This window comes from Netta rufina (genome assembly GCF_964035555.1).
Source record: "Netta rufina genome assembly, chromosome: 4".
Classification (NCBI taxonomy): Eukaryota; Metazoa; Chordata; class Aves; order Anseriformes; family Anatidae; genus Netta; species Netta rufina.
Window position 1 is genome coordinate 15620657 of NC_140127.1, and position 60002 is coordinate 15680658.

General features: G+C 41.7%; 2 protein-coding genes across 2 annotated transcripts; both read right to left on the bottom strand.

The window, feature by feature from the left end:
• Positions 1-6243: 6243 nt before the first annotated feature.
• DCK (deoxycytidine kinase) lies at positions 6244-17186 on the bottom strand. Its single transcript, XM_084286257.1, has 7 exons — positions 17096-17186; positions 16021-16139; positions 14131-14324; positions 12836-12983; positions 11223-11338; positions 10648-10747; positions 6244-7503 (listed from the first exon to the last, which is right to left on the bottom strand). The coding sequence occupies exons 1-7, from the start codon at positions 17163-17165 to the stop codon at positions 7477-7479; spliced, it is 774 nt and encodes a 257-aa protein (XP_084142383.1). The 5' UTR covers positions 17166-17186; the 3' UTR covers positions 6244-7476.
• Positions 17187-17448: 262 nt separating this feature from the next.
• MOB1B (MOB kinase activator 1B) lies at positions 17449-56389 on the bottom strand. Its single transcript, XM_084286573.1, has 6 exons — positions 56296-56389; positions 36556-36722; positions 32539-32632; positions 26444-26577; positions 24163-24326; positions 17449-23570 (listed from the first exon to the last, which is right to left on the bottom strand). The coding sequence occupies exons 1-6, from the start codon at positions 56307-56309 to the stop codon at positions 23493-23495; spliced, it is 651 nt and encodes a 216-aa protein (XP_084142699.1). The 5' UTR covers positions 56310-56389; the 3' UTR covers positions 17449-23492.
• Positions 56390-60002: the final 3613 nt, after the last annotated feature.

Here is a 60002-nt window from a genome sequence, read left to right on the forward strand (position 1 = left end):
TTCATTTCAGGCATATCTACACATTCATTATGTCAAGGCTCATAACAAGATTTCTTTCTTGTCTCATCTCTGTTCATCAACATCTGTCTCAATTCTCTCTCTGTTTTAAAGAGCAACTAAGAACTTCCCTGCAACTCCTTCCATCTTCCCCGACCATTCATATCACAATTAAAAGGTCAAAAATACATATCAAAGCTTAAGGCTATCAGCAGTACTGGTGCTACTAATGACTCATTTTCAGAAAAGTGACCTAGCCAAGGCCACATAATGTCAGCAACAGAGCCACAACTAGAAGCATGGATTTTTGAATACTAACATTTTTTGTTATTTCAGATTAAAGTTAACTCTATAAACAGCACACAGTCCCCTTAAAAAAAATCAGGAAAGCCAACTGCATTTTATACAGCGTTCTTTCACATTATTCAGTGTACAACAGATGAAATATACCAGCAGCTCACTGCATTCATGGGATTCAGATCTGGAAATGTATCAGAAAGATAGGACATGAGGAAAAAGCCCTGCTTGAAACATTACATTGCCAGCCTTTCTTATCTGAGTATCTGCACACCAGGTGAGGCACAGGAGATCGAACTGAAGAAATAAAGCCTTCTATCACAAATAAAAGGGGGTTAAAAAAAATGATGCTTTTGAATGGGGTAATACGTGATATACTCAAATTACTTGTCTTGCCTTTTTGATGAACACCATACTCCCCTTAAAAACAGACTGTAAAGACTCTTATAAAAACATATATATCCCACTCCCCAAAAACACACAGCACCCTGATATGAAGAAGCACAAGTGGAAATCAGTACTTACATTAAGACACTGAGAATTCAGGTACCTAAATGCAATTTCCAGACCTTAAGTATTTCCAAAAGAAAGACAAGCTCATTCAATGGACATACTATGCCAACCTGCAAGAAATGTAGGAAAAGGTCTAATCCCCTACAGAAATAACTTCCAAGATCTAAAGCAGCTGCCAATATCCAAGACAAGGATCAATATGGTGATGGTCAGTAGTTCACCCTGGGTACACAGGCTGTCACTGCAGGAGCTCGGGAGGTAAAGGGACAGAGAAGCACAGTATCACATCCAGTGTATATGCTGCTGTAGGTATGTGGGATGCAAAGGATTCAGTCCACAGAAAAACAAGAAAACAACAACAACAAAAAAATCAAAGGCAGAGAGAGAACATTCCTGAGGAAAAAAAAAAAAAGCAACAGAGTCTGCAGAGGGTCTGCAGCAGATATGGAGACCTTCAGTCCACGCTCCCAGAAAGCTGACAGAATTGCTACATATTCAGCAACGCTTTCTGACCTACTGCCAACATGATTCCAGTTGGATTGTAAAGGCAATCCCAGAAGCAATGGTAAAGCAGCATTTAAAGCCAAAAGCGCAACCAGATGCTGGAGATGTCCTCATCTGAGAGCAACGGGCAAGTGCAGACCGTCAATAAAACATAAAACTAAGATGCATTATCACTTAGAGTCTATCATGGGTGAACAACCCTAGAAGAAAAGGAAACTTTCAGACAAAGACTGAGTGATTCATCTCTGGCATGGACCAATTCTGTCTGCCTCACTGGATGCAAAGACTAATTGTGTCATCAAAAGATAACACAAGAAGCCATTACTGAAATAAGCTAAATAACTACAAATACCATCAAGATTCTAGCAGTATCATACAAGTCTGAGTGATACACCCGTAAGACTTTGCAGATGCATTTAGAAATAAATTTTAGAGTGCACCATGCAATAGCATCTTCGCAGCATCAGTGGTCACTCCTGTCCCACAGTAAAATGCTGAAGAGGATGGAATGCCACAAACAAAACAATCATCCTCTAGACCACAAGGATCATGCTGTCTTCTCTGGGGAAAAAACAGGTCTTGTGCATGAGCTGTGATTAAGTCCAAAGAGGACAGAGAGTACATCACAGCAGGTAAGAGGCGAAACCTGGAGATCAATATGTACTTCACACCTGAGTGTGTAAGCATAGTAGGGGCACTCATTAGCTATGAAAAGCCAATTGTAAGTGTATGCACAATAGCATGAGGCACACTGAAAACAGAGACTGTTCAAGAAAAGGAAAATTACCAAACGTAAGGAATCTCAGTTAACTCTCCAGTACATAAAATTGCTTAATTGCACAGAACAGAGCTATATTTCTTTGTTAAAAAAGACAGCAAGCCTTCCTTTCAAAATTCAAAGTATTTAAAGCATGCTGCAGCAAGACCACAAAAGCTATGGCATCCTAAAATGCTATAATCAGGCCACGGCAACAGCACACCGCAACAGAAACCCCACTTGAAACAAGCTGGAAGTCAGTGGGCTTATCTTCTCCCTAGACGATAAGGCAGAGACAGGAAAGAAACTGTTGACAAGGAAAAACACACCTGAAATACCTACCCGACTATATTGGACCACTGCAATAAGCCCTCATGAAGCAAGCACTGGAGCAAATCTGCAACAGATACCTAAAAAGTGAAGTCCTGCTCTCTGTTACCACAGGTCTTCTTCCAAGGCGCAGCACAGACAGGACACAGGCAGCCAACCCCGACCAGCAGCCTGCTGCAACAACACAGTCAACGACCTGAGGCTGCTGTACACAGCCGAGAGGGTCAGGGTAAAGGCCATGAGCTAGCTCCATGGACAGGACAAAGCCAAAGGTGCAGTGGAAACTTATCAGAGGGCAATAGCTATCATTTTAAGAAATTGGTGGAGGCAAATCTGAAGATAATTATGGATAAAAAAGAGAACACTGTCAAGTACACATCTATGGACAGGGCTGAAGCCATGAAGAAGTACTAAGAGCCCCAGCAATCAACCAGGCTAACAAGAGAATCACTCAGAGAAAACAACTAGGATTCCTAAGAGAGAAAACTAGGAAAGCAGCAGAACCCACATTTACAAGTAGCCTGCATGCTACTGAAATTTTGGCTTTAACAAGTCTATTAAAGATTGTGCAAGATAATGTCTTCGGTATTTTTTAGAAGTCACAACAACTTAGAAGGAAATTGGAGAGAGAATGAAGTGCAGAAAGGAAAAATGTGGACAAAGCAACGTATTCTGAACAAACTGCAGTGGCCACCTCCTTTTCCAAAGCCTGTCAGTATTATTAGCCAGCAAACATACATGGTAAGAGCTGGACTAACAACATCCTGCAGATACATGTATCTAATGTACACCCTGTGTAGGACACTGAGAAAAGCAATCAGCAGAAATCCAAGAAACGAGCACCATCCTATGTATTATTTTAGCACGCACTAAATTCTTATTTATACTGCTGTCATGTTGCTTACAGCCATGGCTTGAAACCTTGACCTAAGAACAAGTCACCTACACACAACAGTTAGGTTTTAGCCTCTGTGCATTATATTCACTGCACGCCCCCACTGAATTCTGACCTAAGGTAAAATAAATCACTTGACCACTTATGTCCAGAATCTACACTCCCTGTCACTACTCACTTTCAGTCACAATTTCAGAGCCGTTCCCATTGCAGGCTTATATTTGATACATTAAGTACCAAGCATGGATTCAGTACAATTCTCAACTGATTTATTTTCCCCAGCACGTTGCCAACATTGGTATTGCTCACTGCCTGCGTTTGGGCCTGATGTTTTGGGTCTAGATGATTGTTATTGCTCAGGCGCACCAGGATTAGTGTTATCCATGTGCTAATATTCACTCACAGAGCAGAAACAGGTGGTGGTTGCATGGAAGACCTTCTGGTGTTAAAACCCCTCCTATCAGCTCAGCCTTTTAGTCCTTCACTTAATGCATCAAGGGCTTGCTTTATTCCCCTCCTTCCAGAGATCAGGATTTATCTCATTCAGTAGAGTATTTATTCATCAGTTCAATGTTTTTGCTCTGGCAAGGCCAGGAAGCAGTCTCTTCCTGCTTGAACTTTTCCAGAGCCATTCAAAGTTAAAATGCTAATGCTTTACTTGCAGCCAGCTCAGCAGGAGAACTGAGGATACAATGACCTCATGTGGCAAATTCTGCACATAACTGCACAATGGCTTCACCGCTACCACTAGCTACAGGGACTACAGCACAGATTTTGCCAGCTATTTTTATTTCAAGATTTTATTTATAGTAACAGCTTTTCCTTGCAAAGGGTGCCAGTTTTCAGTGGCTGTATTTTTTTAGTGAACAACTTCAACACAAGTGACGTTGCACTAATGGCTTTTAATATGATTCAAAAAAAGTAATTTCTACTGACCCCTTTTAACCAAAAGCAAAACATTCCACTGAAAAATTCTAAAACTACATCCACCTTCTTTCTTAATTATTTAATAGAGCACTTTAGACCTACAAAGCAGCACATCAATATTAACTAATCCTCCCAGTCTTCTGAAGAGATAGGGAGATACCGATATTTTAAAGATAAAAAAACTGAGGTAGAGTGCTTTTCTCTAGATCATGCAGTGAGTCTAAAAGCAGCCTTAGGGTTTCTATACCTATGTTTGCTGAAACAACCTGGAAATAGCAAATGCACTTTTCCCTACCAAGGTATGACTTACTTGTTACTACATTCTTCTTTGCTTATTAGCTTATAGGGAAGTTCTCCTTTGTCATTTCTAGTTCACAAGTAGATTTCTGGTGTCTTTTAATTGCTGGAAAAAGAATGTAATCATCTTTATACTAACCACATTTTATATACAATTCCATTATGATGACATCTGCATAAATAATGAAAAACAGTAGAAACAGTTAACTGGCACGTAAATACAAAAAATAAAGTTCTACCTATAAAACTGATTGCTGTTCTAAGCAGTGTTCATATCAAGTTCATATCAATGTTCATATCACTACACAAAAAAAACAATTACAAGTACTAAAAATAAAATGAGGTAATACTATGTCTATTACTCATACGTGTACTTACATAGCAATTATAATGCTAGCAATCAATATTTTAATCTGTATTCTAACCAGACAAAACATAATAGAACCTGCATACCAACTCGTTTTCCCCAATCACAATGACACTTGGTTAAAACAAGCAAGTGTTTCTAGCCAGTTCCATCAAGGTGTCTCTTACCCAAGGGAAAAGAAAGGACGCAGCGCTCAGAGACTGAAAAAACATCACCAAATGTAAGCATCAGTTCGGAAACCCTCCATATCTCTAACAGACAAAAAAAAAAAAAAAAAAAAAAAGAAACAAACAATCCTGTTGTGTGATAGGCTGGTAATAGATTTAAAGAAAGAAAAGAATATGGATAAATTTGAAAGCCTGAGATACTGGTAGAGCTGTGGGGTCTAAGTGGAGACAGAGACAGAACAGCATAAGGACATTGCCACTTCTGTTCATTCTCCATCTGTCCTACATACAAAGAGCTTCTTGCACTTCAACACAGCTAGTGTCAAAGCCCTGAAAATTTTCCTTGTTTTGTTGTTGTTGCGTTTTTTGTTGTTGATTACAGCAATTAAAAACGTTCTAGTAATTGGTCAGGACTTTGCTTTCTCAAACCCAAACTTGGCAGAGATTATGTAAAGCTTTCTGGAACAGGATGGAGATAATCTGCCACAGAATGTGTGCGTGTTCTGTGATGGGTTTGAAAAGAAGTCTTTATAAGAACACAGACTTGTTTACTGCTTGAAATGAGCACTGTCATTCCAATTCCTGTAATTAAATCCATGATTTTGACAGCTGAAACAGTAGGAATAATTGCACAGTCAGTCAAAATAAGTTGTTACTGTTCTGACTGTTGCCAAGAATTCTTTAAAGGTTTTGCTGTGCTTTACATAAATCTAAACTAAATCTTCATCCACCTCATTCACTTCATTTCTGGAGCTATGATCTTAATCCTTCCTTTTACTAGGCAATCTGGAAGTCCAAAACAAGTAGTTCTACCATAATACTGCTATATTCCACTGTAACACAAGTATTACATAAAACACTCCTACTGATCAGGAAGTTACAGATATATTTTATATAATCCTTTGTCTCTATCCTGTAAAGGCAATACCCATATATGAAAGAAACTGAAGCTAGTGACATCTGACGCATCTCAGTGCATCAGAAATATTAGTTAACACATACTTCAAACACTCCAAGGATATATCATCTTAAATTCATCCGTTGCACCAATATCACAAACCAATGATCTACATTATTTGTCTTACAAGACAAGGGAGCTAACAATACTAAGCATCAAAGAAGTCTTTCCAACCATTTTTATTTCAGTCAATGCTAGAGAACACCAGCACAATTCCAGTAACAAATGAGGAAATTTCATCTCAAATTAGCAAGTTACACAGACACCATAGTAGACAATAAAATACTTTACAATGGAATTTTTGCATTCAAAAGCCAACTGTGCAATCATTCAGAAGTGCTTAAAGCTGAACAAAACAGCACATAAAACAGTACGTAAAGACATGCACCCTGTAGAGTTTATATTTTCTGCACCTGAAACAAAAGTGGCTCCGATAATGGAACGAAATGCACTAAAACAGCAGCTACTCCACAGAGTTCTCCCCTTCTTACTACAAGGTGATGGTTAAGGACAGCCTACTCCAACTATTGCAGTATTACATATGAACACCCAGAAGGCTCAGTTAACAAATGAAGAAGCTCTAACAACAGCAGGAAGCTGCCTCTGACATCCAAAACATAGCTAAGTAAACGTTTAGAAACATGTCATTTAGAGCTGAACATCATTTGCAAGATTTTCTTCTTCCCTTTACAGTACCTATCAAACAAACACACTTCTCTACAGGAAAAAAGGAACTTAAAAACAGCCAAAACCAGCTGTGTTACAGAGAGTTCAGGGTTAAAAAAAAAAAACAAACAAAACAACACAACACATGCTAGAGAAATGAAAGCCTCTTAATGTTCTATCTTGCAGTGCACAATATAAACAGGTTAAAAACTAAGATGGTATCTCCAGAGTTTGCGACATCTGGATTTGTTTCAATTCAGTATATTCTGAAAACAACTTCACCTATCAAAATTGTCAGATGACTTTTCGTATATCTTGTAAATATAAAACTCCTAGATATATTAAAATTTCCTCACCAGCGTAAGCATTTATGTTTTCTTCCTCTGAACAGTAAGACACCAGTAACAAGTCAACTCCACTAGAAAACTTCATGAGAGAGCTAAGAAAAAACACTACTTCCCTGAAAATTAAATAGCTACTGGTCATAAAATAAATTAAAAAATGCTATAAAATACTCCAGAAGAAGTTATTCATCTGATCAGAAACAGGCAGAATATTCAGGAACTTGCAGAATGCTAGTATCTTCAGAATTTGTCCGTATTACTTTGTATAATCCTCAACAGACCTAGCGATTTATTTAATAATTTCTCTATTCACAGAGTTTGTTTGTTCCTCACAATTAAATCAACAGGGTTGAGTCCTGCCTCTCCAGAGGCCTTCTATAAAAGCAGAAAATGTACTTCAGACTTTGATCACACAGATGTTTGGAACAGTTTGGCTCCGTCTGTGCTTCAAAGAGGATTATAATGTGCTCAAAAATTCCTTCACCTGCAAAAAGAAACACATACTGTCAACGAAGAAAGAATTTATCAACACAAATACACAGAAACTACATTTACCTCTCCATTGCTTTATGCCGTACTACAGGACACAGGAACTGGGAAAAATAAATAGGGTTGTCCATGCCATTTCTTGTCCACTAAGAACTTTTTTGCACCCACAGTGCCTGTAATTTAGCAGGTACGAAGAGCAATGCGTTGGAATGACGCTTGTTCCTCCCACGCTCCTAAACTACAACCCTACATCACAAATGAATTCCTTTAAAAGCAGGTCTAACCTAACCACAAGGAAGATAATGACCACCTCAAAAAAATCTGTCATTTGGAAGACATCAGGTCACACCCAGTACCACAACACTGTTCATATTTTATGTCAATGAAGAGCCCAATGCCCCTTTAATCCATTTAATGGGTTCCTCATAATTTGAGGTTGGCAAATAAATAATAAAACACCACCTAGCAAAACCACAGTCCTTCAAAGAGATCTGATACTGTAGGACGATGCCATAAATATTCCAGGTACTGTTAAGCTCCATGTCCTGTGGTTGAAGAACGGATCAAATGCTACCTGAAAATTAATACTGAAGTTCTGGCCCACAGAACGGTACCTAGAACCCAGAGGTCTACATGTTCTACTTAGAGCATCAAGACCCAGTACAGCACTTCAAATAATCCTTACAATTGCACGAGAAATGACTTCAAAAGAGGCAGTGTGCCAAGCAGCAGAGCAGCACCATGCTTTAAGGTGCAATCCCTTTAGACAACATCCTCAATTCAGGTCACTACCAAAGACTGAGAATGCTCTTATCATAGGTATGCAGCCTTTTTGTTGTGCACCCGCCACTCCCCCTCCCCAAGAGGAAATTCCTTTAAAGCACAGAGGTAGGAAGAGGTGGCAGTGAGGCCCAGGCAACCTTCTTTAAAATATTTAAAACATTACAGGACCCCTTCTTTAAAATATTTAAAATCATTACAGGACCCAAGGAATCCAGCATCTAGGGACAAAACTCCTCTCTTTCAAAAGGATTCCAGATCATCCTAGCAACTACACTGTGATACAATCAGAACTAGGAGAGTTTTCCTCTCCCTCCACTCAGGCTAGACTACTGCATAGAAAAATATGCACAATTCACCAGAGAGCACGGTGTTATTCCATTGGCAGAAGCTCTCATACACAAGGCACATCTGTAAATGTTTTGTCTAAATTCCTGATGTGAAATGGAAACAGATCTTGGATCACATTCTCATATCATGACCATTCCTTTCCTATTTCAGGGTTCAAGGAAGCAGAAATAAAGAGGTCAAATCCTTTCATGTAGTGAAGGGAACCGAGCATTCTAGCCAGAGTAATGGTAATCATAAGACAGCCATCATCCATTTTAGAAATTAGCAACAACAATGCTGCATGAGGAAATTTATAAAAATGATTTAGGCACTGGTTTTAGGACTGATCTTTGAAAGCGAGCATTACAATAGAGGCAAGCAGGAAACGTGTGAGTTTTGAATCAACACCAGCCATAAGCACATATTAAAGGCCAAAGAACCCAGCCTCAAGAAGAGTGTAGCAGTTTCACCACCTGGGAAATCCCAAAAAATAAGGCCAACACAGGGCTTAGGTTGTTCGCAGGTAGCATCACAGCTACGCAGGAGAAAACTCCACTGAAATCCCTACTTATCTTAATCCCTACCAGGCCCGAGCCTGGTCTTCACTCTTGGTGCAGACAGAAAGAAAATCAATTCTACAGCCAGGATGATCGGTCTTTCCACCAACTGACAAGATTTAAAGAGGCAAATATGATGAATGCTGGTTTTAATCAGGTGAACAGTTCCACTTCTCAGTGGCTAAACTGATTCTAAAGGACAGAACCGCTTTCCTTGAGGGTAAACAAGCAATTGCCAAAGAAAGGAAAAGCGTGCACTTAACATCGCTAAGGCCTGGAACTCGTTGCAACTACTCAAAGACATAAGGTTGTCCTAAGCTGAATCCCATCATGATTCAACTACCAAACACTTGAGTAATTAACATTTGTGTGTGTTACACCAGTTGGTGCTAAGATTTAGATTTTCTCAATGCAAACAAAAATCTCAGCTTGAATTCCTTTCATACCAGTATTTTTTTTTCCATGCCTTCAAATAAAAGACTAATTCTGATTTAGATTCTGCATTACTTCTCAATTAAAATAAGAAGCTATATTTGAAGAGTACTCCCTGCATGTTAAGATCACTGCGTTTGAGAAGGATTTTGAATAACACTATCAAATACAACTGAAAGGAAAAGCTTTAATGATACTGCCAATTTAGCAAACGTGATCCCAACTAAGCAGTATTGCAGCAGGCTATAAGGCAGGTTCAGATACTGAACAAACCCCATGCTGTAAATATTTTAGAAGGATGATTACATAATATATTATTTTTAGAGAGTCTTTACATTAGCCATATTACATAGTCCCTTATTGTAGCAGACTTACCAGAAGACAGAAGGAGAGCCTTACTCTTTCATTTAGTTAAAAAATCTACAAAACCTAAAGTATTTTTCCATTGACTCACTGCTTTGCATCAAAACTCAGCTGCAGATTCAGTAAACTCATCCTTCCGCTGTCTGTTTTAATGGTTTTGTACTCTGTTTTCACAGCACCTGGAACCACCTTCTTCCACTGACTGGCACTCTAGGTTAGACTTCTTCACACATATTACAGGGAAGACTTTAATCCAAACATCTGACCTGTGTAGCCTCTCTCTTTCTTCCTCTCATCAGCTAGCCTTTCTCATCCTCTCACACTTCCATCACATTTCTTAGGACAGCTGCATGATGTTATAAGCATGACACAGCAAATAACAGTTCCTTTAAACATTTGAGGGTTTAAAGTCGGCATTATATTTGCAAACAAAACTAATTGTCAAAGTTTTCTCAAATAAGCCTAGTATGTTTCCTTTTTAATTTTTTACTTTTTTTTTTTTTTTTAAAAAAAATCGAAAACTTAGGTCAGAAGTTACATCAAGAGGCACAATTTTGAAGATCAGTCTGACTTCGAAGAACAGCACACTTTTTGATGCAAGTATCATCTTAAAATCATTTTGACAGGTTGTCAATTAATCTAAATGATCAGTTTGTTCTGTTCACAAGATTTTTTACCTTTTCAGTCATGTGATCATATCTGTCCTTTTTGCCTTTGAAGTCTTCATTAACATCTAATGTTAAGATAGGTATTTCCTGTAGATATTCAAAATCTGTTCTGCATGGGAATAGAAACAAAGAAAATATTAGTAGCTGCAAAAAAGCATGTATCCATTGGTTTTTGTTATTAAGAAACCCATGAAAAGAGCTGCACATTTAAATCACAGCCATGAATTCTGAATATAAACAAAAAAGCTTACACTGACAGTGTAGCTCCTAGGATACATTATTGATCCTTGAACACACCGCTCCCCCAGCACCCAACGATCAATTCAGCCATTTATTAGAATGAGTTCAGCTGAACCATCTGCTCTGCAGAGCTCTATGTGAAAAGAGCTGAAAGCACATTGCATGTCCTAGCAATCATTAACACGTCATAAAGTCAATACCACTAAGGATGTATAGATAAATAGATTCCTGGGGTTCGACTTGATATATCAAAGGAAAAGCTGAAGTTTCAATGGTAGAAAAAGCATTATAGAACGTTCTTAGAGCATTTATCCATCCTAAAGTAATTGTTAAACAGATCTTACCGCAGTGTCCTATGCTGAAGCCAGCTTTCATGCTTGTAGTGAAGCTTCTCCAGATACTCGATGGGAATTTCTTGTTCTTCATCTCTTCCACGCAAGTAAATCCTATTTAAGCATTTCTAAATGCAAAATTGAAAAGAGAAAAGATTGGTTGTTTTTGCAGACATACAGAGTAAGTCTAGTTTGCCGAGTATTTTTGGATTTGTTTGTTTGTTTGTTTTCCCCCCCGACAACCCTTTTTACTGTGCAAAATATGTCAAAAATGAACGTTCAACTTGCTTCCTATCTTAGGAAACATGGAAACATTGCTCCATTTCCAGCTGATGGAGCCTACTGACTATCTTCAAAATCAAAGAAGGACTCAAGGAAATTTATTGCATTGTTTCTCCGCTACAAGGCATGTCTCAAATAGGCTTTTTTATTAAAAGAACATGGGGACCGGTGTATTGCGTGGAAAGAGAATAGAAGCACCCTTACAACATTACAGACTGGCATTTCAAAATCTCCTTATGTACTTCTGGGTCTAAAGAGCTCTGTTTTTGAATGTCATACTCGGTTTCAGTCCTGAACACATCCAACGCCTCCAGTATGAGATTCTTTAAAACTGCTTAATTTTGTGAGTATACATTCTCAAACTAAAGAAGGAAAAAAATCCCTTGACAATAAGCCTAGGAAAAAAGCCCTCACAGAAACTCTATCTAGCATGTTACATTACTGAGTTGTTAAGCACAAAAACAAAAGATCAAAGTAGAGAAGCATGGAAGTGACCTACAAGTCAGTTAGTTACTTCAATTGGAACCTTTTAAAACTCTTCTTATTTTTTATCCTCTTATGCAACTTTCATACTCAAGAGTGGTATTTATGTTGTTACCTTATTTTAAAATACATTGCACACCCAGACATCAAAGCGTTGTGCTGAAGCACTGCATCAACCAAATGCATTCATCTGGCTTAGCTCCATTGCTCCAGGTGAAAGGGCTTCACAAACACACACCCTGTATCCTCTGAGGCATTAACTATAAATTATTCTGTCACACCAAAGATCCTATAGCTAATTTTGCACTTTTCACTTATTTTATTACCAGTAGTAGTAGTTTCTGGTTTGCTCACCATATAAACAACCTGCTTTTATAATTAGAAAAACATTATCTTCACATTTTATTTACAAATACACAGGCTACATCTGAAAGAACATTCTTATGTTAAGTACTTCCAGACGGTATTAGTAATAACTCAAGTATTACAGTCTCTGGGGGAATACTACAATCTAAATTGAACTCTAATCATTAGGATTCTTACGGTGAAGGTTAAGAATAGCTCAGTATTTTGAAAAGATTACATTCAAGGCAAGTTTTTCAACTGTTTTCTTGTCTTAGACATTCAAAACCATCCGTAAAACAAAGAAATAGTGAGATGTAATGACACAGAACCATGACCTTAGTAGAGTTCCTTACAAGTACATTATTCTTCAGTCATGAAGTCCTAAAATCATAGTTAAAACCTGCATTTTTAGCAGAAAAAAAAATCCATGGGAGTACATACAAAGACCACATTTTAACAGCAAGGCACAGAACAGGTACTCGTTTTCTCTGTTGTCATAATTGTTTACTCCTTACCTCAGGAGTGGCTCTGAGATAAATGATCCCATCCAGCGCTAGGCTTTGACCGAACTGCTTATTCATCCAGTCATGCCAGTCTTGGTAAATAGTCCATTCTGTTTCATTCATGCAATCAGACTCATATAAATTAGCTGCAAAGATGTATCTGTGAACACAAAACAGTTCTGTAAACAAAACTAAGCTTGTACACAGTTATCAAGTACTTTGCCCAAACTACTGGGCAGCAACTAGGAAAAGAAGCAACATAGTAACTGTGTAACTTTCATGAATATTTGGACAGGAAATAAACAGCTGGTTTTCTCATTCTGTACTTCTGCCTATTCCAGGAGCATCCACAAGGAACAGTAAAAATTGAAGCTCAGGTATCTGTTCAGGAGTAATTTACAAGCCACTGAAACACTGTGGAAATTTATTTACAATCTATTAGAACACAGCAAACAAGGAGTAAGGATTCTGTGATGGAATTCAGTGATCAAATCTAACCTTCTGCAACTACACACCGAGAGGTACAGCAATACAGAACAGCTAGACCCTTTGCATGAAGCACAGAAGAAAACAAGAGCAAGCAACAAAGAAACTGCTTTGTTCTTCTTGTTGCCTACTCCCCTTTTAATTAAAAGGAAATGTGCATGCACAAATCATAAAAAAAATACCCAGAAAGAGTAAGAAACTACGAACAGTTTATCGATGCTTGGGGGTGACCTTATGTTTCTCTACAACTACCACTAGTACCTCAAAGAAGACTGTAGTGAGGTGGGGGTCGGACTCTTCTCCCAAGCAAGAAGTGAAAGGACAGGAAGAAACGTCCTAAAGTTGCACCAGGGAAGGTTTCCATTGGGTATTTAGGAAAAATGTCTTCAATGAACAGGTTGTGAGGCCTTGGAACAGGCTGCCCAGGGAAGCGGTTGAGTCACCATCCCTGGAGGTCTTCAAGAAACGTGTAGGTATGGTGCTTAGGGACATGATCTAGTGGTAGTGCTACCACTTGGCAGTGCTAGGCTAATGGCTGGACTTAATGATCTTACTGGTCTTTTCCCATCTAAATGATTCATTTCTACGAGTTCAAGGTTATTCAACAGAAGTATAAACCCTCAACTCAGTAAAATTATTTCACTGTCAACACCACTGAGAGAACGCTAACAAGCCTCTTAACGCTATCCTTGTGATTCTCCTGCATCAAAGTTAAGATGAAGGAATTGACAAAGCTCAGGCCTGCTCCACCTGTTATTAATTTCTGGGCTGCATTTAGGAGGATTTTGCTCTTCACTCGACGGACTTCACATCCAACATACCTGTCACTGTAGACAGATCGTTCAAAGAAGACCACAGGATTCTCTGCCTCTCTGAGTTTGCCTTCAAGGGATTTGATCTGAGCCCGAATCCTGCTCAGGCAGGCGTACGTTTGGAAAGTGAAAGACCACCTCTCTGGTTTGTCATACATCATCCGAAGCACATTTCCACCACTCTTCTGTGATGTAGTCAGCTCCTGTTTTTAAATAAATATGGTGAGCCTTTAAAAGTTGGGAAGGTAGAGTATTAAGCTAAAACAGAATTGCTCTACTACATTAAACTACAACTCCATCCAGCTTTTCTTTCAGGTTTGCAATTGCATCATTTACCTCTCAACCCTATTTGTACACAAAGCATAAAGAGCAGTAACATTTCTTCTAGCACAGAATACTCTACAGTGTCAAAACGCTCAAGTACAAAAAAAAAAAAAAACACTTTGATCAGTATTTACAAACTTTCATGAAAGAACAGCATTCTCTCAGTGCAAGAAGTCAACAACATTGTGAAAAAAATCCATGCTCCTTTCACTCTGACAAGCCTATGTTTAATTATGAAGTTGAGCTATTTTTGTTTTTCCGTGCATTCCAGTTCCGTAATTACAGTACAATTATAACAGCTACCGATACAGCACCTTAAGATGTTCTCATCATACCTGAGAGGTTCAGAACAGCCTCCAGGCCAAAAATATCCCTCAGCCCACAGAACGTTGCTCAAACATCTTGAGGCAGCAACTAAAGCCACCAAAACTGAAAGCTGTGTACCTCAGCTTTACTAGAAAACGTAATATATCAAATATGATTGCTTCTGTCTGAATCTTTTTGCCACATTATCTCTAGATGTTTGAAAATATCTCAGTATTTGGACTTAGTGTTTGAGCTCAACTCAAATTCTAGAACAAAACTGGAACACATAGTAGTCTTGTCTTTATATATATATATATGTGTGTGTGTTTCCTGACTAATTCTAGGAGTTATATATAACATCATGTTTCTTCAAACCAGACAAAGCAACTGCAGAAAAGTGCCATTTCTAAGTCTAGCCTCAAGGGGTGATTATGATGGATTTGAAATTTCATGCAAGTGTGCTGGACCCAGCCGCGATAGAGTTGTCAAAGAACAGCCCATAGTGTGATGCATTATGTTTTTGAGGCTAGAACAGTTAATCCCAGACTGATGTTCTGCAACGTGCTTGCACAACATAAAGTCTTTCCTCGTTTCCCACTCTGACTGCAACAAGCAGGCTGGGGGTGCACAAGAAGTTGGGATTCTGACAGGCCAGTGATATTCCACGCCTTAAGATGTCATGTTCAGCAATTAGCTCAGGTAGCTGAAGGAAGAGGAGGGGAAGGCTTTGATTTGCATGGTAGTGGTGCTCAGAGGCTGCCAGGACTGTTTCTGGGAGGAGGTCAGTGATTGCTTTTGCATCATTTGTTATCTTCCCCCTCTACCTTTTACTTATTAACAAATCTTCATCTTGACTCAGGAGTTTTCTTGCTTTGGAAAGGCTTTAAACTACAAGAGGGTTGGTCTAGATCAGACATTAGGAAGAAATTCTGTACTCTACTCTGAGGGTGGTGAGGCACTGCACAGGCTGCCCGGAAAAGCTGTGGATGCTCCATCCCTGGAACTGCCCAAGGCCAGCCTGGATGGGGCTTTGGGCAACTTGGTCAGGTGGGAGGTGTCCCTGCCCACGGCAGGGAATCTAACAGAATTGGGTGGCTTTTAAGGTCCCTTCCAACCCAAACTGTTCTATGATGATAATCAGTAAGAGAGATACCTATCACATGTATTTTCTAAACATACCTGTTTTTTTCAGAAGACCACAACCTCTCATATTAGAAGAGCACTTCACTGGTTTTGAGAAAAATAAAGTTTCATCTTAGTTTATCATACCTCACAATCATCTTCCGAATTTTGTTGAACATTGCACCATCTAGCTACAGGCTCATGAACAACTTCCCATTCTTCATCAGCTTGTTTGAGGATATTCACAAATGTTGACTTCCCTGCAGCTGTAGAAAAGCATTGAGGAAGAACAGTAGTCAAAAAGGCTACTGTTCTTTAACAAGGGAACAACTATTTTCAAGTATCATAAATGGGTGTCCCCCACCATTTTGACGTCATTCAGGTATGATTCAGAGACCATAGTGCACCACAAATTATCAAGGAACTGAAGCACAATTTTTTGTGTTTTAAAAACCCTTACAACACTCATATCAAAGCAATAATGACAGCAAGCCTGTCAATTATCTGGAAAGTTACATTTGCTTGGTGGTCCACTCTTGGGCTCAAAGTTGCTGCAATTTACACTTTAGGCAAAAAAAAAAAAAAAATAGCGAAGAGGAAACATAAAGCAGAAGGGATGTTTTCTCAAAGATACAGCATGCAGGTCCACCACCAATGGAGAAAATGCTCAGATTTTAAAAGAGGTAATTAAAACTGAGAGATGACAAGCAGCTGGTTCTCCAGTACAGGAGTAAGCACCAGTCAGCAAACTGGTACCTACTCCTTACAACTCCTACCCTCAATTTTGAGCTCAGCTCTTGGAGAGAAAAAAAAAAAAAAAAAGCATCTTATTATGAAGGAACTTCCTGCTCTTCACAACAGTTAAACAGGTTTCTCTCGTTTGCTGAGGGAGGTATTGAACACTACAAGTTTAACCTGACAGCCTGCTTTTACACAGGTGTCTTATGCTTCAGTCAGGAACGAATAAATCTTTATAGGAAAGGCAGGAGAGAATAACCCTTTAAAAATAAACCCTTAGAAAGGCGAACAAATTAAAAACCACCCCGGGAAGCTCGCTTTTTCCCTCAAACCCCCCCCCGCAGCGTTCCCAGCAGCCGACGTTCTCCTCGCGTTATCCCCCGGCTGGCTATCGCGCCGCGACTCCGCTTCTGGGGACGGAACCGGAGAAAGGCTACGCCGCCCCCGGGCACCCACCGAGGCGGCGGGGCGCCCCCCGACTCACCGATGTTGCCCTCCACGGCGATCTTCTTCACCCTGCCCTCCAGCCGCCCGCGCTTGGGGGGAGTCGCCATGAGGGGACGGCACCGGGAGGGAGGGGGGGGTGTAGAGGGGGAGGCGCTGTGTGAGGGAGCCGCGCGCGCACAGCAGCCGCGCGAGCCGCCAACGGCCGCAACGGAAATAACCGTCGCCCCTTCCGCCGCCGCGCTCGCGCCCGCCTTTCGAATTTGGCGCGCGCCGGCCCTCGCCTCAGGGGCGGCGGCGCCCTGAGGGGACGGGCAAAAAAAAAAATAAACGAGACAACCGTGGTCAAACATAAGCTATTTATTTTCCTCTTATAAACAGCCTTCAGCTCCTTGTTGAAAAAACAAAACAAAACAAAACAAACTAGAATTTAAATATTTTGTCCCATCACAGACAACGATCTGTATACATTATTTACAACTCTCAAATAAACATGTTGCGAATTTTCAGACATTCAACTTTTTTTTTTCTTTTTGTAAATCAAAAGCTGTCATTTAAAATTAAAGGAACAATCAGTGACTACAAACTGAAGCGATATTGGCACAGTTAGCTTACAGTAAGGGTTCTCGTCTTGCATTTTACACCATATTTTCTCCCATATTTTATTAAGATTTTAAGAGGAGGAAAGGTTAGTGTTGCTTCTGTAATATATATATATATATTTTGCCCTCAGAAATGACCTTTTATTGAAACCTCATTCACTCCTACTGCATTCTTCTCTCCCATTGCACAGCAAGGTATGTGCTTCTGTGGTACGAAGCAACACGACTACAGCACACAGAAGTAATAAAACAGCAATGTAAATAAGCGTTCCCTCTGCGACATATCTCTGAAAAATGTCAGAAGTTGCAAATGTACAAAAATAATGAGTATAGTTTAGTGGCTATAAAAATTAATTTCCCCTAAAAATACAATATTCTATGAACAATTCAGGGAATTTGTTTCTAAAACAAAAATGTAATCTGGTATTTACCTAGACTGCAATCTTAACCTGGTAAAAGGAAATTGTAAGAAAAGCATGAAAGTAGAAAGGTTTAACACTTACAATGACTGATGTTAGCCTCATCTTATAAGATCCAGGAAAAGACAACAGACATTCGTAAAACTACTAGTGGTTTTAGTGCAGTTTGGGAAAAAACAACTGAAATTAGCAGTGAAGGAAATAAGATTCAGAGTAACGGTGAATCTTTTAGTGAAAGTAAAGCAAGGAATCTGTATTCATGCTGCACCTCTTTAAATAGTCCAACTAAAAGGGGGTGTTTTATATACAGTAATATAGCACTCTGGCAGGTAGGAAGGGGGGAAAGGCTGGTAAGAAAAACTACCCAAAAAGGATATGTTTATAATAAAACTGTGTCTTGTGGTTCAAGAGAAAGGGGGGCAAGAAGCAGAAAGGAACAATCTGAAAGGTACATAAAGTCCATAGCAGCAAATAGGTATCCTTTACCTGTTAAGTGAGTGTCAGGGAGATTGGGAGAGTGTTCAGCTCCTAAATACTGAAGAAGGACAGTGATCCTCTGCAGCTTGAAGTAAAAGCTAAAGTTCAAAGCTCTACATTGCATAGTAAGCAGTAAAAGAAACTTGATGCTTGCAGACGGGCCGTTGGCCCCTTGAAACCTGTTTTCTCCCCTCACCTACCATTCAGCTACCTGCAACAGCAGAATGTGGCATTTTTCTTTTCAATTTGCACTATTAACTTGTATCCCTGACTTGAATATGAACGACTGCAAGCATAACATATCCAACACCATCTCAACAGTGTCAACACTGGCAACGGTGGCCAAACGTGCTTAACTAACAGTTTGTCCCATCCCGGCTTGAGGTAGATGACCTCCTGAAGTTACCACCCACATCACTGACATGGTCGAATATGCTGGTAGCTGAAGAACACCCCGAACAGCAGAATTTAAGGACATCAGTAGACTGGAAGGCCTCAGCAATAACTGGCGGCCCCCAGCCTTATTTAGCCCCATCGGCACCTTCTGCTCCCTGATGGCCACAAAGCAGAAAGGTTTTGTTTCAAAGATCTTGACACGTAACAGAGACTGTTTGTAACACCGGCCTAAAGCAGCACATTTGTTCAGGGTTCACTTCTCTGGGTTTTATTTGGGGGGTTGCCACCCCCCAACTGATGCACTATTTTATGAACATATTCCCTCTACCCAGATTCGCCTTGTAAAACATGACAACTTTTGTGTAGCATTTTGATGTGCCCTTACTTCACAAGTGTAAACACACATGAATTTCTGGTCCCACATCTTTTTGAAGCAAAAAAGGAAAAAATAATTAAAAGCTGCAAATATAAACAGCATAGGGATATTGAATCCCAAACACTGCATGCTTATCTTTAATGTTATTTTCAAGTGTTGTATAATTAAACAATGTGTTCATACAGTTGTCAGGCAAATCAAGATCTCCAAGCTTTTATTACATGCCTAGAAACTATTCTGTAGAAGTGTTTTCTACTGCCAAATCCTAAATACAAAAAAATGCACTATCCCTGTAAGAGTAATATTTTAAGTAATACATTCAAATTCTGATTTGCTGAACTGCAGTGAATGCCTCTGAATTTCTAGAACTGGGTGTTCAAAAAAAAAAAGGAAAAAAAAAATATTTCAGAGTGCAAGTCTGCAAAAAATGAGGAGAGCAACTGCAATGGTTACCAGTCACAGCAAATCCTCGCTTTTAAGTATTCTTCTTTTTAGTTTCTTTCTTGTATATGCCACCAAACCAACAAAAAAGCTTTAAATCTAATAGAGGGTATCTCCCCTTGGTGCAGACTTGTGCCACTGTCACGTCTTGTTGCAATGTGATAACACAAACTCTAGCACTGGTTGAAAGGCTCCAGTAAGCTTTATCAGCACAGTGAATATATGCATGCAGCCTATTGAGCTGTAGTGACTCAACTCAGTAAAGCGGTTTTCATTGGCAAGTTTATAGGATTTTTTAATTTCCAACTGCATCCGCAGCACTCTTCACGCCTCTGTAGCTGAACGCCTATCTCCCTCAAGCTTAGAAGTTTCAGTCATTAAACACTTCTTGGACAGAAGTATGCATAGAAGGCTGTGTGTGCAAGATCCTGTTCTAAATTCAGCTTCCTGCATGACTGAAGTCCATTTAAAATACTGCACTTCGAATTCAGGAGCTAAGCTGCTTTTGCATAGTCACGTGGGTGCTCTCCACCCCCAGAGCTCTGCAAAGATGTTAGTCTTTTGCATTGTTTAGTCCTGAACTAAAAGAGCCCTCCAACCCAGAGCTTGCAGCAGCCTAACCAGGCTCAGAGTTGCATCCAGATCAGATGTCAGGCACGCTACTCAAGTTCAAAACAATTCTGCAGCTGCAAAGACATCATGAATCATGCACTGTCCTTACTGCATTCCCAGCTATCTAGCTACCTCGCTGAATGTACCATACAGCACAAAAAATAAAATAAAATAAAATAAAATAAAATAAAATAAAATAAAATAAAATAAAATAAAATAAAATAAAATAAAATAAAATAAAATAAAATAAAATAAAATAAAATAAAATAAAATAAAAAATGTGGTGCATTGGAGGAGAACTCTTTTTGCAACTATTAAAAAGGATGGTACTTGCCCAATCCAATACATGGGATATTCTGCCTATGGGATCTCCTTTCTTATTAGCACATTAATCGACCCCTGACAGCAGGATTTAGATGTTACACCACTGACTGACTCTTCCATCGGCCAACAAAATTTCATGGGGATGCCTGTCAAGACTAGGGATGTCCTCTGAACAGGAAGACTGACAAAAGCATTGGGGTGAATACTGCAGTCATAGGTGTCTTGACAAAGGGAAGGAAATTGTGCTTTGTCTCTCTTATGTACTTTTGCCTTCAGTTTTCTTTTACCTTACACATTTTTTTCTGACCCCCAACTCACTGAAGAGAGAACAGACACGGGGCACCTCTCTTTTCCTCCCATGTGCACCTACACACAGGGGAGAGTCAATATTGTGACTGGCTGCAAAATGGTATGTCCCTACTCTATCTTTTTTAAGCTAGGAGTCTGTCAAAACATTTGAGGGAAAGCTCTCTTTGCATCATCAGCTTGACCTACTTCATCTTTACAGCGCGGACTGTGATCAATGTAATCCAATACCAATTCCCAAGTTAACAAAAGTCACAGTAAAGAAACCCTCTTGATAGTTACCTATTAGGAAAACGTCTTCATCCTGTGTAGACACAAGAAGCTGAAACAAAGTGAAATTTTCCCTTGTCCTTAACTTATAAGCAGCTTCTACTGGACATTGACCTTGACCTGCAAAGGAGACAAAATGTATTCTATGTTTTTTTGAACTTTAGCAAAGCTTCTAATGAAGCCAAGGGCTGTCTGAATTACCTATGCTAAACTCCAGGTGTTTTGCAAGCAGTCTCCGTATCTAACTTTACTGTAACCAAACCTAAATTCACTATGAACACTACTGCACGACCACTCTTTACTACTCTACAAGAAGAAGAAAAGTTTCCACTTCTAAATGAAAAGCTGTGAAAAAAAGCACACAAGGCCATTTTTCTTGTTCAGTACTATGTCTTCTCAATTGTTCTCCAGTCTGGTAAGAAAGAGAGACAGAAGTAACAGAAGTTTAAACTGCTTCTCACACTGACAGGGTAATTTAACTCAATTGCGGAACAATACTGCTCTTAAAATAAGCTTCTGATGATTTTGAAGTACGTTATTTTAACTCAAAATCAACGATTCTTGTCTCCAAAATGAACATATATTTGTTATTGTGCTTAAATACTTCTTAGCTGTCTATGCTAATGGCCACTTAGATATTTTGCAGGCTGCTGCACAGCATTTTCTCCTTTACTCAATGCTTTCAGTCAAGCAGAGGTGCCCAAAATAAAAGCTCAACTTTTCTGCCATGAGTTTACCTGTAAATTTCTGAGGTTTGAGAGTCAAAGTAGTATACGTGGGTCAGTTGATACATACACATTACTCAGATCTGAGTGTTTTAGTAAAGTCACAACCTAGCAAAGTCTGCCAACCTTAACCACCTATTGTATCAGATCTGGCAACTAGTGATATCACAGGATAGCAAGCTGCAGACCCTAATGCATATTTATTTGAAGCCCAAATGCAGCAGCATTGACAAGACCCCTAAATGAACCAGAGAAGAGAGTCATATGGGCTTCTGCAATGGGAAACCCAACTGATATAGTTGCAGCAGAGATTTCCAAGCCATTGTGTACAACAGCCCCAAAAGTTAACTTGTCACAGGCGATTCTTGTATCTGGTTTGAGACAAGAGAAGGCTAGAGAGGCAGAGAGACTAACACAGGTGGGGGAAGGACACATTTCAGTTAGATGGGGGAGAATGTTGTCATGCTAATGTAAATCCTAAATGGCTCACAAAATTACCTTCCCTTCAAGCTGTGTTCCCTATTACAGAAAACACTATCCATCAGAGCTCCTCCATGGAGCTGGGCTTTTTATTCCTAACTTACAAACACCATCCCATTAGTTATTTTTAAAGGCAGGATTTTCTTCGTATTACCCCAGTGTAGTTTTGCTACTATCTTCCCTAACTGTATTTGTGCAAAATGACAGTTCATTTGGCAAACACTAGGAGACTTAACAGAAGTGCCCTACCCAAAGTGGTATTGTACTCACCTGTTACAAAAAAGTAACCACAAAAAGCAAAAAACAGTGCAACAGACGTGTAAGTATTTGCTAACCACAATTTCTCTGTAATTTTGACACCTCCTTCATCATTTTGATTTGGCGACTAGAGCTTCGTATCGCTTCTCTTTATAAGAAATATCTACTTTTGAAAAATTCTATATTAATCTCTAAAAAAATAAGACAAATATTTGTATTAAAAGCTGGAGATCACTGATTTAAGTAAGTTATGGCTTTTTTAGTGTAAGTATATATATATCTTTTTTTCTAAAACAAGTATCAGTAAGTGTCTTGGGTGTTAGTTCGTATTTTCTGTTTCCAGCAATGTTCAGTATTGTATGTGCTTTGCACCTCAGAAGCGAGTTTGCCAAGGCACTTAGAGAATGTAAGGAAGTCTTTAAGGGACTTCATGAGAATGGGCTACCATTGACACAATACAGAACCCATCCACCAGCAGAGTCAATCCCCCAACCAAGCATGTTTCCTTTACAAACAGTCAGCACCTGCTAAAATTCCACAATGAGTAACAACTATCAAAAAAAAAGAAAAAAAAGGCTATTTACTGCATGTCACTAACAGACAAAAGATTTCCCCTAATAAAAGCAGAGAGTAGAACTTGGCTGTCAGGAATAACAGCACAGGGTTTTGTTTTTAAAAAACAAATGAACAAAAAACAAATACCACACGCTCGCTTAAAGAAACAAGTGACTTCGAAAAAATCCTCTTCCTTTTATCTGTCCTTAGAGGTGAGTTTTTCAATCAGTTCTTGAAGTGGTGCAAGCTCTCTTCTGTCAATAAGGTTGAATTCCTGTAACAGGGGTGAGGGGAAAGACAAGCAGAGTTATATATGTGCAGCTCAAGTAGGAAGTCTTATTCCAACAGAAGTCATTTGGTAGGAGGCTCTTCCAGTCCAGGCGTAGCCAACTGCAATGTTTTCTGCCTGTTTGCCATTATCTAAATAATAAAGTTAACTGCCTAAAGCTTTTTTCCCCATTTAAGGGGAGGAAACATGCCAAGAAGATGCCCTTTGTTGGGCTGGGAAGGGAGAAGAATGTAGTCTTGTAGCAAACACTCTCTTTGTAATCTTTAATCAACAGTTTCAGAGACTGTCCTCCCTCTTTCTTTCGTAAGAAATTACTGTCCTATTTAATTTTTTTGCTAGGAAACAGTTTTTTCTATTCAATTTGGGAGCAAACGAATACCTCATTGAAAATGTTTCAATTCCTTGAATACTTCTAGCAGTAACTATACATACAAATACCATGAGACATACTCTTGGAGCCTTGGAGGTGTTGACTCATCCACAAACATACCCACTGTTATGAAACTGAACGGGTGTTGCTTTGATACAGTACTTTTCAAGATAATAATCATAACTGTAACGTTCCTGCCACACTTACCTGAACAAAAAATATAAAGTGCTTGAAAGAAGTGTTAAGATGTGCCTCTTCCTGCAGCTGGATAACTGGATCAAAGTGCTGGTGATAAATGTGAGCGTAAACTCTGAAGAGACGCTTTAAAATCGTCTTTGCCACTGACATGAAATTCTTTGGGAACGGTACACCTACAAACAAGAAAAATGGATGGCTTATTTTTAAACACCCATGCCATGTTCATTTATGTCAAAACCCATTATAACCCAACCTTATCTCTTGCACCCCACTGTGCTTCCTTCACAGGAAGGGCCGCTTCATTTGTTTCAGCAATTTTGTCTGTTAAGTCACACAATGCACTTAGACCAACGCACAACGACAAGCTCATTAGAAGGCTGCAGGGGAGGTTTCTCTCCCTCCAGTAGTCCAGTGGCTTACGAATTCACCCCAAGACAAATTCAACTACATTTCTATGCTGAACACACCAGATACATTTGCATTGGTAGCTAAAATCCCCTTCAATATCAATCATATTTTACTGTTTGCATGGCTACAAGTGAAGTAAGAAAAAATGCTGTCTCCCAGCTGTCTCGTGCTCCATGAAGAGATTCCGTCTCCATCCAGCTCATCGTCATCCCTTTGCCTGAGGCTATTGCTTTCTCACCTGCCTGCTGAAGAACTGACACATGCTCCTTTCACTCTTTGCACTGAAAATGACCCAGGACATGTAAAATTAGTTTCAACAGCCAATCTTTGTCAGTATACAAGTTCTATTAATATTGGTTAGGAAACTGCAACCAGCCACTGGAAGCAATAATCTATTCAGCCAACTCAAGTTTTTAAAAAAAAAACAAACAAAAAAAAAACAATTATCGATCATCTAAGTAGATGAAATTTTTCTAACTTCTCATCACGTAGCAGATCTCCCAGACAGCTTAGTTCTTTTGCAATCCTTTCAGCTGGTGAAGTCCTGTCAGAAGGCCAGTGGCCAAAGCTGGATGCTGGTGGCCAACCATGATCTTATTAACACTTTAAAATTCTAGAAATAAAATTTCCACACTTTACTTCAGCTTGTCCTGCTTATAGATATATCACATTTCCTTCATCAGCTACTGCATCACATGCAAAGTTCATATCTAATTGCTTGGCTGTGGCTTTAAGTCCCTTCTGGCATCACTGCATTTCAAAAATATATCCTATTAAAAAAGTCTTCACTTATTTTCATTCATACTTAAAATCATAAAAAGTATATGCTGAAGTGAAAAAAAGATCCAGTCCTGACGTAGTCTTTTAAGCACTGCTTTAATACAAGCCCTAAGTACTTAATATCACTCCTTTTAGTAACAAGACTTCTACCCCAGCTCTGAACTCTACCCTGAAACACTAAAACAAGTGTCACAGTACATGAAGATACTGTGTTCACATCTATAGAGCAGAAAAGATTTAGATTTTTGTCACTCTTCTCAAACTAACCAATCTTCTTTGCATATCTGCTTAACATAAGTAAAAACAAATGCCACTTGATTCTGACAGGTGGCCCTGTTACTCTGAATAGGCTTATTGGAAATGTGTCAAATGCCTCAGAAGCTATGGACAAAATACAAGCAATTAAGAGATCTCCCTTCCTTTTTCTACAATGGTTCATAGCCCTGTGAGTAGCAGTGTATTGGAAAACTGCCAGTTTGGAGCTTTAGAACAAATTGTCCTCCGTGCCTCCAGCAGGATTTTGTTCTCTTTTTCATTTCAGGAGCAGTGGTTGTTCATTATTTTCCTCCTCCATTTCTGCAAGAAACCCTCTTAAAAATATGTCTTCCATCTTCATATGAAAAGAAAAAAAAATCACGCAATTAGGATCAAAAATGCAGTTCAGCTTCCTTGGAAGTAAGGTCTAGAACTTCCCCATGAGGACCAAGCATCTTTGCTTTATCAAAAATCTGCTAGTTTGCTCTAATCTATTGGTTATAAGGTTTAGAGATCCTCCTACATATCTTTAAGGAAACAACCCACCTTTCAAAACTAAAAAAAAATAAATCAGATTTGATTAAAAAAGACGGTTAAGTAGAAACAAATCTGCATTCATAATTGTTAGATATTTACTAAAAATGTTAACACATGGATCAGAGCTCATGTACTACCACATGAAGTTTATCTTAACAGATCCAAGTGTCTTTCTATAGATAATGTTACCCTTTAGAGTTGTCCTACTCCAAGATAGTCATTTAGGAGACCTTACAATGCTACAAGACTTCAATATTCCGGTACAACTGCAACCCATACACATTGTTCAATTTTACTTTATTTACGTTACCTATTTTAGAAGGAAATAGCGTCTCATCATCCAGCTGATCCTGGACCCAAGTCATCAGGTAATCTATGTACTTTGGTGCGGAGCACTTGATTGGCTTCTTAATGTTTGTCCCATCTGCCCAGTGGTACTCGTATCTGGGGTGGGATGACAGCAAGACATTTCTTAACACAAGTGAATCATTCACAACAAGGCCTAGAAGATAGCTCTTCCTGCACCACTCCCTGTACTCCCACACCCTCCCACAGCCCTTCCTTGAAACAAAGGTTCAAATGGTCCCAACGTCATCTGCAACTGCTCGATACCAAGTCTCCCTACAATAAACAAAATAAATTACAAGCTGTTGATATGAAACATCAGAAATTTACATTGTATTCTCATTGTATTAAAGGCATGGAAGAGATTCAGAAGTAAGTTAATTGCAAGGAATACTATTAAAAAGCAGAAGCTGGTGCAAAGTGCATTTCATCCAACAGTTGGAAGAAAGCTTCTAGATATCCATATGTTCGTATCGGAGGGTCTAATATTACCAGGCAGCACACAGAACTAGCCCAAGATGCACAAAGTCTCAGTTTCCAGCTCTGCCACTGACTCACTGGATAGCTGCAGTCTTTTAGCTTAGTTTTTCTATCTGTAAATAAGGTGACATCACACCTTCAGCAAAGCCCTGATGTCACTGTAGAGCAATAAAACATGCGCTCTTCTCAACCTTTTCTATTCAAAGGGCTAATGGCATTGACATCTTGTACATGGCACATAAGGAGTAGATTCCAGCTTCATTCATTTCACAGTTGCCACTTTAACCTGAGCAATTATAAAGCCATGGAAAGCTGTATTAAACAGCATCCGTTTGCATGCACAACCAGAAATAAGTCCTCATGAAATCAGAACAGAACAGATTTTTTTTTGGCTGGCTTGGGGTGCACAACGCACACAAGCCCAGAGAGAAGAGAAAACAGCTTATCATGGGAACATAGAGCTGAAAAAAGAAAGAAAGAAAAAAAAAAAGACACAACAACACAAAAACAACCTGTGTGTAACACTGGGAGTCCGACAATACCAGCTTTCAAGTGAACCACAGTGTTCCTTTCTGTTTCTTGCTGAGCACAAATGCATATATCTTAGTATTCCCTGCCAATCTGTTAACATCTGAGCAGGGTTTTTTTTCTTTTTTTCTTTTCGCCTCATCAGCACAGCCACGCGTAGCCCTCTCTTAGATCTAAACTCAGCATAATTCCCCACGCCTGTTTTAGATCGTCCAGCCTTGCTCAGCCAAGCGGCCAAAGAGCACTGCTGCAGAGTGGCTATCTGCGGGGCAAGCCTGCTGCCCAGCCAGAAACGAAGAGGACTGCTGAGCTCTGCAGCTCTGAAATCCTCCCAAAGAAATGAATGAATAATGGCTCAGACTAGCTGCACCAACCACTCCTCTTATTAAAAAACAACCACGAGGGTAGCACTGTCAGCTCACTCGTGCTGTTACAGGAAACCTACCCACCGCATCTACAAGTTCTATCCCAGTTCTCTTGAGAAGAATTTGAAGAGATGTTATTAACAGCTAATATTTCTTCTTTTCATGGAGGATAACATGCTCAGCTGTTAGGTTTTCAGTACAGTGGTACAGCATACCACACTGTCTGGAGTGCAAACAGCACCACCTGAACTTTCTCCTGCTGTCTGCAAATAGTATTGTGAGGACATTTGGGAAAGTCTTCTATTTAAAAGATCATACACATCATTTCACACAAAGCTTAACCATATCTGATCAATTTGGCTTCAAGTTCTGTTTAACATGTTTATTTTTGTCAGAACAGTAACCAGATGAACATTCTCACAACAAACACATTTTATGAGCAATTCCGAGTGTGCAGCTAACAATGCTATAAAAGGACCCTGGTTTTAGAATGGTGAGAAATTAGAAGGTCAGAAAGCATTTTTAAATCATCTCTCAAAATACACAAGGAAATTCCATACACAGTGAATGGACCACAGTATTTCTAGCATGAACAAAATCGGTATTCCTCGCCACCCAGTATTACCCAAACACTGAGTTTTAAGTGGTATTAACGTAGGACAAATGCCAGCTCTTAGCTAAGGTGCCAGATTCAATCTAGAGGCAAACAGAATAACAAGAAAAAATCTAAATTACATGCTAAATCTCATCCAAATAGCATATATCCCCAAGACAGCTCCTCCTCACAAGACTATGCATTAGTTCTGCATTTTTTAGAGAAAGGAGCACCATAGAATTACCTTTAAATAACACAGCTCTTAAGAAACACAGAAGATGTTCCTTGAAAAAAATGAAGTCAAACTCCCCAGGCTCCACATAGTGGGTGTGTAATGTTCATGGTTGTCCCTACGCTGTCAAAGGGCTTGGGGTCAGCAAGGGAGGGGAAAATGAATTCTTCTGACAACCTTAAAAACATCACCAACAAAAAAAAAACCACTCAAGAATTCTAGCAAAAGAGGGAAAAAATAAAGAATTCTTAAACATAAAACCAAAATCAAATTTTTCTAATACTAATAAATGCAAGTTATTTGCCATCTATAAATAGATAACCCAATGGTGCTTCTCACACTAGAAACCATCTCTAACTATAAACATTTACAGGACCAGCTTCTCTATCAGCCAATTAAAAGTACTTGGCTTGGAGAAAAAAAGGTTTAAAGTAAAATTAAAGCTGTTACCTTTTCCAAGAGCAGTAAGATACTGTGACTCTGTAACATCTTTTAAAAGACTCTCGGACATATATTTGGACCTATTGTCTCTAAATCTCAGTAAAATTGTACTAAATCTGAGTGAAAAGAAAGCGCCATATTCTGTTTTGTGTCTCAGTCATCAAGGAACACAGGTGCAAAGTGGAGTGCCAAAACAAGGCAAAAGGACAGACATTGCTGAGAGATGCAGGGTATTTCAAGGACCTGATTATCTGGTTATTTCTTTATTTACTGCTACGGACACACTGAATGGAAGATAGCACAAGAACATTCAGCTACAGTGTATTACACCCGTGTAGGATTTCTGGGAGGCTGTCCACTTCCGAGTGTCACACTACTCATATTTGACATCTAAACTTAGAAGCACTGCAGACCTGAAGCCTCACAAAAATCAAGTGTCTCACCACTGCTAACAGTGAACTTAGTTCACTCACTCAAATGCCTAAATATGGATTTGAGATCCTCAGTTCAGACATCCAGTTCTAAAAAATGCAGCAGACACGTCCTTCCTTTGTGTTCTTATTTAAAGCATGGTTGTAAAACCATGGAGGAAAATAAAGAGAACTCCCCTCATCCCATACTGGTCAATAAACGTATTACTTTTATGCAGGTTTTTAATGTGTTATCATGACTGCTGCATTGATGGTGACTAAACTGATACATGAACAGTAAGGAGGTGAAAACCACCTAGGGTTTGTTTGGGTAAAAAATGGCTTGTCTTTGCAGACATGAAAAGGATGCAATATTACTATGAGAAAGCATATATTTTGGAAGAAATCAGATAATTTTCTCAAATTATTAGACAATGAGCTGTGCAGCAGGAAAGAGATCTGTTCTTGATGTCTGTGCCAATCCTTAACTAACTCAAGGTACTAATGCCCTGGTAGACTAATTCAGCAATCCTTCCAGCAAAGACAAAGTCCAAAATAAATGTAAGTGCACACATGCCTCAAGTTAACAGAATGGCCAAGTTGGATTTCAGTTGGATTTTATCATTCCTAACCTAAAAGCAGCATTAAGCTCCCCCACTCCCACACCTGTTCAAACCAGGAAGCTTTGGTGGGTCCCCAAAATTGACTTGCTTCAGCCAAGGCTTCCTGGTCAAGATCACTACCAAGAAAAACCAGAGGACCCAGGTGGTACCTACCCAGCCCCAGGCATTTGCTTATCACGGAAGGTAGCCCTCAAGAGAAGGAAACCATCCCAACATCAAAAATATTTATTTTTTTAAGCCCCCACACAAGCCCAGGTGAGCTCTGTTTTTCCATAGTCTGCTTCAGGCTTGTCAGTTGTGCTACAAAAATTGTGACTGAGCCACTATGAGTTCCAAACAGCTACCTACGTATGGATCAGCAGCTTACAACCCTTTTTTAATATAGGAGCCATAAATGTTTTTCCACTGGGAACATGTAGCCCTGTGTCTGTAGAACACCAAGGCACTCCAAACTCAGAGTTACTAAAATAAAAAGAAAACCCCAAGTGTGGATGCAATTATACTGGCTTGCAAGTAACTTACATGACCTAACTTGCACAGAAAATTAATAAATAAAAGGAAATCAGACTGTAAAGCCACAGCGTGCTTGATGGTTTTAGTTCTCCCCAGCTACTCATGCTACTACTGCCTAACCTGTTTCAAATGACCTTATACAAATTGTTTCAGCTAACTCACAGTCTTTTATCTGAAACAGAGGAGTATGCAGTAACGGTGGCAGCTCAGCCATGCATGTAAGCAGACAGCAACCTTCACCCTAGAAGCACTGAAGAGCTCATAAGACTCAGCGCCTCCTCAACTAGCACAGCTTGAGCCAGAAGATAACAGGAAACAGAGAGAAGAAAAAACAACAACAACTGTAAATATCAGAGCTGTTGCTCTAATAGGTTTTCTACCAGTACTTCCCTAAAAATATTTTGCAGGTCACCTTTAACTTAAAGAAAGGCCGTGCTCACTCAAACCAGAACCACAATACATGCTCTGCTGCCAGTCACCGCCAGCCAAACAGATCACCTGCTCCTGTGCCTGCCTGGCCCTGGCCCCTCAAACACAGGCACATTTCTGACCCTCGTTCACAAACCCCATCCCTGAGCACAGGTGGGGCCTGCAGAGTTTGGGGAATGCTCTGCAAATCCTAGGGACAAGGTCACCTAATTAAAAAGTTGGTAGAATGCTTTTCTTGGCCTTAGCAACTCTCTCCTACCCTGCTTCGTAACTGCTCAAGTACTACATCAATTTCCGTCAATGGTTATCAGTACCGTTGGAGAGAAATAAATTGTTTAGACTGGCAACCAGAAAGCTAAGCCTTTAATAATTAACCTCCATCCCCAAGTAACTGCTTGTCATTCAGACAAACAAAGCAAACAAATATTTTCATGCTCTTATTTAATAACCAAGGGCCTGTTCTGCATGCCAAAGCACAAAGCAGACAATGGGCTATGTTATTGCACAAGCCTATTCCAAAGACCTTTTGTATAATAGTAAACTCTATTTCTTTTGTATTTTCACCCCCCTTCCCCGCTTTGCAGCAGCAGGTCTGCCTGCCCACCCTGGTTTTGGCATTCAGCAGCATCCATTGTTAGTTTACCAGCGTAGCACCAACCCTTTTCTCAGTCGGTCTGGCTGCTTTTGCCTTGCAGAGCTCCTACCCTCCCTCTCCCTCCAGCAGCACCTCTTGGCTCGAGCTTGGCTCCCCACCTCACTGGCTGGCAGCTACTGGCTTCAGACAGTAACAACAAACGTCATTAGGAAGGAGGAAAAAGAGGAAGAGAAGACTGGTTTCCTTTGCTGTTTATTTAAGATTTTAAGGTAAAAAGGAAGCAGTGCCTTCCCTCTCCACTTGCTCAGAAATGCAGCTATTTTCCTCTTTGGAAGACGTGAAGCAGATGGAGAGAGCAAGCACAAACATCACGTTGGATATCTGTACAAAAGCGTAAGCAACAACCAAGGAAGTGAAACTTGAGTGACAGCGTAGGGGATTCTAACTCAGAGTACTCAAAACTACAGCCAGGTTTCTTTCTGCAGTACCTAGTCAAACACCTAAAAGAAAGATTTTGCTAAATCTGAATCAAGTGCTGGCAGATAAAAGCTTCCAGTCTTCATTTTAAAAGTCCTCATTAACATTTCAGAACAAAAAAAGAGAAAACAGTTTTGATAGCCAGGCTACCTCCCAGGCTAAAGAAAAATAAAAAGAAATGAGAGCACCTTTCCATTTCCCAATCCCTTACAAAGGGCCAAGGCTTTTTCCCTCACAGGTAACGAGAGAAGACATCCTTTCCCCCCACAGAGATTATATTTTATTTGGCACTCAGGTGAGCTGGTCTCTTTCAAACACAAAATCATCTCAAAAATTATGTGCACACACAACAATGAGTGAAAATAATCTTACTTTGGGCCAGCAGACATCACCGGGCAACTCTCCTCCGTGCAGAAGTCCGTGATGGTTCCATAAAGCATGTTGATCTGGTTGAAGAAGTCGACGGCTGTAAAACATTTAAACCATCCATCATCACTCTGCAGCTTGTGACAGTGACTTCTGTTCCTTTCATTATTAATTAATTACCACCAGTTAATATTTTGTCCAAAATGTTTCCTCATTTACAAACTCTCCATGGATATTTCTTTTGGGGAGCTATTCCTTAAGTTTGGTTGCAAGTTTGGGATAAATGTTCTTAGCCATTTTTTTAAACAGTTTACTGCTGAATCACTGAAATAAATAAAAGACCCAAAGTTAACATATCTAACTATCCCCAATGCTCTAACTACTTTAAATGGATGCTCAAGCACTTAGAACTCTTTGAAAGCAAGGCTCTTCTTCAATAACCTAAGAGCATGTTCAGTTTTTAGCAGCCATGGTCACTGTGATCAATTTATAAAATCCACTTTCAATGCCTAGTCCCCCTTGATCCACTGGGGAGCGCAGCACATTCCCAAGGTACCAATATGTAAGTTTATCTTTTCAAAATAACTTTGATAACAAAAATAAATGGATATCATGGGTTACAACTGAAAGGGGACCTGTATTAAGCAGCAGAAAGCAAAACTTCAATTAGGCAGGGTTAAATTCTTACCACTAAGAGCATGACATGGTTCCAGTGTAACATTTTAGTCAATACTCCTACCTCCCTTATCCGGCAATGACTACTGTAACTTGTGCTTCTGGAAGAACCCAAGCAATACAAGCATACAGGAACTTAAGACTTGTGGGAGTAGCTTTGGTGTCCTTACGCATCTATCGCATATTTTCATCATATGCATGCATGAAATTCAGCAATTCAACCATATACAAGGTAAAAATAGATTTAATGTCCCAGTGCCCCGTCCACACTTCTCCTGCTAGCAGCATCAGGCCTGCCACCTCTGACAAGAGGAGCTTTTACAGCTCGAATTTCGTCACCATGCTTGGCTAGTCCTCACAAGGAGAAACCAGTACATGGTGCTGATCTCAGACAGACTACGTAAGATTTAATTTAAGTGTTACCTGTGTGATACCCACAACTCAAGGCGTCAGTGACAGACCGTTCCTTTACTGGGACGGATTTCAGGAATACTCGGCTAAAACCCCTTATATCATTAAAAAGACATGTGCTATCCAATTTAGTGCTGAGGTGACAAAGCTCTTCATTCTGAACAAATGGGATTGTTTTTCTGAGACCGGCCTCTGCTGTAGTTAAACAGATGTGTTTGTCTTCACTTCAAAATTGACCTTTTTAGAGTCATCAGTTCCAACAGTGAACACTCATACAACCAACTTGCAGGACCCTGAGGCATGAGCACCAACACCACACTCCTCTTAGCCCACTGCTAAGGCAAAGAAAGGTGAGTTCATTGCTTTGTAGCCGGCCCAAATTGGTGTCCTCTGCTTAAAGCTAGAGAGAATTGCAATTACGCTGCAATGCAATGGAGGTTGACATCCTCAATGTAAGCACTAGGAAATACAGTACACTATTAAAGTAACTGATGGTTAAGGGAATAGGAGGGTTAAATACCGTAACTATCCTCACTGAATATTCAGGAGTATAAACAAAGATTACATGCACATCCTGGCAGCAAATTACAGCTACTGCTCAGCAGATGCAAGATCCAAGCTACAGCTGTGTCACATGATTTCCCAGGTATCTAAAAAGGAAAGCAGATAAAAACTGGTATGGCATGCACCTAGCACAGTTCATCTCCAGCAATAAAAAAAGGTTTTTCTCCCTCGCAAAGCACCAGCAGAAAATGGCAAGACAACTTTGGGAAGGGTTGATAAAGTTAGAGAGGACAAGAAGGGCTGCAAAAGCTTGTTTGGGTGGGCAGGGGGGAGGCATTTAACACTGCAAAGGCAGCAAGAAGTGGGTATATGCAGCCCTTGTTTCATAAGTGTACACAAGAACTGCTAATTAAGTTTCCATTCCCTGCTCCCAGTAGAAACCACAGCCCAGTGTTTGCTTCGAGGCAAGCATGTTCAAAAAACCCACACAGACTTCGACAAGATGACTGATTATTGTGAATCCCACACTTGCAAGTCTCAGAAGGCCATGAGACACACCACCCAGCCACCACAGCCAGCAGTGCCTGACAAACAAGAAAAATGCAAGATCCTCCTTTCCAACATCTGTAAAGCAGTGCGGTGCCTCTGCACATTTTCATTTCCTCTTTTTACTCATGGTTAAGTTTTGAGGGTTATGTTACTTTTTGCACACATTGTCTGGTGCAAGTTTTTGTTACTACAAAGATAAGGATGAATTGGACTTGTGAACTCATCAAAAACTGTACAGGAAACTGAAAATAAACTGATCACACACTTCGCACATTTTCATTTTTTGTTTTGAAAATATACTTCAAAAATTTACATGTAAGTCAACTCATTACCGTGAGACACCAGCAAGGCTAAGAGTCAAGCAAGAACTGGCAGAGCAGGGCACATTCTTCCTCTGCTATTACTGTTACGAAGGGCAAAACCAATGACATTAAACCATTTACGTCATTCTTGTTAAGTTTTTTGATCAATAGAAGAGGCTCACGGCTTCCATTAACTGGTACAAGGTGTGGTAGACAGATGTTATAAATCAAGGGAGCATCTAATGAGTTTCTCACTTCCAAAAAAAACACTAAAACGTCACTTTGGTGCAAGGAGGCGCGAAAAAAAAGACCATTTTGTTGCAAAATGCAGCTGTTACCATACGCCAGTCTTGTCAAACGTTTCACTGCTTTTTGCCAGCCAGCTAATTTAGTGGTTATATCATTTGGGAGCTGAAAAAAAGAGGACACATGGAGTGGGGGAACCACCAAAAGGGAAGGATGCAAGCAATATATCAAGCACTGTTAGTAATGCTTACTCATAAAAACGGGCTGGCTCTTTTTCTAGACAGTTTTGCAATGCAGCATGAACAAACTTGTATCAGGAATGGTGTCAGTATGACGGTTCACTTCCCAAACATGTCAAAGAGCAAAAAGAAATAGAAGTACTGCAAATATGCAACTAGAAGACATTTATCCTAAGCAAAACCTATACTGCTCTGCAGTGCACAATCAATACTCTACTTGCAGGCCAAGTCAAAGACACAAAAGCCAAGGAAATACCAAGACAAGGCACAGAGTCTGTGGTAGCCAAAATCCTGCACGGCTACAGCGCATGATACAGTTTGGGTTAATCCATTCTCTAAGGACAGAAGGAAGGCAGCAAATCATGCTGCAAGGAGAGGGAGAAATAAATGGTCAAGCAATCAGACTTTGGGCATCGTTGTTTGGCCTAGTCTAGCATCAAAAAAAAGAGAGCTAGGAAAAACAGCTTTAGAGAAGTTAAATAAATTAAATCAGAGATTTAACAGAGCAAAGGCTCACTACTTGGTAAAAACAAAAGGAAAAGACTAACTTTAGGAACATTGCAAAGATTATCTCTGGGTTTCTCTGGGTTTGTGATGGGCAAAAGGAAAGACAAGCAACACGTGACTCACGTCTTAATATCTTTTAGACCTGGTCCCTACACTTACCTACATTAAGGTTCTACGCTTCTCATGCAGAGGCTTGCCTATACTCTTGAGTAACCAACCTAGCTGCAAAAGAGCTAGCTTAAGCATATTCAGATGGCACTGACGGGCTCTTTTCTAAAAACAGCAGTGGCATTCCTACCTCAGCACTTGTTTGCGATCAAGCACTCAGATTTTAACCACTCAGACTACGAATTATTAACAGGAACATATTTTTGGCATGGGGAGCTTAAGGAGTTTTGTCTCAGTGAGTCATTCTGCATCCGCCAGCACTAAATGATATGGCATTCACCTCTCCCCACCTCAGCACAGCGCAGGGTGGTGCGTGTACGACAAAGGAGCCCACCCCACTAGGAAGGAGCACACAGCTGTGTTCCCACAAGTGTCAGCCCACATTTAACGCCCCCTCACAACAGAACTGCTAGCTGACTTACTGTTAACTGCAACCCATTCATTTAAGTCTTCACCCTCGGGAAGCATAACAGCCATCCGCAGGTTACCGCTTCCAAGCGTGGCCTCGGCATGTTTGAGCAGCTCGTACTGGTGAGAACCCTCGGGAATATTCTTCTTTGGTTTGAAGGTTTTGGAAGAGCGACTGCCGCTGTGAAAGGGAGAGGAAATAGTTAGAGAACTTACAGAAAGGGAGGAGGCAAGAAGTCACGCGCAAGCACAGGATCAGCATCAAAAACACTTCTTCCACTCCCATATTGTCACGTCCAAAAGGATATTTAACAAGAACTGGGATGTGAAAGTAACAGGTGTTTTGACTTTTAAAATAAAATAAAATCAACTCTTCTCTGCTACCCTGCCTTCTCAGCTGTTCACCTTGCCATTAAGCCAGCTGGGCATTTCGGAATGCTCAAACTCACTTCATCCCCTCAGCAAGTAGGATGCTAGGCAAGATGTGACCAGAACTATTTCCTTCCCCAGAAGTTGTACAGCCACGCACAAAGGATAGCAGCCCAGCCAAACAGAAATCTTCTTTATTCTTAACAGTCATGAATCTTCTCATGGTAATAAAAGATAGTAAATGACAGATAAACCCAACATCCACCTTCAGGAGCCTGTTCAGACCCTCATCTTTTCAAATCATGTATGGTGTGTTAAGTAGTTACTACAAATTCCTCAAAAATAAGCTGCTGTTATTTACAAAAGCATATTTTCTGCAGGCCCAGCTGATTCAGAACTGTATCTTTGCCACCTCAATCACCAGCAGCGTATTAGATCAAAACATTCACATTTAAATGGGGTTAGGGACTTAAAATGCCGATATCAAATACACTTTCCAAGTATCTGGTATTGTTTAGAAACTGTTTTCAAGGCAATGTTGTTCAAAAATATGCAAACACTTTAGCTGAATTCTGATATAATTCCACATTTTCCACAAACTTTCTGCATCATTTTCCCCTCATTTCACAGCACACAGACCTTTCAGTCTGTCAAAAAATACAGATGGCAACTTTTACAACTTGCATATAGATCATTTTCCTGCCTACAATTTTGTTTGAAAAACACAGACTGACTCAAGAAAAAAGTTTAGTTACCTACATTTCAAATGATGGCAGTGAGCCTGGATAGCAGGTTAGCCCCTAGCATGTCAGAAACATGACGTGCAGAAGTAAATATTTGAACAAGTGTCAAATGAGCCCATACTTGTGAATGTTTCAGTGCATGGGCTAAGGAAAAAAAAAAAAAAAGGGTTGGAAAAAGAAAATTGATCTCTTGATTCCAACGAAAGGAAGTACAAAGAGGTGAAATCCAGGCAGCTGAATTTTCATTACAAGCACTGACCAGTTCTCATTTCTTTAACCAAGCCTGACATTATTTCCCCAGCTCTCCATAGGACAGAACAGAAATTTTTGTTGAAGGCTCACCACACGTCTCAACGTGCAAGGGTTGTAGCTCACCTCTGAGGCAATTCTAGCCTAGCCACCTTGTCACACTTTGCACTGCAACAAACTTGTTTCTGGCATTTCAGTTTCCCCATCACACCACACTATAGCCATGAATAGAGAACGAACAAAGGAGAGCACTTGTTTCCACAACCCTACACGCCAACGGCTCTGGCAGAGACGCAATGCACACCAAAGAAGGCAACATTTTTCCTTTCCAAAACACAATAGGTGATCATACACCAAACATAGGAAGAAGATGTGTATGGCTCCCATCTCTTCTGCTACAGGAACTTCGAACATGCACCCAGTCATTTGCATTACACCCTAAGCAAGGATACCAGATTCAAATCTTAAATAAAATAATTGCCTCCCAGTGGGAGTGAGAAGCTACTGTGGCTCAGGGAGTTCCCTTCCCCTCCCAACCACCAGCCACCTGCGTTTGTTGCCAGGCCACGCTCAAACTCACTCAAAAGAAAGAGCACCTGTTGAAATAAAAAATATATACATGAAAAAAATAGAGAACACTTTTAACTGACTGCTTAGAGATGCAGGGTTTTCCTCCTCGGGAACACATAGCCACAGTGACAACAAGGGGAGTGAAAATACAGCTTGGAACATCTGGCAATTGCCTTGGTGTGTGTCTGCAGAACAGGGCTGGCACAAAGCAATATCCACAGCAACTGAAGACCGAGAGCGCCTGGTATTGTTATCTTCCCACGCGTGTCAGTGTAAGCAGAAGAAAAAACAGCACAAAATAAAGATAAGCATGGCACTTCCTGACCTGCTCAGATTTTGCTCTCTGCATCGTGATATGACAATGAGGGAAACCAAGTCCTGATACTTTCATGAAATTCAAACCAAAGGTTGCCAAAGACTTACCACTGCTCCAAAGCTCAGGTCATCCATTCATCATTCATCATAAAACAGAAAGGAAAATAAGAAATTCCCTTCCCCCTCAAGGTACACAGATTCCCTAATTCTTAAAACTTAAGCCCTCCTTCCCTCTCCCTGTTTCAAAACCTAACACACATCAGCTTCTCTTCCACAATGCTGTCATTTGATGAAGGGATGAAGACTGAAGAACTTAACCGCTGTAACTGGTCTGGTGTCATTGCCCGAGGCAAAATCCACAGCCTCATTACAGAGGCTACTACTGGGTGCAGGGAGCTCCCCGAGTGTGGTGAGGAAAGCTCCATCCAGAGGGAGCACTTACCAGAGGGATTCAGGTTATCAAAAGCAGCATCCCACTTCCAGCTTCAGCAGAAAACCTTTGTTTGGGGAGGAGACATTAGGGGAAAATACAAAGCAGTAGCTAGAAGAAAGTTACTTCGTAACTCAACCAAGAAACTGTTTGGATGTTACCAGAGGTTAAGCCAGCAGGAGTGAAAGTTTGAGAACCAAGCACAAGGAAAGCATGGTGAGGGAACTCCCTAAATAGCCCAGTCTATTTTGAGCAAACTCTGGGTAAGGATTCACACCCCAGACCGTGAGCTTGCGAGATAACAAACCAAGTCATTGTGGGTCAGGTGAACAGCCAGCAGAGATCTTCTACGGTCGAGGCAGCAGAGAAAGCAAAACAAGTCGGAAAAAGGTATCACTTCATCTCTGCTATCCCCTTCCCATATCCAGGGGCTTTCTTTCCACAAGCTGGCAAAATCTCTGAGAGGATGCACAATGCTTGATCTCATCAGCTCCCCCAGACAAGCCACCTCGTATTCGTGTATCTACCTTTGGCTCCTTTACCTTTCGGATCCCTGCTTTTCCAATTCAGCGCAGCCAACCTAAGGCAGCAGGAAATGGTCTCACGCGAAAGGCAGGCAGGCATCCCAAAGGAAAAGTAATTAGGTTAAATGCAGGCTGCTAGCAACCCCGTGCTATGGAAATATCTGCAGTTTTGGCAATCCATTATCAGAATTCCATGCATTTGTGCAGTTGGCCATATGTGAAGCCAGTTATCTGCACACACAGTCACGCGCTCCTTATTACAGAGTTCAGGGACACAGCAGCCCAGCACAGCTTTCCCAAGCCAAACCCCTCATTGGACAAGTTTGCTCGTGGGCAGCCTAGCTGTAAATGGTGCTGCAAACACAGTTTCAACTTACTAGTTCGGTAGCTCTCCTGTTCTTAAATAAATGAGGATGGTTTTGATTAATGTCTTAGCACCGTCAGCTGAATACCCCTTCAAAAGGCTCCCTTATTGAGTTATCCTGCTTAAATCCAGCACACGGCAGCATCTTCTTCCTGCATTATGATTCCCAACACTGAGATGTAAATGCCTTTAGAAAAAAATAAAGTATCTTTTCCTTCTTCCTATTATGTTAATCCATTATCTATGGCAGATTTAGGAAGTCCTCCTGTTCCACATCTATTTCCCCATGCCCTTGGGCATAAACTAGAAAAGTTAACTTCTAAAAGTTCTGTCTGGTGACCAATAATACAAGCAGTAATACGAGGCTTGGTCAAGCATGACATGTTTGTCATAACAGAATCAGCTGCATCTGTGAATCTGTTCTCCTGAAAACTTAAAAACGCCCCTGGTTGGTAGGTTGCAGCCACCTTTCCCTGTTGAGACTTTCTGAACTCTCCTTCAGTTTCAAAAACGTACATCGCATTAATGAAGTTGTGAAAGGGAACAGAAAACTCTCACAAATACCCCACTGAGGTTCCTTGGGCATAAAAAGGTCACGAAATGGGGAAATGTTGCATCAGACCTAGTATTTGTCACCACCAATTTCTAGTCTTCCTGAAAGAGCCGACTTCTCAAGAATTTCTTCCAAATCCGAGGACGTTTTGCTGCCTTTACTCCCACGTCCAACGTTTCGAGCAAATTATGCCCTTCTATTTTTATAGGTAAGTGCAGCTACAGCAGTGCCAGATGCAGCTCAACCTAGCACTAAATCAGGAAACGTGTTCAAAGCCATTGACTCACTGTGCCAGGACGAGTCTCGAAGCCTGCCGAGGAAGCCGCACCTCTGAGCCGCACGGAGCGCTTCCCACCGTCAGAAGCCCACACGCTGCTTGGCCTCACCAAGACGTCACGACGTGCTTACGAGCAAGAACACAACATTTCCTCCAAAGCTGTAATTTTATCTAGCCATCTGCTGACAGGGAGGGTTTCTAATGAGGTGGATCCTGCTGCCTGGCCTGTCGTAGGTTTGCAGGATGATGCTTCCAGAAGAAAATTCTCAGGCATCCTACTTGCAGCACACTTTGCACGCTGCCTCACAGCCCACTCCAGCCTCAAACACAGCATTGGCAAATCTTTTATAATCCAAGCAGTTAAAAACCCAGCCTAACCTCCTGGTTCATTTCTTTTTAAGTGGGGGAAAGGAGCCACTTAAACCTTCACAGTCCTGCTGGAAGCACTCTGGCTGACCTGGCTTACACCTCCTCACACCCAAGGGATTTGTGCACTTGAGTCTTTCGCTGGAGCTTTTTACCTATTTCTACAAGGTCTGCTGCATCTCCATGGAAACCTGAATTCAAACAGAAAAGTTAGCATCCTTATGCAGAAAAAAAGTAAACACAGCATTGCTCCTCCCATCTGTTTCAGGCCACCTGGCAGCTCAAGAGCACAGTGCTGCAATTACCTTAAATCATTTCATACAGGGCTCATCAGTGGACTGTTTTATCCAGGGGATATCAACTTTCTTTCCTTAGGGAATGTCCGGGTTACTAAATGTTGCATGTATAGCTACAAGACTCCATGTCTCCCAAAAGCATCCACCACCAGGGCCCAGCTGATGTAAGCCCCTCCCAATTTTTGGAGGAGCTCGAGAGATTCAGAAAAAGCTGAACTCAAGTCAGCACACAGAACATTCACCTGGGGCTTGGAAACTTTCCATATTTCAAATCCTGCTTCTTCATCTTCAAAGGCCTTTGCAGGCATTAATTAATCCTCACAAAGTATCTTTGAAGTAGGCATCATTAGCGTCTTGTTAGACATAGGGAAACTGAGGCAGAGACTCGCTGCCGCAGGCCAAGGAGTGAATTTATCAGAGAAGTCCCCACGTTTTCCTTCTGTGCCTCCTTGTCTCCCTTCTCCCGCCACGCCTCCTTTTCAACTCCAAGACACAGAAACACTGGAAGGAGAGAGCTAAATTCCAGAAAAGCAAGCATTTCAGGCCTTCAAACAATAACAATTGTAACATGCTGCTAAGAATAGACACATCAGAGTAGGAGCGTGTTAGTTCCCAATAGCCAAGATGTCAACATAGAAATTAAAATAAAAGCTTAAGCTGCTTTTTGGAAAGCAAATCAATAGCTTCAGCATGTAGAAGCTCATTCTCAGTGACAATCACAGCAGCAGAAGGAGAGCAGGTAAATTAAATCATACATGCTCAAAATCTGCACTGACAAGATGTAACTTGAGCATTTCTATTTATAAAACTGAGTAGTCACAACATTTCTGTTCTGAAGACAGAAGGTGTGCGAGCCAGGCATTACTTTCTTCGGCTTTTACGATACCAAAAAGTCAATTATTTTCCAGTCTGATTCCACTCATTAAAATAAGCCCATCTCATCGTTCACTTGTTTGGAGGTATCAAACCCACCATCAGAATTCAGGAAGCAAATATTTCACAACCTCACACCCCTTTGATGTTCCAGCAGGTCTAAAGGCAGATAAAACAACCACCAGCCTACGACCGAGAAAGACAGCGAGGGAGCTTCAGTCCCGTGGCCAGAGGCTGTGTGTGCCGTGAGCGTTTCTGCTGGGCTCTGGGGCAGGATGAGAAACTTCAGAGGCCAGCTCTGCAAGAGCTGCAGGCAGCTGGAAATGCTGTTCTCTCACCTGACACTACTTTCCATGAAGACAACTGTGAGACCCCTTGATAAGAGCAGGTTAATGGCTTGAAATGAGACGTGGAGCTGGAAGTGCTCCAAGACAGTGCAGTACTGAGTCCCAACTCAACCCTAATTGGGACTGGGAGGTCATTCAATGCCGTGGAAGAGCTAAAAGCCAGCAGAGACTGGAAGCGCACAAGCTGCTAGCTCTCACCCAGAAAAATGTCCCTTTGTGTAAATTCTTCAGCCGCCATCGCTGTATTATTCTGAGCACTAAGAAAAGCAACACGCTTCTCGAGAGCGCTGCCGCCTAACAAAAATAACTTTCCTAAACATGAAGCTGTACGTAGCATAATTCCCTTCCCTTGCATGGAAACACAAACTCCACCGAGATCACTCAGGAAATCGAAGCAGCCCGTCTGGGCAAGAGTTAAGAGCTGCCAGCTCCTCGCGCAACACACCTGCTCTCCCAAAATGCAAGGCAGGGCTTAGAAAGCAATTCCAAGCCCAGAGATTTGTTGCTGGTTTTGTTTCTTTGTTTTAAAAGGAAGAATCAGGTAACAATTTCACAGACACAGGGTCGTTCCTCCAGGTACAAGACGTGGTTTTTAATACTTATACACTCTGCTGTAGGAAACTGTAGGTCGAGAAGCTCTGTGGAGCACCTTCAGGAATAAGTTCCCAGCTCTGCTAAGGCACCAGCTGGGCTCGGAGCCTTGCTGTGCAAAACCACCCTGCCACGTTCCCCGAGGTGCTCCTGCTCGCTCCGGAACAGGACTGCTTCCTGAGCGCAGCTTTCCTTCCACAGGCTTCACCCTGCAGGTGTGGGGCTTTGTTCCCACCTCCCGGTGACGCGCAGGCAAGGAGATCCCAAAAACAAAACACACCAAGCCAAGGTTAACAGTTAGGAAACACAAAGGCAAGGGGCCTTCTGGAAGGGAAAGGAAGGAAGAAGTTTAGTTTCAAACACCATTTCTTTAAGCGCTGAAAGCCACGCTTAAAAAAAGCCACCAGCAAACATGCATCTGAAAGTTTCCTCCTCTAAAAATAATCCAGCGCAGACCTGGGGGATTTAAAACTCATTTTCCAGCACGTGGAATTGGCAAGGCTTGCAAAACAACACGGGTTATTCCTAAAAGAAACACTTCTTCAGATGGCTGGAAATGGGGTAAATATAAAGCCAGAGAAAATCCCGCACCCCATTCCTTCAGTGAAGTACTAATATCGGTCCTTCCCCATCCTACCTGCTATCTTTGCTACAACTTGGAGTAAGTTGAGCTTCCCGCATGCTTTTCAACCTGATCATGTTCTCCAAGGGCTATAATGACCACTGGTTTTTATAACTCCTTCTACCAAAGGAGAAAATACTGCTTTCTGACTGTGAAATAGGTATTGCAAGGAAGTTTTAAATCTCTCTCTATCCTGTTAATGGATAGAGATTGAGAACAAAAATCTGGCTTCCCCTTCTTGGAAAATTAACTGTCTTCGTAGATTAGTGTTTCACACAGGATGCTACGAGAAGAGGCAGATTAAAATGTCATAATCTTATCAGGGGTTCTTAAAACACACAATATGCAAGACTCTACATGTTAAAAGAAGTTTATCAGATGATTCACATCCAGCAAGAAAAAAGTTACTTCGGGTAGCCTTGAGGAATGTTTTTGCTTTTGCTTGTCCCAACCATCAACACCCAGTGTTGCAAGCTGTCATAACATGTACACTTCCACATTTTTAAACCACTTTTTTTTTTCCCATTTCTATGCATACACATTTCAGGCAGTGAAATCAAGCAAATCCAGGGTTCATCCAGCCTAAGTTGGATGCTGTTGCATCAGAACAGGGCTGAAGACAAGCTCTTGCCATTACTTCTAGGCAGCCCTCTGGGAGGCAGAGGCTCAGTGGGGTACCTGGGGGCAGGGGACAGGCCCCGTGAGGCTGGCATTTTGTTCTGCCCTCAGAAACCTGCGTGCCCTGCAGCAACACATTGGTGCCAAATCCCCCGAGGTGTTCGGTGGCCGTGGACAGTTTCCTGAGCGAGGCAGTCTCTGCATCTCTCTGCCTCTGGTCCTCAGGATGAGCGAAGGGGAGGCGTTGTGCTACAACTCTGGAGTCTGTTGCAACCCCACCCGTGTAGGTGGCACTGGTGTTCCAGCTCTTCACCCCACGGGATGCAGCCTTTCTCCGAAGTAAGCACAATTCCTAACGCAAGGAAGAGGCAAGCATCCAGAACACCATCCCGTAACCAGAAGTCATCATCTGTTTGCTATGCTTGCACACGAAATAAATTCCCTTGTCTGACTTACAGCATGGTCATTTAATACGCTTTCATCTCCTGGAAAACCCTCAAAATAAACAAAGCAAGCCAGAGTTGCGCTCACTGGATACTACTGGAGCTCTGTGTGCGCACTCAAAGACACAAACTCACTCCCAGAGCAGCCAACAGTTGCGGATGTGACTCAACTTCGAAAGCCTTGTCCTCTGCAGGACCGACAGCAGTGCTGGGCAAAGCAAGGAGAGGGACAGGGCACAGAGGCAAGAAGGAGAATGGAAGAGAATCCACTGGAGAGAAACTTGGAGGGGAAAAAAGCAGTACATATTCAGCCACGTGTGTCCTTTCGACTCGCGGGGACAGGCACGCTGACATGAAGACAGCAGAGCAATTGAAATACACGTATGTGCATGGTATAAAAAATTGCAGCCTCCCAAGAGTCTTCTGCCCTCGTTTTTCTCCCCTCAAAGCCATGGCAACATTGGTAATTTTAAGATCACTGTAATAAAAAGACATCCCATGTATTTTATGATTAGAAATCTACCACGAGCTGCTATCATCACTGAAATTTTCTTTATGGCTAGACAGAAAAACAGTCACTTGATCACTGGTTTACAGGAGAAAGAAAAAGCACATCATGCAAAACACCCAAAACCTTTAACCAGGGCTACAAGCAGAGATTTCTGCAGTAGCAGCAAGAGACCCGAGGATCTCCACACATCCTCCTCTGTCAAACATTCCAAAACCTGCTGCAAGAAGGAACCGAGATCATCCAGAACGTTTTGCTGCATGTTCCTGGCATCCACTGCCTGCCTCGACACAAACACAACGCTGTCGTCACTCGCGGAGTTTGTTGTAGGGCACACCGAAGTTGGATTTCAAAGAAAGCTGAAGAGTGGGCTGTTTTCTTGGGTTCTTCCAGTTAGATCCAGTTTCCTTTACTATTTGAATGTGGGCATTTACAGTGTATGTACACACACACACACACAACGTATCCTGGAATTGTAGGGCAAAACCAAAACCAGATTTATTTCTACATATTCTAATATCCTAATATTCACGTACTCCTTTAAAAGAACAAGCAACTTTGAAAGAGGCAAACATGAAGTATTCCCTCCTCCCCAGCTACTTCTTTTTTTTCCCCCAAGGACTGCTCAGTATCTTTATCATTTCAGTCACTAATTGAGCTCTCTGCAAACTAAATAGCGCTTTTTTTCTCCTACTAATGTTCCCCTCTTTTCCCAGGAAATCCTTATTTCTGTCAATTAGCATTAGCTCGCTTAAAAGGGAGGGCACAGCGTGAATTCAAACAAAAGTCACAACTTCACCCAGTTATGCTTCAAAGTTGAGTTTCCACGAAGGTTCAACCCTCAGCTTTCTGAATGAACGTGCCTAATAAATCATTCAGCAGACAGAAGAGCTACACTTCTTTTGTAAACCCAACCCTTTCCCATACATAAAACCCAGCACTAAAAAGCCATCCGAACACTTATTTCTACTGTACATGAATGTACGGGGCGCGTTTTCCTTTGAAGAAAGAGGATTCGATAAAGCTGTAAATGGCAGATTACTGCAAGAGGCTGAAAGGCTGCTAAAAGGATGCTGTACGTACATAGCCTGCAGCAAGGACTGCTGCATGGGAATAAAGCCACAGAGGGTGCAGTCCTGCCCAGTGGCAAGCAAATTCAGAATTGAGAGCCAGGTGCCTGCGACAGATTATAATACATCTTATAATACATCGTGTTAACAAATCCTAATGCCACCCTGCTCCAGAGCACTGACACCTGCAGGAGGACTCCACCCGGAGAAGTCTGCCACCTGAACCATCTCAGAGCACTTCTCTCTGTACATTGGGCATGGTGAAGGCAAAGACCAGAGAGCAAATGCAGGCAGAACGTTTGCTGGTTTTAGAGAAGCTCTTAGAACCCGTCACTCGGCTGTTTCCAAGAAAATGTTATGCTCCGAAGAAAATCAATTAGACAGAGGGAAGATGCTTGGTAACAGCTGTGGGAGTGAGAACGATCCTGCACATGTTACGCAGACGCATGGAAACATAAAAAGCAGAATGAGGAACTTGAACGTCATGCGGAGCACAAGGGAACGGAACAAATTTTTTTATTATTTTTTTGTCTTGAGGGAAGCAGCAATGCTGAAGTCCTGCCCTGGCAGCCAAAGTGAATACCAACAGGAGAGAGAAACAAATCAACCACAGAATGTGAGCGCCCATGAATGATCAGAAATGTAAACTAGACGGTACCGTTACAGAAGACACAACCGAGGAAATTCCTAAGGAATGATAAATCTATGAGTAAGTTATTTCATTTTGTAACTCAACTGATTGTGTTTAAGGAAAAGCTACTGGAACACTGGAACGCTCATAAAGAAAGACGGTTTACTAAACCATGTAAGTAGGTGTGAAGGAGTTCTAGATCTTTCAACATGTGACTGAAAACATCATGAAGTGGTCTGGAGAGCTCCAGCTTGCTTCAGGCAGCCTCACTGTCCAGCAGCAGCATCCAGACTGTGGAGCAGGAGACAAGGAAAGGAGGTTGAGGAGACAATTAATGAAGCTTGTGATTAACAGCATTTCCCCATCTGTGATTTCTTTACTGCAGCACTCTGGCAATTTCACAGAACAAGGACCAAAGTGCCCCATACCAAAGGAATAAGCTACTTTGCATGGCAAACTATTCTGCTACAGAGATTTCTTTATATTTAGCTCAATTCTCTGTATGCCTTTACGTTACCAATGCCCTCTGCATCCCATCCTAAACTGCATCTGCTGCCAACAGTCACACCCTTTAAATACATCTAAGAAGGTAGCAAGCACAGCTTTTCAGAAGGCAATCTACACGCTGTTGAGGATGATGAATTACAGCAATAAAAGTTGGCTCTAATATCAAATTAGATCCTGACTTATACACCAAATATAGTGCTTGAAGAGCACGCCTCAGAACATGGATGGTTTCCCAAAATGCTGATCAGTGCTTTTGAAAACCAATGCTTTATGAATGACTAAAGCAGATCTAGTCATACAACCTACGAAAGCACAGCAGGGCATCCAAGAAAAAAAAATGACTAACAACTGTTTAGTTTAAAAGGAAAGTCTCCAGTCCTTTTAAACTCAGTAAAAAGAGTAATCTGGTAATGTGTTTAGGAAAAAGGCAGCAAGAAAAAAGGAGAAACTTAACTGAATTTTAATGGAAAAGGAATCACTTCAGCACTTCTTAAAAGGCTGGGTTTTATTTTAACCCCCAAGCTGAACAGGCTGATGATACAACTACAGTGAATAAAAAATAGCTGTCAATTTCCTAGCAGAAACCTCAGAGCATATACCTAAGGTTACATTTCTAAATTGATTAATTGGTAAAATGGGGTCTGGATTCAGGAAGTACCAGAACAAGAGAGACAAGAAATAACAGAGAACAACAGGAAGAAACGGACAGGAGGCAGTAATGAATAATCTACCAGCTTTCCAAAAATACACTGCATTATCTCATCACCAAGTATTTCTTACACATCCCCCGTACTTAATACAATCTTGTATGTGGTGTGTGCAACCACCTTCAGCAGAAGCTGCCTGTGCCTTGCAAAGTACCATAACAAGAAAATCCACCTGTCCACAACGTCTGAGGTGGAACAATTGCTCCTACCTCCACATGAGAACACCTCTCTTGGCATTAGTTCAGCTTGTGCCTCTGACAGTTGAGTCCACAGTCAGTTTAAGTGTTCTCCTGTGAACCTGCATACAGAGTTTCCTCTTTTCCCCTCACACTGCAACAAGAAATTTTAAGAGCTGTCAACCACAACAATTAGTAACAGCACTTGAATTTAAAGGAAAAAAAAAAAAGAGAGAGAGAAATAAACCAACTTTTATACAAAAGTAACTTCAAGATTATTTTTTTTTGGTGAAAGTTAGCTTGTACGTTACACTTCAGCATTAGGAAAAAAAAAAAAGTTCTGTTGTATGACATGTAAAAGACACTGTAATGCCATTTTGATCCCTGGATCTAGAGCACTCAGCAAGTCCCTAAAACAATTGCTCCATTCAAGTGAAACCAGGACTGTACCACTGGAGCTGGTAAAAACGCAATAAAAATATCAGCTACCACATAGTGGGTCACTTCATTAAGGTCAAAATGGAAAGCCCACTTGATCATTATCTGGATTCAAACTGTTTTTCTATCAGAAGTCAGATGTCTCACTTTTTAGCAAAAGAGGAATTTACCAAAGCTTAATTAAAATCATTTATTCTCTCTGCCATAAAGAAAGGAATTCAACTTGCGATGCAGACAGCAAATTCAGGCGTTCCCAGTTCTAGTCTGCAACACGTTCTTCTTCACTGAAGAAGGGAGAAAGATTTTGTACGTCAGCAGTGCTCATATCCCTAGGACACAAGTAATTAACTCTGAAGGCAAGCTACCAAATGAAAAGATAATATGCAATGATAGGCAAGCAAAACAAGAAGGTGGGAAGGGAGCAAGCTTCAAATAAAACTAAACTGAAACATGGCAAGGATCACAGGAGGTATGTAAGAATAACAAAAGGAATGGATTCCCGCCGAGGAACAGCTGTGAGCTGGAGGAGGCAGGGAGAAAGTCCCCTTAAATCTGCAAGTTAAAGCCGTGCAACATAAGTCAGTGATTTGAAGGGCCTAAGAGGACCAAGAAGGTGCACCTTATCGGAAGAAAAAGTGAAAAAAATCCAGTGAAGACTGAATGAATTCACTTCCAAGTCATCAGCAATTCACCGCTTTTCAATGTTTCAAAAATATATTTGCAAGGATAAACTGCTTTCACCTTCGTGAATTCACTGTGGGGAGCTGCCTATTTATTAACACAAAATTACCATCTCGTACGCATGAATGTGGTGTCTGCTGACTCAGCCTATTTATTAGAAATGAGAAGCCACGACCTGAATACAAAAGAACACTTCTGAGACGCACAAAGCATTTTGCTACAGTGCACAAAGCTGCGTAACTTTGTGGTTATTTCTTTACCACCTGCTTCAAACTGATCCAACAAGGCTGCGCACACATGGATTCAGATAACCTAGTCACAATGCATGACAGCTCTGTAGGGAATTCTCTAGCACCCTGCTCAATTTTAACATTTGGTGTGTTTCATCCCAGAAGAGGAAAACAGAACAGATCTCTTTCTCTGAAAGAGTTCCCGCTGCATGCTCCAAGAACAGCAATTTTCTTGTCCATAGTTGTCCCACAGAGACACTTTTAAAAAGGACTTTTCCAGTTTTTCCTCCCACTTTTGTCATCATTCACCTATGTCAACCTTCCTAAAGCACAGCAGCTCACATGGCTGCAAATACGTCCTCTGCAACTTCTCTTCGGTGATTCTGGCATGTGTGCAGCCGGTGAAGTTACAAGAATGACAGACAGACAGTGCCACAGAAGTGCTATGGAAGTGGAAGGGAAGGAAATGCCACGGTTAAAAAAGCAACACGCACAGATATGACAAAGCACTGGACCCTTATAGTCCCACCTCATTACATTTAAAGACTAGAGGAATTAAAAAAAAAAATCTGTGAAAAGTAATTAAGTTATATTTGGCTATAGCCAAAACCAGATTCTACAGCATTTCAATACAGACAGCCCACAACCTCCCTCTCTGCACATTTGAAAAAGACAAAAACCAAACAGCAAGTTCACTGTGCCTCGATTTTAATACGAAATGGCTTAGTTTACAAATGCTAGAAGCACTTCAAAGCATATTCTGTGGTTTAAGTTGATCTGTGGGTCAAAGGCTTATTGATAGCTTTGGCAGCAGAATCTGTTACTGCTCACTACGTAAGACTTAAGGTGGCATAATTAAATGCAGCAATTTACTTCTCTAAGCCAAACAAGCAGCTTCACTCTGCCAGCCTTGGGCATGATGTTATCACGCTTGTGACTCTCAAACCCAATGCTTCTCTTATTTCATCCTTTTTCAATCAAAAAAGACGTATCTTGCAGGACACACACACCCTAAGTTGTAAGCGGGACCCCTGGGCTGTCCTTACCACAGTTCCCTGTTGCCACGATGAGATCCTAAATTCAGATTAAAAGCCAAGCTACGTCACACCTGCTCAAATCCTCCCCTAAAAGCGATCCTTGTTCCACCACCCTTCTCATCTGACAAATGTAAACAGCTAATTGCATAGCTCCACTTACATTGCAAACACAAAGAGAGAAGAACAAACAAGGGAAAGCAATTGTGGCATAAAAACAAACAATTAGGAAGCAATTAAGACCGGACATCCACTGCCATGCAGTACACACAACTTTCACACTGAACAAAGCCACTCTTGGCGTGTTTGTTTCTTCACTTTAAACTGAGGCTTCCATGTGGAGAGAGAAGCACCCGAGAACATCTGCAAGCTTCAATCCTTCACTTCACCAACAAGGTGTGCCCCAAAATAGCCTATTAGTGGAAAGCCTTCTTTTCAAGCCCAATTCCAAGCACCTTGCAGGCTGAGTGGGGTCTGCCCAGCTCTGTTACTCAGAGGCAGACTCATTCTTTCCGACACGAAGCCAGTGCCTGCGTAAACTGAGCTCTGCAGTCCCCTACCGCCGCCCTTACCGATAAGGCAGCAGCACTCCAGCACTGCTGGCTCCAATTCATTTGCGTTTCATGGTATGCAAATTTGGTCAGCTGCTTTTAAGAAGCTTACGTTAGGTTACTGTGACAAGCAGACATTTCACCAAACTCATCCAGAAAGAACAAAATCGGTGACCAGGGAACAGCAAGGACTCAACTGTCTCAGAAGGCAGCAATGCACACAGAGCCGGATTAAATCTGAGGTCTGATCAGACACCCAAGCTAATTCAACTGCAAGTTTGCATGGAAAAGAAAGAATCCTCCTCCCTGGCTTTTGCCATGTCCACACACTCCTGCTGCTTCCACTACTCCAGCACCATCCCCTAGTCTCGCTACACCATCACCCCCAGTAGCTAAATTAGCAAAAAACTAATCCTGCCAAAAAGGAATTCGTAGTTTTCTGCTGTTTAGCTTCCTCAACCAGCTCGTAAGAAGGATGACAAGTGCATCAGCACACTGCACGCTAACAAACTGTTTTATGGTCTTTGGCAAAGACAAGCGAGGAGGGGAGCGCACTTTAAGTAGTGTTTTTCAGCGGTCTGAGAATTGGAAAATGACTTGTACTACAGGTAGTGCAAGGGGAACACGGACACTTCCGTGTGAGCTGTAATGCTGCATTCATCACCATGGTTTCTGGAAGCTTGCTGTTCTTTGGTTCTCCCTTCCTTAAAAGCGACGAGCTGCCAGCCAAGGGGCAAATCTCTTGACAGCAAGCCTTTCAAAACAGGAATTAAACACAGAGTTAACACTGCAATTGGAACGATGTGCTTGAACAACATGACACACCAACTTCAGATGAGAGTGTGGATTTCAACAGCCAGTTTATTCAGTGAAAAATATAAGCAGCTAAAAAAAAAGAGGGGAAAAAAAAGAAAAGTAGAAAAACTACTTCCTGTGTAGTTCAGGGTCACAGCTGGATCCATATGAACTCTACCTCTAAAGAATCCTTCTGGGTTCCTCAAAACTCAAAATTACAGTTATTAAGGCCTAACAAAAATAAATAAATCTTTAAAAACTTGGCAATACGTTTTGCAATCCCCTCTCTGATTTACTCATAGGCAAGCTGAAACCTTTCATTCCCAGTACTCTTCAAAAAAAAAAATAAAAGAATTGAATGCATCAATTTTGTGGTAAGGCAACATATTCATGTTCCCAAAGCCTTTACCCTGATCTCTTCTCTAGGAACCCAGCCGGCACAGCAGTATTACACTAGTCAAAGCAAAGAACAGGTTCTTTGCAGGCTCTCTCCTGTAAAACCTGTATTTTAAAATAAAGAGAACAAAATCATCTGACGTTGGACAAGCACGCGTGCCGTTTCTAATGGTCTGTGAATGCCTACACATTGATTTTCAGTGAGTGAAATCCCCGTTCAGAAGTGCCTAACAGTCTGCTGTGGGAGTCCTTGCTCGAGAGGAGAGAAACACATCTCCAGCTTTTAATTACAGAAGGAGCACTCACGAAGCGCTCAGCTGCTCTGTTGGACTAGAGTAAGCTGAGGAACTCTGCCCACTTTAAACAGCTTTTCCAACAGGTTAAGTAGCAGCAATTGAGCATCGAGGAAAGCTAAAGGAGAAAGAAATAGCCACGATGTTCAAGAGCAGGAGCAGGCAGGGAATTCGGGAGGCCCATAACACTCTTAAATCTGGAAACAAAACCACCAGCTCTGATTTTGATGCTGTTCCACAAGAGACGTAAGGGAAAGAGGAATGTCCCACTGCACCTTCCCCACAGATTCAGACACACAGAAACTCTGACTTCAAAAAAAAAAAAAAAAAAAAAAAAAAAACAACCAAAAAGCACACCACAACAACCCCCACACAGAACAAACTGCTAGAGGCTCTACCATACCGCGTTAGGTAGCAAAGAGCACATCTTTCCCCTCTTTGGTTTACAAGTTAACTTCATTTTGATTCATAAACCAATTCCCCCCTCAAACAAGGGCTACTCATCCCCACCATTACGTGGCGTTTCCATCAGCTCTTACTCTGCCAAGGTCTCACCACTTATGACTGCTTAGACAAATCCAGTATTAAGAAACTCCTGGAACACCATACATTGGAATTTTCTGAGAGGGATTTACAGACTATGCAGACAGCTTTTATTAAAAAATCAATAAAAAAATAGGGTTTCATAACACCAATAAAAAAAAAAAAAAAACCTTCCTTTTAAAAATAAATTACTTTTATCTAGCTGCTTTTTTACATAAGTTTTGCCAGCGTAGGATAACACCAGCGTGTTACCATATGGCACGCCTACCAGAACTATCTTTATTTTTTTTTTTTCATGGAGATGTAAGCTACAGTACCTGCAACTAAGCTGTAAGTTCTTTTAGAAAGAACTTGTCAAGTTGAATTTTTTTGGAACTAGATATATTTTCTAGTTCAATTCCCTTTTTAAAATCATTTATTTTTTAATGGGATCACCTATTAACCATTGCAGAAGTCTATAGGAAGTGTTTTCAGAAAGGAAGAAACTGATCAGAAAGAGAAGATGGTGACACTGAGAATAACAATTGCTGTCAAAACCAAGTTGTATTAATTCAGTGACTCGTCTCAAAAGACACCCTTTTTATAATGTTATCCATAACAAGAGAAGACAATGGTTTCCCTTGATTTTTCTCCCCATGTAGCTTTATATGTCACTGGCCCTAGCAACAGAGAAGAATAGCAACGGATTCGTCAGTGGACAAGGACCGTGCAACCGGCTTGCGAGGGGGGCCCCAAGCACCCTGTGTTATCCAAGCACAATCACCCTGCTATTTGACAGCAAACAAAGTCTGCGAGCAGAACGTGGCTTTTGATACCGTACTCGAGTGTCAAGCTGACAAACTGCAGCCAAGTGGCTGATGATAAACCTGTGTGACAGGTTCATCGTCATTCAGAAAGTGTTTCTAAACACTGACAGCCCTGAGCTGCTGCACTTCTACTGCGCGTTCAAAATCGCGAGCCTGTTCACAAAAAGAGAACAGGACCACACAAAATACAACTTTGTTACCTCCAGACCAAGGAAACCTGTGGTGAAAAAGGGGGAGAAAAAAAACACTCTGAAAATCTGTTTTAAAAGTACTATGAAAATGTGAGGGTTTTGCAACACAAAATAAAAGTTTGAACTACTACATCAGTACAAGTGTAAAGATGTCCGACTGCTATCACCAAATAGCTCTATCAAGATAACACGAAGTTGGAAAAAAGGTGATGCTGACTTTCTGGATACTAAGAAAAATAATCAGTACTTGCAAGTAACACACACAGCCTTCCTGGTCTCCCTGAGGCCTACTGGGCATCTCAGGAAATTGTTTTGTAAAAATCCATTTCTAAACTGCAGATGAGCAAATGAGGTGTCGTTGACCACGCTCTGCCAACAACAGCTGTGACAGCTTTGCCAGCATTTCTCGCTTTGCCATGCGACAACTTCAGTTTCCATTTCTATTTTTCAACCAGCAGGACTACTGGAAACAATGGAGGCGGGGGTGAGCGGGGGGAAGGTTTGCTTTCCTAGGTTTCAGAAGGGTCTGGAAAAAGCAACAAAAATCTCATTATTGCCTGTGACAGAGGGTGGAGGGTTTCACGCTTTTCCGTTACCAGTTAGCCAAATGCCACGGAGCGTGAGGCTGCCTAATTTGCAAACCAGACTCCCAGGACACCGTCGGCCGAGAAACCCTGTCCCCCTTCCCCATTGCAGCAGCTGAGAACGATGACGGAGGGGGACAGCTGGGCTTCTCATTAGGAGCAGCGCTCCTGGAGCCGCGGACGGTCAATTTGTGCCCACCTCTTACTCGCAGCCCCGGCCCTGCGGCTGAGAGGAGCCTTTCAAATCCCTCGTGGGGCACGGCAGCGTGAGTGCAATTACAGGCAAGCTGCTGTGGTGCAGTAGGGTTAAAAAAGAAAGGCCAGGCGGAGGTTCAGAGGATGGTAGCTGGCGGTGGTGTTACCCATCCCCACGCAGAGCCCGGTCACTGGTGAAGCGTCTCCTCGGGAAGCAGGCTGCTGGTACAGCTGGTGGTGATCAATGTGAGCCTGTACCCAGTGCCAGAGGTTTTGGCAGCAGTCCCGCTCGCTGCTCGCACGGCACTCGGCGGGGCAAGGGCCTTGGGCGAGCTTCGCCCCGCCAGGGCTCCTTTTTCGGCCGCTTGCGTTTTCCCTGCCTTCCCTAGAGCGCATCTCCTCTTTAATTAATAGGTCACTCAACCGGTTCGCGGTAATTGTCACAAGTACCTCGTCTTTTGTCCCCACGGGGAGGGACCGAAGTTCAGCCAGTTGTTGTCTACGAAGCGAAACTACGAGATGCCGGCTCCTGCGCCCCTCGCCCCTCGAGGAGCTTTTTAGGGCCGTGGCCAACAACCCCCCCCTCCCCCCCCCCATTAGCGCCATCCACCCTGCCGGGCAGCCTGAGCCCGGAATTAACTTTGAACCGCTCTCCGGAGTACACATAACGAGGGGAAGGTTAAAATTAAAGAGCGGAAGATGGGTGTTTTCCCCACGAAGCCTTCCCCTCCGCCTTCCTGCCGCTGCCTCGGGGCCCGCGGCCGCCGGGAGGGGGGCACAAAGGCAGCGGGCGGCAGGGGACGAAGGGAGGCGCGGAGAGGGGCCCCTCGCCTCGCCCCCAAACCCCCCCCCGGCCGCGGTTACTCACAACAAGAAGCTCATGGCGATGGCGGCGGAGCGGGACCGGCGGCTGGGCTGGGCTGGGCTGGGCTCGGCGCGGCTCCCAATGGCAGCGGCGGCGGCGGCGCAGGGCGGGCGGCTGCGGGGAGAGCGCCGCGGGGCGGGGACATGGCGACACCGCCTCCCCTCACGGCCCCGGCCGCCGCCGCTGCTGGCCCCTTTCGGTTGTTCGGGGGTCCCCCAACCCAAGGGAACGACCCCGTCTCCAGTGCCCCTCACACCTCTCCCCTTACACACAACGGCCCCCGCCGGGCTCTGTCCCACCCTGCAGTCCCCGGGGACCCAGATGGCACCGGGCACGGACAGACAGCATAAATGTTGTGACAGCCTTGGCAAGTGAAATCCTTTCTGCTCTGTGCCCTGCCTCGTGTGCCCTGTCCTGTGTCAGAAATCGAGCATTCCCTGACAAATCTGTGCGGCCTGTCACACCTGTGCGCAGTGGAAATGTTGATATTTCTGTCAGTGAACCCTCAGCAGGGCAGCCCCCTGGTTTTTGTGGAGACACACTTGTGGTAGTAGCTTCTGGGCAGTATATAAGAGCCCCGCAGTTACTTACCAAGTGCTGTGGAAGATCTGTGAAAACTGCTGAAGCACTATGGCCTGCCCGAACCCCTTTTCTACTCCAAATTGTTTCCCCAACATCCTGTGGAGTGAGCCTGTGGGATGCAGGAACAGAGCAGTTTGCTTTACATTAGCATGTCGTGTCACATTACAACAGAATTACTTACCCAGATTGCCCTAAAAGGTCAGTAAGTGACATTACCCTCATTATCCTCACCTTGCCACAAAAGGGTGCAGCTACCTAAACCCACAAGTAGCCACCAAGGTCATAAAAGGAATGGGGAGATCTTAACTTCTTCTGCCCTCTCCACTAACAGTCCTGACTAAACAAACATATCAAAATGGCTTCCAATATTTCAGAGGTATCACTGTTTGATTTTCAAACAATCTTTAACTAAGCTGGCTGGGGCCAGCAATCAGCTAAGGAATGACACACCTCAAAACTGAAGATATGGGCAGCTGCAAACTCCTGAGGTAAAAAATAAATAAAATCCAGTCCTGCCTTTAAACTCTTAGCAGGTCATCAACACCGCCTTCACCCAGCCTCTGCCCTGAACTGCCTCACCCTGCACAGGTGTGGGTTAAAACCCACACGTCCTCCCATACACAGATATTTCACCTACAGCACTGTCACAGTATCATTCCAGTATGAGACGCTTTCAGAATAAATGCAACTGCATCTTGGCTGGCATTGTTCCACCAAATGCAATCCAAGGGAGCACAGCACATTGCAAAAGACAGCCCACAGCTCATTTGACACCAGATGACAGCTGCAGGCTGTGTTTTTGGGGTCTGGGACTCCACCCCCTCTCCCAAAACAGGAATGATGCTCTTTGGTCCTGGCTTGTCTCGGTTGCTCTATAAGCTCCAGAGGAAACAAAGCAGCATCCAGCATGCTTTAAAGTAAAACCTTATATTCAAATCTTACAAGGGCCACACATCCCACTGCAGACTTAGCCACATCCAAGTGGCACCTCTTGACAGAAGAAATGACAATCCCAGGGGGTCATTTCACATGAAAACCTGCTTCTTTTTAGGTCAGTAAGAACCCAGATGGATTTTGGAGAGGCGACAAGGCAGACGGCCTGGCTGTCTGTGAGGTCCCCTCCTGCCCCAAGAGGATTGTGTGGCTGCAGACTACCCCACAAAGACTACGGCTGCAGGTAGGCCAGAGAAAAATCTGCTCTTGGATTCATTACAGGGTAAATTCAGTACATCCAAACACACTATAATCCCATACAACATTAAGTTTCTGTTGGCACGTCATGGGTTTCTCTCAGGTAGAATGCCTTATGTGGTAACACTGAGAGCTGTCATATTCTCTTGTGCTTTTAAAAGCTGAAACTGCATTTTCAACATTCTGGCTCTGTCCTCCTGACCAGGTCCAAAATGCCAGGTCAGTACATTTCTAAGTGAATGAAAATTACACTAGTGTTTTTAGGACACTTTTAAAACCACGTGTTTTACTGAGCAGCAGCAGAAGCTTAATTAAAAACCAGTTCCCAATGTTTGCAATTTTCCTTTTGGCCACATTAGTAAAAGCAGGCATGAAATGGGGCTCAGAACACTTTTTAGCAGACTTTGTCAGACTAAGTTGGCCACGCAAATCCAACTCAAAAACACAGTGCTGACCTTTCGGACACATTCACGTTGAGACATGAATAATCTGCATTCTCTTTATCCACCCATATGCTTCCTTCTACCCACAGAACATTTTATTTTAGCGGCAAGTTAAAATTAAATGTCTGCTACTGCCACAATCAGTAGGAAACACTTTGCCCGTGTGGCTGAAAGGAGAAACAGTTACGTAACGTGTACAGTTGATGTCTCAAATTAGTATTGGTCTGCTCATGATGGCTAAGGGCCACGTGAAGTGCTCACTTCAGACACTGCCGATACAAGGGACTGACAGCATGCTGCAGTCTTACGTAAGGATCGAACTGCTCAGTGGTTCAAGACACAGTGAATGTACCCAAGCCCTGACGTCTGTCATTTTGGTTTATCCATTATAATGTAGAGCTTAAAGAATTACTCTGAAAAGGCCCTCAAGCTGAAAAAGCTCTTTGGTCCTGAACTGAAGTTTGTAGCAAAGATTATAACACAGCTCAGTAAACAGAGAACATTTAAGGTGAAAAAAAAAAAATTCTAAAATTAAGAGCTGAATCCTTACTATATATGGACTACAAAAAGGGAAACAATTTTATTTTGAAATGTAAAATGTCTCTAAATACTAAACACTGTAAGCATTCTCTCCATATTCTAGATTAAACTCATCTAGCATCTGATAGTTTTTCCGATCAGATAGTTGTCTGTGCATTAAAGTAAGGGATTTAATTTGTGTACAAGCTATACCTAGAGGATTAACTATAGAAATGTAATGAAGCATTTAAGTATAAATATCAGATTCACCCTGTGATCTGTACTCTTCTTTACAAAAAACACAACACGACAAAAAACTGCAGAAACTATGAGGTATTACACAGAAGTCCTGAGAGCTGCCATAATCATGGAACTGCAACAGTATATCCCATCAGCTTTGTTACTGCTGGACTGCAGAAAGATAAATAAATACAGTACTCTGTGGCCTTCCCTGCTGTTACAGTACTCACACATATGTAATTCCTGATGCAACTTTTGTACACAGTTGTCTCAGAAATCAATGATTTGTGGAGAACCTGCTCCAGAAATTTCAACAGCATATGGGGCACGGACACCATGTGCAGAGGGTTCCCAGTACTTTAACTTCTCCATGCAAAATACGCTCTTCCTCTTTTCCAGTCAGTGGCCTCACTCAGGCTAAGCTCGTTATCTCCTGCTGAACGCTGAGAGGGTTGTACTTGTACAACTTTGTAATGGGCTCATCTTCCACAGAAAGCGAGGGAAGGCTTGAATAACTGCTTGAATAACTTAAAATAACAATTTCAGAATACACTCCAACAGAATATGAAGTCAATTTTACTTGATGACAGATTGCAGTGATAAATGGTGTATCCCAACACTAAATATTTGTTTTAGTATGAGCTGAACAAACAAAAGAATAGCTAGTTTAAGTTATTTTTAACAATAATATTTTTAATGGTGGGCATTAAAAGAAATAGTATCTTACAAGGCTGG

Bases quoted from the DNA above. Each gene is read 5' to 3' on its own strand.
- DCK (XM_084286257.1), bottom strand. From the start codon at position 17,165: ATGGCGACTCCCCCCAAGCGCGGGCGGCTGGAGGGCAGGGTGAAGAAG. The intron at 16,140-17,095 runs GTGAGTCGGGGG...GCTTTTCTACAG, and splicing joins CGCCGTGGAGGGCAACATCG to CTGCAGGGAAGTCAACATTT. The intron at 7,504-10,647 runs GTAAAAAATCTT...TTCTTTTTGCAG, and splicing joins ATGATCACATGACTGAAAAG to GTGAAGGAATTTTTGAGCAC.
- MOB1B (XM_084286573.1), bottom strand. The intron at 32,633-36,555 runs GTAAGTCAGCTA...AATGTTTTACAG, and splicing joins TGAATGGGTTGCAGTTAACA to CCGTCGACTTCTTCAACCAG. The intron at 23,571-24,162 runs GTAAGTGTGGCA...CCCCTGTTACAG, and splicing joins ACTTTATATTTTTTGTTCAG to GAATTCAACCTTATTGACAG.